Source organism: Periophthalmus magnuspinnatus, chromosome 21 (genome assembly GCF_009829125.3).
Source record: "Periophthalmus magnuspinnatus isolate fPerMag1 chromosome 21, fPerMag1.2.pri, whole genome shotgun sequence".
Classification (NCBI taxonomy): domain Eukaryota; kingdom Metazoa; phylum Chordata; class Actinopteri; order Gobiiformes; family Gobiidae; genus Periophthalmus; species Periophthalmus magnuspinnatus.
In genome coordinates, this window is record NC_047146.1 from 21,576,879 (window position 1) to 21,632,252 (window position 55,374).

General features: G+C 38.8%; 2 protein-coding genes across 3 annotated transcripts; both read right to left on the reverse strand.

Annotated features, from left to right (window-relative positions):
- Positions 1-8,484: 8,484 nt before the first annotated feature.
- tbx15 (T-box transcription factor 15) lies at positions 8,485-31,660 on the reverse strand. Its single transcript, XM_033987574.2, has 8 exons — positions 31,218-31,660; positions 27,375-27,582; positions 25,829-25,930; positions 19,456-19,627; positions 14,904-15,071; positions 14,750-14,814; positions 11,902-11,999; positions 8,485-9,987 (listed from the first exon to the last, which is right to left on the reverse strand). The coding sequence occupies exons 1-8, from the start codon at positions 31,405-31,407 to the stop codon at positions 9,170-9,172; spliced, it is 1,821 nt and encodes a 606-aa protein (XP_033843465.1). The 5' UTR covers positions 31,408-31,660; the 3' UTR covers positions 8,485-9,169.
- Positions 31,661-34,258: 2,598 nt separating this feature from the next.
- Positions 34,259-49,715, reverse strand: wars2 (tryptophanyl tRNA synthetase 2, mitochondrial). 2 transcript variants are annotated; one of them, XM_055230690.1, is made up of 6 exons: positions 49,611-49,715; positions 40,458-40,718; positions 37,653-37,733; positions 36,503-36,585; positions 35,656-35,774; positions 34,259-34,740 (listed from the first exon to the last, which is right to left on the reverse strand). In XM_055230690.1, exons 1-6 carry the CDS (start codon positions 49,713-49,715, stop codon positions 34,292-34,294), a joined length of 1,098 nt encoding a protein of 365 aa, XP_055086665.1. In that variant the 3' UTR covers positions 34,259-34,291. The 2 variants fall into 2 exon arrangements, with proteins under 2 accessions (XP_055086665.1, XP_033842788.2); XM_033986897.2 differs by having other exon boundaries at positions 34,265-34,740; positions 40,458-40,715.
- Between the last annotated feature and the right edge of the window lie 5,659 nt (positions 49,716-55,374).

Below are 55,374 nucleotides of genomic sequence, written 5' to 3' on the forward strand. Positions count from 1 at the left end.
ATTTCATTGTTTTTTTCTTTCTTTTTTTTATACCAAAAGTAAAGTTAAATCTCTCAACTGGACAGAACGTTGTAGGAGTGAGGGCATTTCGCTGCTCATCCAACCCGCTTCTTCACTTCACTTCATTTTTATTTTTAAAATTTTTTTTGCTAAATACTCTTTCAATATGTGAATAGCCACTTAGATAGGATGAAATTCAAATTAGCAGACCTAAATTTTCCATGATTGCTCTTGGCCCCTCAGTGTTTTCAAAACCAAAATATATAAATTATTAGTATTAGTATACATTTTTCTACTCTTAACATATGCACCCTGCTATATTTCACATACACAGCTACAAGGGTCTCATGCCCCATTGTCATGTTCAGGAGGGCGAGCGCATTAATAGTCTTGTAATTGGCTCTGAGTGGATTAGGTGGTGGTCAGTGCTGACAAACACAAACCTGTTGTTAGGCGTGAGCTCTCAATCTGGACAGCAGACGTCTGTGTTCACGGGGCGTTGTTAAATAAATCTTTGTTAAACGTCCAATAACTATACACCTGTGATCGCCAAACTTCAGCCGATAACCATAGCAACCAGCACGTTGGCTATTGTGCAGATAACACTGGAAAGTAAAGTTTTGTAAAGAACTAATGTTATTCTATTGATGTTAGACTTAAACAGAGACACACGAAAATGAGTGAGTTGCCATAAATAGTTAAATGAGTTCATGTAGCATTAGTAAGTGTTACCCTGGTTCATTAGATAGCGGAACCATCCAGTGAGAGAGAAACATATGTTTGTTGGAGAAAATTCCTCATGTTTAAGAGGTAGGAAGATGGAGGTGTTGAGGAAACAGAAGATATTTTAACTACATGGAATAAAATCTGTATAAAACTGGTCACAATAATCACATGACATATTCCACAGTCATTTGAAACACAGACTTGCTGTACTGCACTGTAGCATAATGTGTAGTGTGTCTTGAGGTTAGAGCGTCACTGAGCTGCGCACAATTAAAATCTTCTTTCCACTGGCTTTTTACATGAGGCTGTAAATTTCACTTGGCGTTCCTTTATGGAGCAGGTGTGAGGGATTAGTCCAGGCGGCGTTCGCTAACATGTCAGACATTTGAACATGCATGATTATTCCTGCTGCTGAAATGCATGCACATACAGGACTCATATATTCATAAATGGCAGAGTTATACATAGACAAGATGGGTGAAGTGCCTTGCTCAAGGACAACACCAGTACACAGTTGTCATAGCTGAGAACAGCCATTACTTTGATTCTTTAAAACCAAAAAGTCTGATGTCCATATGTCTATTGTGATAATCTCTGTAAAAAAAATATTTGCATTTGTAATAGTCAAGTATTTGGTTTATTGGTCACAAAACCTCCTATAAAAAGGTGCTATATGCTACGCTCATCCCGCTCTCCTCAACTCCGACCTCTGATGTCACACGCTGGCACAGCCAAGCTGCCATGGCTGTAAGGCCCTGAGTGGACCACGTTTAGGGCTGTAAGATTACTGTTGCAAGGCGTTAAGCTCAGTAATTGCGGAGAGTGTGTGGGCATCGTGGGGGTAAGTGGGAAATTGTCTTGTTGGCTCAGTAACAACCAGTGTGAGGCTAACGTGGGTTGTGTTTTTAGAATCCGTGGCTTGGTGCTGGCCTGTCATCAGCGTGTTTGGGTGGCATGCTGCAATGAATTTATCTCTGTATGTCATTATGGTCTATTTTTTGTTCTTTTTGCCAAATGTATTTTGTATTGTATGTTATATGTAACCTATTGTATCTAGGCTATGCTGATGGGAAGCCCTCCCTTTCTCTGTGACCAAGACCACTTGCACTTGACAGAAAACTGCTTCAAATTAGTAGGATTTTAAAAAAGTGCCATAACACTATTTTCATAACTACATACATTATCTTACTGGATATGCAGTGATATTTACCAGCCTCTGCATATTTACCACCATATGTTTAATATACCAAACACACAAATAGGTGATAAATGGAGTTGTGCACTTTTCTTAGACAAACTTCAGCCCACATGGTATTTCTCTGTGTGGACACTGTAGCATAAGTTTGGATAGGTTTTTGCTCCAAGTTTCATCTTGCTCTAATCAGTGCGTAATGAGGAGGAAGCCTATGTGCAGTATACGCAGGGAGGAGAGAAGAAAAAGGCAGGGAGTGGCGAGCTGAAATGAGGAACATGAACAGGTAGGACGCTTTAAAAATTCAAGAAATTCAAAATTCAGCGCTGTGACAAGGGACAAGATGCGCTGGTGGTGTGTGTGTAGCGATGTGACGCACAGTGTCCACTGATTCCAAACTAACGCACAGGCGGCCTTGAGAAGCCCTAGTGCAAGTTCAAAGCCGACAGCAGCAACCTAAGGAAATGTGATGGCATTCACCGAGTGTCAGCAATCGAGTCCAAGAGATCAGTCTCAAGCCAGTCTCAGGCCAGTCTCAAAACTAAGAATGTACCTCAACCTGCCTGTTCCTTGGTTGTGTCCTGTGAGAAAGGACTCTCTCGAATCTTCTGCTGCAAAGTACCATGTTGAATGTTGTAATGGTATTAAGGTAATCTCAAATAAACTGGACAGTCTACTTGACACATGGACAGTCAAAGTACTAAACAGAATGGGTAGAGTTTTGTATTAATTAACCATCATATGTGACCTAAAACAGATAATAAATTCAATGTAAAGTATATTTATGTCTCATGTCATATTCAGTCAGTGAAACTATGTGCACAAGTACTGTCCTGGTAATACCAGGTGGCGTTACAGATTAATTTACTAAATTATTCCATTCTATATAGAAAACAATGCACTAAAATACACCTCTCTGCTACACAATGGTCAATGAAAATCATTTTAGTTCATCAAGATGCTTCTTACATATCTGAATACCATTTGGAGGCAGTTGTCCATACACAGTGTGTGAACATATGCAGACATTCTGCAGAGCGACAGAGGAGCTTCCTGTTTTCACTGCTAAACCCGTGGCCAGTCTCTGAGACCCGGGTGTGATTCAGCTTTCAACAGGCCTGTTACCAGGGATTACCCAGTGTTGTTTAATACCGCTATGCACACTACAATAGCATGTTGTTTTATCAGAGTAATCGCTCACACACTCTCCTCACTGGCGGCTTCACAAATGTCACCATGAAATTTGTGCGAGTCTGTCCCTGGCCTCTGCCCAGCCGGTGCAGGTGAGGTCCAGAAGAGAACGCAGCTGCCCCTCTCAAACCACATTCATACACGCACCAGCAGCCCGGGCCTCTGGAGATTGATGGTGAGTGAAATGTGTGTGTGTGTGGTGGGGAGGGGAGGGGGGTACCCAACAGACCAGCTTTAACACTGTGGACACGCTCAGCCCACAGTTCTAGTAACATTTTATGTGACAAGCATTATAAAGGTGATTTATTGAGCGCATGTGTGTAAGCTGAATATTTTCCAGAATATCTAGTTGGGGGTATAAACTCTGTATTTTCAAATGCGTCTGAGGGTTGTTCACATTGTCACTACATTAAGTGTTAAACAAACTTCCTGTGAAAATAATGAGCATGGCGAATGGAAAAGTCCAGACACCCTGTGAGAAGGACAAGAGCATGTGTATGTATGCACGCATGCACACGTGCGCGCGCGCACACACACACACACACGCACACACTCAAACACTGTTGTTTTATGGCACGTCCTCTGCATGTGCCTGACCTTCACTTTTATTTGGTGTAAACCTGGTCTAATCACAAGAAAACTACTGCCAGGTCCTGAACTCTGTGCAGCTCAGTGCAGACCCTTCACAATCTCCTGTCACATAATGGCGTCACAGTGTAAATCATGATTTTTAAAGCCTGTTTCACCCCTAAAAATAAACAAAATAGCTAAGAGTATGAGTTTGTTATGGAGGATAATGAGTTAAATGAAGAGGGGACACTCTGGTCGATGACTGGATCTTTGTTCCTACTCTCAACTGCTCTCAACTCCAAACTGTCCAAAACAAGTTACTTACTCTGGGCAGCTTTACACATTTGAGATAGAATGAAGAGCTTATTTAGCAAGGAGCTTGGAGTAGAGCTGCTACTCTTTTAAATAAATTACAACACTCTCTGCTTTTACTTCATGAACAATATGGGTGTGTTAATATATCAATATATTGTGACACTAAATATATAAATATTTTCGTGAGTGATCCCTATGATTCCTATTCTTAATGAACAATAAAGCTGTGACTGAAATGTTTTGACATTTCAGAATCAACCTTTACTTCATTACATACCAGTAGTCAGTAGTTGTATCTCAGCTGTTTGTGTCAGCTCACACTCTTTCTGCTCCTGTCTTTGGTTGGAGTATCCGGTCAGTCACTCTATCTCTCCATCTCTGAGGCTGTGTGAAGAGCCGTACCGCACCGGACCTCTCTCATTTAGACTCCCAGCCCCAGTCCCAGTCACAGCTCTTTGTACTCAGCAGGCTCAGCTCCACAGGACGTCCTGAGCCACGTCTAGTTCCATCTGGGCTTTGGGCTTTATCAGAAACACCTGCCCGAGGGTGACCGTATCTCTAACATCTTTTTCACCTCCAAAGGAAAAGAGAAAATACTGGAGGTGTTTCCTGTTGACCTGCATAGTTAGAGCCTCTCTCCAAGTGGAAGAATGTACATTCTCTTTCTGTCAAAGCAGCTTTTTTCTTTCAGTATAGCGGAGAATAATATTGTTTAGTGCAATAAAAAGGGTAAACTGTAGTCATGATCTTTGCCTTTATACCACCAGACTGTGCAGACAAAAACTACTTATCCTAACTATTAAAGTTGTTTAAACATGGCACTCATAACATTAAAATATGATCAAACTGTCAGCAATTTTAATAAATATCGTTATTATTAATCACAGTTATTTTGGCAATGACAATCAAGACACAAGTATTGTCAGTATTGTCCCATGCCTATTGTCCCTAGCTGTTCCCCCAAAGGATGTATGCCTCACAGTTTTGCTTTCTCCATAATATAACTATGTTTAATGTAAAGTACAAATAGAAAAAAGACATATCAATTCAGAACTTTCAATAATTTATGCTTCAAAGCAATTTGTGTTCTACTTTTAATGGTTGGTAGAAATGATTGTACTCCTGGTGTCTCATTTTTAAAGGCTGATGTGTGTCATGACTTTATCAAAGCTGGAATAGATTCAAGATGTTTTATGAAGAGGGGAACACAGAGGCAGATGGAGGTCTGAAGAACTTTTGATTTAATGCTTTAATACTCGTGTCGGGAGCACTGCAACACCTCCAAGATGTGTGCATGCGTGTACTGTCTATGTGACCTGCAGCTGGGAGGAGCCTCTGCATTCAGCTTACAAAAAAAAGACACTTTAACTAGACTTTAGTGGAGGGTGGAAGAAAGAATCCTCCTGCATATATAGCATAATAAGCTACTCTGTTCCTGTTCATTTCTTCACTGTATGAGGAATACAAACTATGAATCTTATCCTAAAAGCTTCTGACTACAAGGGGTGTATCAATGTTGGCTAAACTTCTTGTCAATGCCTGATCTCAGAGGCTAACCAAGGCCGGGCATAGTGACTTGGATGGGAGGCTGTGAATACCAGGTGCATTAAACGTATCTATTTGGCATTTATTTAACTGCATCAATTGTATCATTAATTGTATTATTTAATCGTTACTTGTTTTTATTGCTCAAAAATTCATTGAAAAACATGCATTCTTACAGTGAGCAAAACTTTAATACCTTACAGAGGAACATTTCAGGCAATGCAACACTCCATGGAGACAAGAAAATGACATAGTCCACCTTTGAGTAGGTTTCTGCGTGATAAAATAAAATGTTTAAGCTTTTGAGCATTCCGTGAAACAGTGTTATAGTAGTTATCTGCAGGTAAAATCCAACAAACAACCGGGCAGTGGGTTTCATAAGGATTTATAAAAAATGTGTTTCCTTGGAAAGCCAAACATTACTGCAAAACTAAGGGCTCGACACTGCAAACCAGCCCTTGGATCTGTTAGTCTTCTGTCAGTCATTAAAACGCCAAATCTGATATCACCAATTGTTCCAGTTTCATGTGATACTGTCATCAGTGTGTCATTAATCAATCAATAAGACTGTTTGAGTATTCAGCCTCTAATGATGGACACTGTGATAAAAGGCTTCCACTCAGGGCCTGCCATTCTCTTCCACTTAAAGAGCTGATGGACAGGGCACAGGAGAAGCCAGGTCTGCTGTGCATTAGGTCATGGTGCTTCTACAAATCTCCTCATTTACAATAAAGGGGCCAAGGTAATTTCAAGGGCAAGTTAGTTATGTGCTCTACTTTAAACTATAATCAGAGGAATGTACAGAGAAAGAAAGATGCATGTTGTTGTAAATAGTTGAGAAACGAAAATAAATATTATAACTTCTAAGCTGTCACAAAACAGAAAGATAGTTTCTGAACTGGAGGATTTCTTTGTTTGAGTAAAAGTTTCAACTCTTTGTATTTCCATTTTTGGATTCTTGGATTCTATATTGTTTATATAAAGTCAAGTGACTTTGCAGTAGTTTTGTTGAGTCCCTGGGCAAGACTATTGACCCACATTATCCAATCCAGTCACAATAATACAGCTGGTGATGCTCAGAATGGCATCTGGAGTAAAATTTGGTTGAATCACTATTGAACTGTTTGCTATAACGAACAAAGTAGAAATAAGACACACACTTTATGTTACTAAACTTTACTTAAAGGGCCCATATTACACTGTTCCGAGAGCTCTGTTATAATATTGTTTCCTCATCACAAACATACCTGGAGTTGTGTTTTGTTTCGCACAAATCCTGCATATTTAGGCTTTGGTCCCTCAAACATAAAAGACTATGTTCTAGCTTGTGATGCCATGTGGTAATAAAGGAAATGCTCCAGTGTTTTAAACTCAATACACCTTCACTAGAATCATGAGGAACATTTCAGAGCTGGAATTATCAATGTCAACTAAACAAAAGGTAAAATGTAGCTGTTAACTTGAAAACTATTCCTTCATGACATCACAAGGTGGAACAGAACATTTTCAGCTTTGGAAATGTAGATAGCCTAATAATAAAGGGTTATTCAAACATGTGCAAATGAAGTCTGTGTAATCCCTCAGTCGTCCAGGTATGATCCATAGTAAAAAGAAAAATTCAACTCTGTCAACTGGACAAAAAGTTATTTGAGTGAAGACGTTTTGCTGTTCATCCAAACCGCATCTTCAGTTCTTGTCAGTTTTTCTCTGGTTGACAGAACAGAATTTTTTTTTACTATGTGTGAATGAAACAAAGCACAACTCCAGGTATGTTTTTGATGAGGTAACAACATTATAACATGGCATAGAGCTCACAAGGCTCTGTTCTGTGTAATATAGGACCTTTGAAAATATAAAAATGGCTATTGTGCAGCGCAGTGAAATTACGCAAATAACTATTGGAAAAAAAATATCCTGATTGGTGGACTGAGGTCAAATTATGAAATCATATGCTTCTCTCCGGTGCTTCGCTGGCTCATTACTTGAAGTCAAAGGGAAAACAGGTGTTTCTAATAGTGGCTCTGTGTGCTCACTGATGACGCTTCAGATATGATATTTCATGGCCAGAGCTGTGTGCATGATGGGAAATGATTGGGGAGGCTACTCACAAGACATGCGTGTAATGGAGGCTGATTGGCCCAGGATAGAGCTAACAAGGGCAACCAGAATGAGGTTTGAGTTCTTCTAATTTGAGTGATTCTGTATTTCATCAAACAGGTGCAACCGGTCTACCCTCCTTGGCTGAGCACAACTGGCACAAGAACTTGATTTTTGGATAAAATGAAAACAGCAGTGAGGGGAAAGGGTCTTTTTGTTGGGTCCACTGGTTTTGGTTTATGATGTATGGATTGCGTAGTGTTTGAAGTCCGTGGACTGGAGCAGATGTGTCTTTTATAGGAACACATCACTCTCCGAGTTCATCAATAATCATGTCACTGCAGTTATGTGGCCACGAGGCTTTGGGCTGACTGGCGTTAACTCCCTCATCTATAATCCAGTGTCAGAAATAGAAGAGGCGACCACCAACAAAATGGAATATTTATCAGTGACAAAGATCTAAACATGTGTTAGTTTTATTGCAATTTGTGTACTATATTATGTATTCCAAAAATACAATTAAATTGTTACTACAAAATAACTGATATACACAGACCAAACTCATTATGATCTATCCACTCACTGGCATTATAAACAGAGCTGTAATCTCCACAAAACAGCTAAACTTTATGCTTTGGACATTGTTGTGCAAACACAACTTATTAAAAAAACATATTATTCTAATATACAACTGCATGGTTTTGTAAAATTGTTTTTTCTTAAGCCTAACATGACAACTCATTAGTGTGGATCTGGTCTCTCCGCTGACCAGTGTTTTCTTTTGAAGTGAAGAGTGCATAAAGCCAAAGGCCCAAAAATCCACTGCAGACCAACAAATGAAAACCATCTCGCATGAATCGAATGTTTATTGAGCTTTTATGTGCTTGGCACCAGTATTTACATTTTTTCAAAATGCCTCAAAAAAGTTTTTTCACACAGATTTGTAACAGATTGCCCTGTAAAATCAGCTCTTAAATACTTCTCTACGGCACACCAAACATACGTAATACTCTGTTATTGCTTATTTCATCATTTTTTCACACAAGAACTTTTAAGCTTATGTTATTGATTGCATTCGCCACCATATATATAGATATGCTTAGAAACATTTTCCACTCAAAAATAGTGAAGTCATTCCAGTCCATGAGGAGGAGGCTGTTCACTGTACACGTTGTTACCCTGTTTGAGGATGGAGAGGAGTGTACACGTCCTCTTCTGTCTGTCTCTGAGGCAGAGTGGTCACATGGACCACTGCCAAAGCTGCACAAGTGCTCTGTTAAGTTCACGTCTCAATCACAGTGAAGGTGAATACTGCATACTGAGCTTTGCTGCTATTGCACAGATTTGTTTGATAATACGGTTACACTGTGAGTGTGTTTCTGAAGTCTGTAGTGTCTGAATCTAGAGGTTGTTCCAGTTTGTTAAGAAGAGATTTAAATAAAAGTTTGAATCCATCCTTTTAACATTAAGTGTCTTGAGATGATTGTCCCTGCTCCGCTGTACACAGCTCAGATCCAGAGATCATATTAAGGCTTAGACCATGTGCATGGACATTTGGGAGGAGGAGCCGTACTGACGGCCGTCACAGGAGTTGCTGCCCTGTTGTCCTGCTGACGGGTTACCGATCATGTGCATGGAGTCCATGCTTCCATTGGACAGGTATTGACGCTCAGCAAAGGCCCCTGCTGGAGAGGAGGAGCACAGCAGCCCCCCCTGTGGTTTCTCTGGGCTGGCAGCGAGGCGTGGGGAGCTGGGGAAGTTGTATCCGTACAGGTTGTAGGGGTTGTGTAAAGAAAAGGCATTATATGAGCCCTGTTGGACGTGGTGATGGCCTCCACTGAACATGTGGGCTGAGGAAGAGGATGAGCCTGAGGAGGAAGAAGGAGCAGAGCTAGTGCCCCCTCCCGCCTGCATCACGTACTGCAACTGAGAGAACTGACCGCTGTACGCATCCATCTTACCCCCACCTCCTCCTCCTCCACTGCCCCCGGGCAGTGAGCCATGAGAGCTGCCCTGCATCCCAGCAGCAATCAGGGAAGAAGTCCTCTGGGGCAGGAAGGAGTCAGAGGGCTGGGCAGAAGCCACAGCGCCCCCTGCAGCCTGGAGGCGTCCATAAGAACTGTCGGCCAGACCTCCATAACCCTGCAGTGCTGCCATGTTACTGCGGGCACAGGCGGGGTACTCAGTTAGGCCCAGGTTACACAGCTGGCTCTCCCTGCAGCCCACGTTAAAGGTGTTGGGGGCAAGGTGAAAGGCCGGGGGGGAGCAGGACGGGGACAAGAGGTGAGCAGCACCCGAGGGTGACGGGGTCCCTGTGCTGGACGTAGTGGGAGAGGTGCCAGTGCTGCCTCCTGTCAAAGAAACACAAGGCATGACATCAATGGACTAGAACTTACATGTATGTTATTGCAGGCTGCACAGAAAACCAACGATACTGCTCTACCTGTAACAATGTGTCAAATCTATGTGTTCACCGGTGAAAACAGCTAAAACTTTATATGTCTGAGAATGACACAAATCCCTATCTGTCTGACCTTTAGCCTTCCTGTGGAGGACAGCAGGAAACAAATCGTTTTCCCAGTGGGGAGGTATTAGTATTATGTTCACAGCTCTGACTCTTCGGACAGCAGCAGAAACAGCACTGGACTGTGTTAAAAAATACTTTTGCGGTTTATGTTTATAAAATTTTGGATTGCTCTGAAATAAATATATAAATAAAGTCAACCACTGCGTTTTCTCTTCACATACATAATATCATTGTGAACCAAATCTTTTTACTTTCTATTTTGTATAATAGCCAACAAAATTCAGCTTTTTGGTCCAAAATGATTTTGCAATAAATGTCATTTCAGTTTACTGCTAGTCCTAATATGACTGAAATCCAGATGATAAAAACACTTGCTGGCATATGGTATACAAGTCACAGTTTTTCAAAGTGAAACGATAGCTGTGGAATATCAGGCCCATACTTTTCCATTAATGAGAATTTGGCTGGTTCCCCTCGCTGCAGCAAAAATTCACTTTGAACGAGGAATCAGAAAAAGGAGGCATAACTAAATAATCCAGGGCCTGGTTGGCGTTCTGATTATGAACCATATGCATTCGATAATATTGTTCTGCTGAGTCTATGAGGAGGGTGGGGGATGGAAACAAACTGTAGTCAGAAAAGAAGAGAGACAGATGGGTGCTGTCATCTCCTGTAATATAATAGATAAATATAATGTATTTTATGAAAACATGTATTGAGAAGTAAGACAATTGTATATTTTATTGGACTATACATTGTTATATGTTTTTTGTTATTCATGATTACTTTCCTGATCGAAATAAAACATTATTAACTATTGGGGACTACAATATAGTACTTTATTATATTGTGCCAATGTTTATTTTTTATCTACCATCTACAGGTTGGCTTTTAGTCAAATTCACTTCAATTTATATTTGTATAGCCCAAAAAACCTTTGATGACAGTAGTTTACATTTACTGCTCAACTTTTGTTTTTAAATATTGTCTTGTAAATTACCCTGCAACTAAATACTGTGAGCCAATTCTATGAATCAGTTTGACAAGGTTGATATGTCCCACAAAACTAGGATTATGAAGTTACATTGACCTCGACTTTCCCCTTGCACTGTGAGCCTGTCCCTCCTCGCAGCCCAGAGGGGAGGCTGACTGACCTGTTACTGAGTCATTCTAAATACAATGCGCTTGTTTAACTGTGTAACATTTTTTTCCTAGATCTTTGAGTAGAGGGAAAGGTTCAGTGACCAGGCCAGGCTCACACGAAGGACACCAGTGTTCGATGCAGTGTGATGATATACACAGGGAAAGTATGCAGCAAGTTCAGCCTGGGATATGAACTACAGGGTCATATTCTTTTCTACTTTGTTCATTTTAAACACATTTCAAAATTGAAAAAGTGGATTTGTTTTATGGGTTTATGGGTTATTGTAAAGGAGGGCTCAGAAATATAAGGCTTGTAAAATGCAGATCTGAAAGGCGCTGTGGATAGCAGTTCATGAGGGCACATTATTCCTTTGAAACTGTAAGCAGAGAGTTCTTTCTGAAGCCAGTTTACAGCATTCACTATTTTTAGAATTCCTGGCACAATGTGCTGGCGTCAAAACTGTTTCATGCTTAGAAGCAAGTATGACATGCTTCAAAAGTGAACTATTTTTACGCTCAGACCTGTACAGATAAATCACATACAGGATTGTGTGAGCGCGTGCCCCCAACAGAAAGAGGAGAACATTTGTCATACCTTGTTGCTTCTGCATGTTGGTGAAGTCCTCAAACGTCAGGGTCCGAACAGGAGGTCTCCAGAAAGCATACGTCTCCATAATGGCTTCTAACCCAGTCCTAAAAATAAGAGTGTTCATTTACAAGAGTTCAAACAACAGCAAAACCAAACTTGTATTTCTATATAACAACTCAAGGAAAAGTTTAATTACTTCAACAGGAAAGTTAAAGGAATTATATGTAAGATTTTCAATTTCAAAAACTCAACTGTTTGAATTCTAAAACATGGGATCTCTCATTTATTCACGTTATAATTTGGTGTTTTGGTAAACCAATCAGAAAGCAGAATCAGTCTCACATGAGTCTCTCATTTGGGTTGCCAATTTCAAATCCAGTTGTTTTTAACCTAAAAGGACTCTCTGATATGAATCATCACTATCTAAACCCCAGCAGCCAATCATGAATCAGTGCTAGTGCAGCCTTTGCAGCTCAATGGGAGAATTCTAGAGGTTCTGAGTTTTCACATGTGGCCTGTCCATAAACTGAGAATGAGAAAAACTTAAATGAGTCCTCTATCTACAGGTTAAGGCCCAGGTTCAGTTGTGACTGTAGTATCTTTTTTTAAAACAAAAAGAGTGCAGGCTACATACAGTTAATATAAGTAATACAAACAATAAAAGTACTATACCCACAGATACTACTGCAACTCCTCCTGCCATAGCCATTCTTTTAAATCTATATTTTTCTTATTTATATTAGGCTTTGGTTTGTTTGTTTTAATCATCGTCATATAGAAGCCAGTCAATACTCTTCCTGCTTTGAAGTATTAAGCGTACTTTTAAGTGTTATTCAAAACAGAACAACTTTGTCATCCAGACTGCACACTGTGAGGATAAAGCAGCCGACTTCTCATATCGCTACACAACAGCTTTCAGACTGAGTGCTTGTGTGAAAGCTAAAGTCAGTTTGTATGGAGCGGTCCAGACTGTAATCCTGCACAGAGGAAACTAGAGCCATTAAAAGGAGCAGGTTTTTATTGAGGACATAAATCTATGTGACGTTTCATCTGAAATCTGTAGTTCGCTGTGCTTCCTGTCTGATTTACCCTAGTGTCCCCAGGAAACCATGGTAACGACACCCCTGTTCTGTGTTATTTTTGGACTGTAGTAGCTCGTTAGCGGGCCGTGCTAATCGAGAAGGCCCATCCGGATCACTGCGCCCATTCATACAGCACGGGCCAGCCACAAACACGACCATATTAAGAGACTGGAAACTCCCAAAAGGAAACCACTGGGTGCTTAATGTGACAATTATTGGTTTGCCCTTTGGATTGATTCAGGATTTCCCCTTAAATGTGGAATTAGCCGCTCATGTTCCACTGCAGATTGGCTCCATTCACACTTCGCAATTAATTTTATATTTGGTTATTTTCTCCCATGCAGCAGTAATATATTTTATGGTCAAATTGAGCGAAAATATCAGTCTCCATTAAAAGAGACTAGCAGGTTCATGTTTCAAATGCAGAATGGATGTAGTTGGCAGTGGTGGAAGGTAACAAAGTACAAGTGGTAAAGTACTGTACGTAAGTCACTTTTACAGTGGATACTTTTTACTTTCACTTCATTACATTTGAGAGCAGGTATCCGTACTTTCTACTCCACCACATTTTTTAACTGGACTGAAAAGTAAACAGTTCTTTTCATATGATTTGAGGGGTTATTTTTACCATGTCTGTGATAACATTCTGATGAAAGTTTTTGAGTTCAAGCTTCGGTTTTGAGCAAACAAAAATAAATACACAAAATTCAATTGAAAAACTAAGAAATTGATTTGTATTGCTCCTGTTAACCAAAATATGTATCATTTTAAATCAATATCACTACATTTAACACTTTAACAAATTACTTTTACTTTTTACTCTTAAAGTACATTTTTAAACGGGTACTTTAATACTTTTACTTAGATTTTTTCATGTGATACTTTTACTTATACTTGAGTAACCTTTCACCTCTGTATCTGAACTTTTACTTAAGTAACAAAATTGAGTACTTCATCGCCTCTGATAGTAGATAGATACTGTTATACTGTTAAAAGCTATAAAATAAAAAGTTTAAAAAAAAAAGTATTGTCTGACAAATCCAGTTATTATAATATGATGTTTCTTAATGATTACATTATCATGAGTGAATGAGTCCAGTGCTCTTTGACACAGTGTGAGTGTCTAAACTGTATGACATTCTTTCTTCCTCATAAAACTGTAAAGAAGACACTGTGAGAGTGGACTGGACTCACGGCTCACTCCTCTCTCCATCCTCTCGCCAATGAAACTCTAATGCCAGTTCATAAATCAGTCGTCTATTGTTTGAAAAATGAAAAAAGATGTCTCAAATATCTGCGTGCCAATAATGTGGTCCAGATGAGGGGCCAGCTCTTGTGTGTGGAGGGCTTCTCTTATACAATCACTATATAAGAGCTGAAACCCGGGCATACACAGGGCAATGCTATGGCTATGGAGATGCTCTAAATTAGATACTTGATACTTGAGACTATAGCAGCCAATAGGAAGCCTCACACTCTATGATGTCACTGCAGCAACAAAACACTGTACTGTATCTGCATTTGTTAGGAAACATTTGAGGATAGTTTGCTTGATTACAAATTTTAAAAGTAATGGCAGTAGTATGATGTTAATAGCTGCAGTAGTCACAGGAGCTGTCTTTGCCAAATACTTGTTCAACATTAGAGAAGTAATGCATTACTCAAAACTAAGCATCCCCTGGCCAAAATCCAGAATTACTCCACACATCTGTGAATGTCCAAATAAAAATACCTTCTATTGAAAACTTGTTGTGCAGTTGAATGTCACATACCTGTTCCTCCCAGAGTCTCTGAATCCTTTGGCAAAAGGGTTTCGGTCAATCTTTAGTCTGGTGATCTGAGAGCAGAGACATAGGTTTTTATTAACGACATTATAACAACTGCTGCTGCATTAAAATGGCTGTACAAGTGTGCATGGTCTGATACCTGCTGGTTCTGGTAGGCAGTGACAGTGGTAAAGACGGTCTCGGGGAAACTGAAGGTCTTGACCCCCTCCCCAGTTGGGACAGGTTTGTTTGGGGACAGTTCACTGCTGAAGTCCTTCCTGATCACATGGACACGAGGCTGGTACTTGTGCATCGAGTGAAGGATGATCTGAGGGAGACAAATGAGACATATGTGTGTGCGTGTTTATGTATATATATATATATATATATATATATATATATATATATATATATATATATATATATATATATATATATATATATATATATATATATATATATATATATATACACACATTATTCAGTGTAGGCCAAATGGATCTGCAGGTTGGTGGGTTAATAAACTCTCTGTGTTGTGAACACTGGATCATATGGTAATATAAAACACAATTAGCCAAATACAACATGCAGACAGCAGCTATGTCAGTGTGTGTTTAGTTTTACTGTGATGTGAGAACAGGGTCTCACAAAAAGATTAGCACAAAGGATTAATAACATATCAAGTCCATAGTTGGGTACAAATGTAACTCTAGATAGACTCCTAAACCGTATACTATTTTGTGGTTGAATTTCATGAATCATTAACTTCAGAGACTCTATCACGGCTCTTAACATGAGGTGAGTTCACACTGTATGAAGCAGGATTATTTTGCAGTGTAGTCCAGGCGTCAGTCGGGCCGATCCCGCCTCGGGCCCAGGTCTGGTCCTGATTAGACTGAGGGTGAGAAAACCTCCCTAGAGCCAAACACCCCACATTGCCCCCCACACATCCCCCACCACCTCCACAGCTCTAACCCAGAGTATCAGGAACACTTGCAAATATTTTGCATTTAAAATCTCAGAGAGGGTCACTGAGAACAGATGTTCATGCTAACTCGCTAGTAACATCAAAACAGTAATGATGTTTGTGAAACCAGGGATACAATTAAATCAAACAAAATAACCGCAAAAATGAGATAATTATTACAGATGTCATAAAGGAAACAGCCAGGCAAACATTTTGGAGGTATTCAGTGGTGATGGTAACAAAGGCCTTATGCTTAACATTTTTCTTTCTTTTTCTAGACCTATAGACTTTGGCTCGTAAAATGTGTTTTGTCATTTAAGTTATGGTGTTTGTGTGAAATGATGTGATGTTGTGTAAGGTAATGGCAGTATACGCAGAGACAGTTGAACGCACCGTTGTCTTTATTTGCTTTTTGAACATTTCCTTCACTCTGAACCTGAGAGCCTGTCACATGACTCATAAAAACAGACCAGGAAAGGTTAAAACTGAAGGGAAACGCCACAGTAACACGGCTGCCCCAGAGGAGAGGGAAAGAAAGGGGCAGAGAGAAAGAGGAGTAGAGAGAGAGAGACGTAGAGGAAGAGGGGTAGAGGAAGAGGGAGAGAGGCTTCATCTGTCTAAGGTTTAAGATGAAGTCACTCATCATCAGCTGACTGTAGTTCACACTCAAACACTGTTATGATATTTAAGCTTATGAGTCTGTGGACAGTCATCTGAACAATAAAATAATAATAAAAATAGTCAATAATAACATAAAGATACATTTTGAAGTCACTTAAACTCTACTGTTACAGGTAATTCTTATTTAGTTGATCACAAAACACAAAACATGGTCAAATATAACCTGCTTTATTAATATTAGTTTAAGTGTTTATGTATTGAGATCAACATAAATCACACATGCTCAGAGTAGACAAACACTGAGGGAAAAGACGTTGGAGTGTCTTACTTTGATTGGACAAAGCAACCCTGAATTTTGAGCTAAAAACTAAAATGTAAAATCCTTATTTGAAATACTCTACGTTTTCTGAAAATAGAAGGGCAAAGAGAAAATTGATCCAAAATCACAGAGATATGCTCAAGACGTTACTGGCATAATACAAATGCAACGGCTCATTTAGAACAAAGCTGTCATAAAAATACTTCTTTTGCATGTTATAAGTTTTTCCCAGAGAAAGATGGTAGAATGAAGCAGCTCAGAGCAGACAGAGGGATGTGGCTGGAGGATGAAATGTCATTTATCTGTAAAATATGTGTTTGTGGTCAGAGCACAATAACAAAAGAACATAAACACAGGGCCTATATACTTATGTATCCTGTTTATGATACAGCTCATGGGAGTCTGAGTTTGAACCTACTCCCCAACAGCGGTGAAAGAAGTACTCAGTTTTGTTACTTAAGTAAACGCGCAGATACTGGAGCAAAATATTCTCAAGTAAAAGTAAAAGTATCACATGAAAAAATCTACCAGTACTTAAGTAAAAGTGTTAAAATACCAGTTTGCAAATGTACTTAAAGAGTAAAAAGTATTTCACGCATATTTTGAGATCTAATAAAGCTTCAAATGTAGTGATTTTCTAAAAGATTTGTATTGAATTTGCTTCAACAGAAACAACTGAATCAAATTACTCAAAGTAGCTGATGATTAAGTTGATAAAAATAAACCCTCAACTTTTCAGCAGTTCTCAAACAGTAATAAAAAATACTTTAACTTTTCAGTCGTGTTCAAAAATGTAGTGTAGTAGAAAGTACAGATACCTGCTCTCAAATGTAGGGAAGTAAAAGTATCTGTTTTAAAATTTGCTTAAGTAAAGTACAGATACCTAAACTTTTTACTTAAGTGCAGTACTTTACTACTTGTACTTCATTACATTCCACCACTGCACCCCCAGAGACTTATTAATAAACTGGAATTATGTCTAAAGTACATATGAATGTTTTTGTACTTTTTACTTGGTTTGGTGGTACTCATTTTGGTAAGTTAAATGATGAACTTCACATAAAGGTAAAAATAAATAAATAATAATAATAATAAAAAGAGTAATCTAACCTATAGACTTTAACTGTTTATTGTTTCAGCTGAGAATCATTAACACTTTGCTTGGTTATTACAGATGTCAAAACAAAATATAAATAGTTACTTTTTATTTGGTAAGACATTCATAGTGAGACGTCTGACCACCGCACTGTCAACAAGTAAGAAAGACACGACTTTTGATGTTGTTTTGCAGCAGCGAGATAAATCTGAAGCTATTTCTGCGTGTAACATTGAAAAGTATGGTGTGGGTCTGACCGTGCTGGTGTGGCACATATAAATCTTAGACAGTTGTATGTGTGCGGTAGTGATTCACGTCTCGCGGCTGTTTCGGATGGAGGCATTTTGTTACACCACAGCCAGGAAAATCAGAATTCATTTCGATCGATCTGAAAAAAGATGCGGGTGAGTGTAAAAACAAAAGGCCATCTCAACCCGCATCCTGAATTGTTGCTTGAAATGGCAAATTATTATGCTTTTTTTTTTTTTTATTACAACTGCAATATGGTGTAGTACTACGTATATTTCTAAACATAAGGTCCTTGTAAAACTTAAATTTGCGGAGAAACTTGGAGGCTCGCAGTCAAACCTTTCACCTTTCAAAACCACATCATATATTTAAAGAAACCAAATGCCAATAGAAGTAATTTCAGTTCCCCGTGTTCGAACTGGATACAAGTTGTAAATCAAGATGTTGTTCCACCCAAACTCAAACTGGCTCAAACAAAAATCACTGAAATCTCGCTGATCGGACCATTACATAATTTTACAGAGGAAATTAATATCTGACTGTCAAATTAAAGTCAAAGTTAGGGACGTTTGGCTCTTTTAAGGGATCCAAATCTTTTAAGAGAGTCGTTCAAATAGACTGGCACTTTCCGTTTATGTGTATGACAGAAACTCAATTCATTTTATTCAGTGATTCTTTTGATGGTTGAACATAAATCAGGCTAAAAATGTAAAAAAAAAAATCCAAAATTATTTCCAGGTTTACGTAAAGGAGCCATTCAAAAGTGATAAATGTCACGAATGCCACACGTCTGAGCCCTTCTCTGTGTTGGAATAAAACAAGCACCTTTTGAAACTATTTTGGGGAAGAAATACCTTTGTTTGTGCTGAATGAAAAGACAATGAAGCCAGTTTTAGTTTTGTATGAATAAGCCCAGTAATTAGAGCGAACCATAAACCAGATCAAAACCACTGCATCTTTACAGGTAAAAGGAAAGTTCTACCACAGAAATCTGACCTGTCCTCCAGCTCCGTTTTAAACTATGGACAGTTTAGAATGAACCTACCCTTTGGATTTGAGATTGGTGAAAAATGAGCACTGTTGCCGTAGCGATTAACAAATTTAAGATCAAATTGTTGGTTTTCAGATTGTAAAATGTGAAGATGTCGTACTCCCAGATCGGGCAGGAGTATAACATGTACTTTGCCATGAAATATCAAAAGTAAATTCACAAATGTTGAACGTGATCATTTCTCTATTAAATATCATTGGTCTATAATGTTGAATGTTTTCAGAAATATGTTGTTATCTTGTGAATGGGGAAAAAAAAAACTCGAGATGAAGCTTATGAATAAAACAGCCATGGATACGGGTGTTACTAAGACAACCCATGCCTCTGCGGTTTAGGCTTAGCATCAAAACTCTGTAATACTGTGTTATAACGGGACCACACACAGCAGCGGCAGACAGAGTGTCCTTACATGTCCTTGGTCGTCCAGTTCGTTGTTGGTGAGTTTGAGCTTGTCGAAGCTGACCACTTGTCTCATCCAGGTGTCACCCGAGGCCAGGGAGTCCGGGTGGATGTAGACTCTAGGGGGCACCGGGGAGTCGGCGTTTCCAGCCACCATCCACTTAGAGCTGTGGTACACGTATCTAGGAAGAAGAAAAGAGCAAATTACATTACGACGCATGTGGATGATGTTATAAGGACAAGGGGGACGCATCAAAAGCTGTTTTCATTTTGGCTTGACTTTCAGTTCAGCGACAATATTTATAATAATTAATCACATGAAAAAATTGTATAAAAGTACCTGTTTAAAGAGGAAAAAGTAGAAGTATTTCACGCGGATTTTGAGATCTAATACAATTTCAAATGTAGTGATTTTGTTAAAGATTTGCGCAGATTTTTTTTCATTTTTTTTATTAGTTTTTCCTTTGTATATTTTTGTTTGGTCAAACTGTGAACATGACAAAAAATAAACCCCTCAGCCTTTTCAGCAGGTTTCAGACAATGATAATAATAAAAACTGCTTTTACTTTTCAGTCCTGCTCAAAAAGCGGAATAGAAAGTACAGATAACTCCTCTCAAATGTAGTGAAGTAAAAGTAAAAGGTATCCACTTTAAAACTTAATTAAGTAAAGTACAGATACCTAAAAGAGTTATGTAAGTACAGTACTTCACTACTTTCACTTTCACTGACTATTACCATGCAGCAAATTTGGAAGTTTTATTATTATCATGATACTATATAACACTGATACTCTAACTCCTAACCCTTTAATGAAGTAGTAGTAATAGTAGTAGTGCCTGAATCATACTTAATAAACACTTTGTCCATGCTTTGTTTATTATTAAGGCTGTAAATACTGCAGTTGTTACCAAATTTTCAAACCTTTCTAACGAGCATGTATCAAGTAACTCCACATCCAACTGCTGAAACATTCGTGTTGTTCAGTCAAATCACGAGGGCGTCACTTTTCAGCGCAGGGTTCAACTTTTATTAACAATCTGTAGCTGTTTATTTTTAATTGAAGCACAACACTGCTTTTCAAACGTGTGTATTTTTATTGTGCTTGAAACAAGAGCAACATTAAGTGCTCCATACGCAGTCACGCGCACAGCTGCACAGTCTGAATTAGAAAGAGTCATAATATTTGATGATGCTGAGGAGAAGGAGGCGCCCCACCCATAACACAGTGGGAGACGGGAGAATGAAAGTAAAACCACTTGTGACATTTACTCTACTGGTTTTAAACGTTAACCGACCTCGACCACAAGAAGACTGAAAAAAAGTAAAAGTGACACTCAAATGTATTAATGAGCATTAAAGCACTATATACATCATACTACAACAGTACATAATACAGATGTTGATGTAAGTTTTTTGAAAATGTTATAAAATGAAGTATTTTTTATTATTGTTAGTATTGCAATAGTGTCTGAAAGTATTTGGGGTGGAAACAGCGCCCGTAGCAGTAACACAAGGTTTATTATTTGGAGGATACATGCAAATTTGTATTAAGAGCACATTTAAAAACACTAAGGCTGCCAAGAAGTGCACAAAGTCAATATGAAGTGTATATGTGCAACTTAGAATGAACAACTACTGCAAGATTAAAGTACAAGACAACTCATCACATCACAGGAAAGAGGGAGAGAGATAGAAAGAGAGAAAGAGAGAGAGACAGAGAGAGAGCGAGAGAGAGAAAAGAGTGAGAGAGACAGAGAGAGAGAGAAAAGAGTGAGAGAGACAGAGAGAGAGGGAGAGAGACAGAGAGGAGGGAAAGGGAGACAGAGAGAAAAGAAAGATAGAGAGAGAAAGAGAGGAGGGAAAGGGAGAGAGACAGAGAGAGAGACAGAAAGAGAGAGAAAGACAGAAAAAAGAGATACAGCGAGGGAGAGAGTGAGAGAGAGAGAGAGAGAGAGAGAGAAGAGAGACAGAGAGGGAGCCAGAGAGGGGAGGGAAAAGGAGAGAGAGAGACAGAGAGAGGGGGGGCAGAGGGGGAGAAAGAGAGAGAAAGAGGAGAGAGAGAAGAGAGGGTGAAAAAGAAAAAAAGAGAAACAGAGAAAAGAAAGAAAGAGAAAGTGGGAGAGACAAAGAGAGAGAGAAAGAGGGAAAGAGAGAGAAAGGCAGGGAGAAAGGGAAAGAGAGAGAGAGGCAGAGAGAAAGAGGGAGAGAAAAGGGGAGAGAAAGAAAGAAAGAAAGTGAAAGAGGGAGAGAGAGAAAGAGACAGAGAAAAAGATAAAGAGTTAGAAGGATAGAGAGAGAGAAGAGAGAGAAAAAAGGAAAGAGAGAAAGAGGAAGAGCGATATTAAAAAAGGGCAGATGTTAGAATTTAGAGGTTTTTTTGTTTTCATGAGTCCTGCAAGAATCCTCCAATTAAAAGAGCTCCAGCCACTATGACCTGTGACACAGTCTAAGAATGACAAGAACTACTAATACAGTCTGCTGTTCTATAGAGAGGTACAAACACTGCCATTAATAAAGCATATGTGCAACGATGTATTTTTAAGTAAATGTACCAGCAGCTGTGAAAAGATGGTACATTTTAGTCATGCAAAGTTAAGTTTTTGGGGGATTAAATATTAATATTATCCAATAGTAATACAACCACCATGTTATTTTGGATTTTTTGATTAATACATCGTTCCACATTCAAATGTAATCAAACTGCGACACACACCAGAAACCACTCTCTCTTATTAAACTAGAAACTGACTGAAGACAGACAGCTGATCACAATAACAGACCATAATGAGGAAAGCTTTTAACAGACTAATAAGATAAATAACCTTCATATTTCCTCATAACTAGAACATTGAACACATTTCCAACCAGAACACTATAGCCACTCTATTGTTTACTGCTCTGGATGCAATCTTGTTTTTACTTGTGACAATGACAATGAATGTGCTTAGTGTTGATCTAACTTCACTAGCGCAGGGAACAAGGACACTTAAGCTCCAAACATGACTGGAAATCTGATTTAGCCATACACTTTCATCTTTTATATTGCACATCTGGCACCATCATAATCAGTACAGACCGGACTTTATGGGACACTCTGACGGGGCAGGACAGAGGAGGGAGCCACTAACCATACACTGTTTGGCAAGTCCAGAATGATATCTATCTGGATTTTTATACAGAGGGATTTTAGTTTGGTCCCCACATCCTCCGTTGCCCTTCGAGCCAGATTCAGACAGTACTGTGCAATCAGATGTATTTATTACAGTGACGCATACAAGAAAACGGCGATCACTCTTACTTCACTTATTGATTCTGCAGAAATGCTTCAATCCCATGTGATATTTTTTCCTTTTTTTTCTCCCCTCGTAAACTACCGGTACCACTGGTTTTGATACAGATGGAACATGCACATCTCCGATTGGCTAATCCACCTGTCAATCACACCCATCTGAAAACGAGGCGACTCATGTGTTTGTGAAGTTTCTGTATCGCAGGCAAAATCATACCCACACTAAAGCTATATTTTTATCTTTATGTAAATCAGTGAATGCAATATTTCTGTCTTTTTCATGGGTGTCCTGTTTAAAATACAATACACATACACACAAAACTAACAAAATAAGTATATAAGTCCATATAAAACATTAAAAACAAGTGCAGATGTGTGTATAAAAGGCTGTTACCAGATTATTAAATATCTATGGGACAAAGGCACAAGAATAACACTGGACTGTGCTCACTGTGTTCACCTCATCAGATACATAACAGACAAATGCACTCATAAAAGTCACTTGTGCCAAACCAGGGCTGTAGATTATATGACTGGACTGACAGAATAAATATGAATATTGGATTACTCTTCAGTGTGTTTGGACAGAGAAATAAGGGTTTGTCTAAAGCCGCAGAATTTCAAACTCATAAGAAAAGCAGAATTTGAAATAGAAATTAGAAAGCGTGAGGTTGATGTTTTGCACATGTCACAAGCTTGAAAAACATGCACATTATCTCAATAAATGCATTTATATTTCATTCATATTTCATTTATGATTTATGGTCGGATCCTTTTGACGTGCGAGTTTTTAAAGTGTTTTATTTGAGGTTTTTAAGTGTTTGTAATTTGGTTTGGCAATTTTATTACGCAAAATAATGCCTTTTGAAAGACTTCGAACCAAACAATTAATAAACTGAGTGTCACCAATAGACCAAAAATATTAAATAAGACCAGAACGTGAAGCCCAAGTAAAGCAGTGTTGTCCAGTGCAGACCTCACTCTGAACCCCGGACAGTAACAGAGCAGTGACAGTCTCCAGATCAGTTCAAAAACCATGTGCTGAGATCCTGAGCCAGGCAGAAAATCCTATTTAATTTTACAAGATCTTTTGGCCCTGTGGCTGTGTGCAGGGTGATGTGGTTAGCTGTCAGGAGACTGAGTAGGCGGCCGAGCAGAGCGACTGCTGAGCTCGGCTGAAATACTCTCATTAATAAACAAGAATGTGAAATGAAGTATGCCCCAAATATTTTCAATGTGCAGAGCATCGTTGACTTTACTTCGTTTAACTTTTCGCAACTTTTTTCTAAGTTTTGTTTGTTTTTTTAGATGGATGTAATCCTCTTTTCCCTGTCATGCCTTAAATAAAACTTTTAAGCTATGAATCGAACATAGTCAAGGGCACATTTTGCTGGTTTTTAGATTCTACAATGTGATAGGGAAGCAAGAGCCACAAGAAGGAGAGCAAGAGCCACAAGAAGGAGAGAAAGAGCCACAAGAAGGAGAGCAAGAGCCACATTGTTTGCATTATATTGTTATAAATGGTAAAAGGTCACATTTTTATATAGCGCTTTTCCACCTTCGAAGGCATTCAAAGCATTTTACATCAAGGAACCACTCACACATTCACACACACACTCATATACCAGTGTACACAGACACTGGGGGCAAGGTCGGTTAAGAGTCTTGCCCAAGGACACAACAACAACAACAACAACATGCATCTATAGGAGCTGGAATCGCACCGCCAACCTGTGAGTCAATAATCAATTCTTTTAGTGACTAGACCCCAGAACTCGCAATATTACAAAACATATCTGCATTTTAACTGTATTCATTTTAGCTTCCTCCTGTCCGTAGAATGTTGTGACGCCGTCTGACACCCATCTCTTGCTAACCGCTCCAGTTTCACCCCTGTGCAATTACATCAAGGACTACGGACACTAAATGAATAACTTTTACCCCGATTCACAAAAAAGGTTCATAAAACTTACACTGTTGATTTTGAAAGGTTGGATGTCATTTTAAATTCAGACACAGCAAAATTAAACACATGTAACTGAGCACTCTCCTCATTTCCGCTGTTGAGAGTTATCCGATTAGCAGGCAGCGTTTGGCTCTGCCCCGTCGCTGTATGATGAATACGTTTCAATATCAGGATAGTTTGTTGTATTAGAGCTTATATCCAGAGAGCTACATCACTGTCAATATGTGTCATTATGTAGTATTGTTATTAATGATTATCTCCTCTGACTATGGGCTTCAGTTTCCTGTTTATAGGTGTCATTTGGAGCACTTTTAACACATTAAAACGTATAATATTTTGTTTTGAACATTGCCAAGGTGTAGGTACCATCAAAACAGAGTCTTCACACGGCATGGAGTCTGCATATCTTCCCTGATGTGAAAGCATTATGTTTTTATGGCTTTTTTCATTATCTAAACATGCATGAGTGAACTGGTAACTTCAATGTATTCATATGACCAGGAACAAATTAGCAATATGTATGTTTAGCAAAAGATATAAAACTTTGGTCAACACTTTAATTTAAGGTTCTTTAAGTGCTAAGGGGGATGGGGTGGAGAGATACTGATTTAGGCTATAAACACTACATTCTAAATGAGCTAATATTGCAATAAGTTCTTTGTAAAACATAAATAAGGACATGTGCTACCTAAAGTGTTACCCGTTGTATGGCAAAGGTCCAGATGTTTCAACATTCTGAAACTCATAGTCCACCATAGTTCACATATGCTGAAGATGGATCAATGAATAACTCAAACATCACTAAAATAAGAGCAGGCTAAAGGGAATATGTTGTCCAAGTGGGTTAAAAATGTGAGTTGACATTTGAAAAGCAGCCAGGAAAATCCATTTGTAAGAGCAGCACATAGATATGACTGTGCACAGTCACACATTAGCCAGCTGTGCATTTATTAAGCAGGTCTCTGAAGATTTGTGCTATATTCAGACTAGAGTGGACACAACTCTTCCCTTAGAGAACAATTATTCTGCGTTCCCAACAGCATCATACTCGCCGTTAAAATAAATCAAGTATTTTGAGCAACCACTTATGACACTGCTGTGATTGGATTTGGGGGATTATCTAATACCTGTATCTCTTGTTGTCCACAGGAACTATATCCATGGCGATGTAGTACTGCTGATGAGGGTCCAGGCCGGCGATCTTCACTCGCATGGCAGGAAACATCCTCCTAAAAAGCACAGTGTAATTCTTCAGTGTGACAGTGAAAAGGGTTTGCACAGCTCCTGAGCACTCACATCTTGAGAGCTAATAAGTTATACCATTTTTAGATTCTCATTTGGATCCTGCAGTGTTTTAAGGATCAAAGTGTCTCTCCTCATCTCAATTTACTACAACAGAGCAACATTATTGTGGTATGGCAAACTTTTTTAGATTATTTTATTTAGATCATAAAATGTGACATAATTAAAATCAAATTGTTACAGGAAACACTGGTGATAAAAAATACCGTTATATGCACGTCACCAAGAAACAGTTACGAAAATCAAGAAAATTTATTAAGGTCTATGTTGTCTTTTACTGAATGAAATACTTGACAGCAAGAACAAATTGGCCACTATTTTAAGCTTGCAAGTTAACTAAATAAACTTGTGTGCATTTGAGTGTCAGTGTGGACTCTTCTTCTTTTAATAAAACAAACATGAGGTTGATGTAAACACTGTGATATTTACACAGCTCTGAAAGAAGGTCTGCTCAGGAGGAAAACACGTCTGAACTATTTGGGAAGCCTGGAGTAAATTTACAGCTAATGCAACTATTCGCATGCAGAACAGTGTATTAGAAGCACCAACCAACAGGAAACTGTGTGTAAGATAAAGCTATAAACCTGACATATCCCCAATAATGCACCTCTGAGCCAGACTCAGCCAGTTTAAGCATCACTTAAAGCGTCACCGTTTGAAATAACAGCCTGTGCGTAAGAGACGGTTAGACCTAATGCCTTGTGTTGTTCTTCAAACGGTGCGTTTTCTTTTCTCATTTTGAGCTCATAAATCGGACCCTGGCTAATGAGAAAAGAAGGTCGCTCCCCGTTGGATTTATGAGCATCTTAGGAGGGAGCCGTGAAATGCGCGCTCCGCCTGTTCTAACCCGGTGATGCTCTATTTATGACCTGATTTACCTATTTAAAACCAATTTAAGCTCTGCTCTATAACGAGGCGGAAGCGCATAGTGTAGCTTGTTGCAGTTAATTAAAAAATGAAAGAATCCACAAAATCAATGTCACCTTCAAACCGTGCCACTAAAGACGTTTACGTAAAACACAAACATCAAATAAAAACGAATACGCTCATAACAAAGCAACGTGTTGCACAGTCTTGAAAAGTCTACGCCACAAACATTCTTGGTTTCAGAGTGTGGGAGTGCGTGTGTGTGAGACACACACGCAGGAGGTTAAACAGGCCTAGACTTTTAGCCCTGGTACCTATGTGTCCGCGCGAGCATCAAACGCGTCGAGCAAACTCACCGCCAGTGATACATATGCAGCATCATTTAGAGAACATGTAGTCTTAAAGTGAAATAGTACTTTATTGTGCACAGTAATAGACGCATACTGAAGACTGGTGCCTTAGTGTGCCAGTGGAATAGACCTTCACTGGATGCGCCTGGCCTACCTTCCAGCTTTAGTGATGATCATCTCGGTACCGATGTCGTGGAACCGCTTCCAGAGGTCTGCGCACTGCAGCTCCACCTGGATCTCGTCCATGGAGGCCGGAGGAGACTGGTCGCAGGCCCCGGGGGCCAGCTCTGCAGGTGATCCGAAAGAGCAGGACGTCCTCTCCGCTAGACCCTCTCCGTCCGAGCCGGGACTCGCCTCTGAGTCTGCAGGGAAATGAAGATGATGAACAGTCCGCTCTCATATCCAAGGAATTAATAGGTTTAAGCTTTACACAGGAAACTTGGCAAAAGAAGACAACGCCCCGGAATCCAAATCACCTGCCGCCTGCAGCTCAGAGAAGCGGCCGCCTGGCTCACTGCTCGTGGACGGTTGGGTCGAGGTCAAAAGCAGAGTAAATGCAGCGTAACGACTTTGAAATTCAATGAAGAAAATAGCTCTGCAATTTGAATTGGACCACACATCGGGGAAACTGCAGACAGTCTGAGCTTCTATGGCTCCTTTTCGATGAATTGATGTAACTTATTTTTAGGCTATTTATTAGGTATTTTTATTAAATCAAGGGCACACAGAAAGTTTACTCGGACAAGAAAATATTATTAACTATTGTCACTCTCAAGACAAAAAGCCAACGCTGACATCCTGTAGGCTATTTGAATAAGAAAATAAAGAAACATTTAGTGTGGCACCACGCGTCAGAGACCTGAATCAAACTCACGTCTTATTTCTAAATATGTGATTTAATATTATTTTCATTATGTATTTTTGTCTCTTTTACATATTTTTTCATGCATCAGGGAAGTAGAGTATGGAAAATTAAAATTAATAAAGGCAACTCCTCAAAACGTAAAACTCCTTTTCCAGTTCTAACTCTGACCTTAAATGGCTGTTGGAGTTCAAAGGAGAATGAGGTTAAATATTACTGTAGTTGTTCCAGCTGGATGTCAAATCTTTCATCCTCGACACATTAAAGCTCCCTCCGATTAAACTCCGAACAATCACCACATGCGAGCTCCCATTTCACTTTTCTCAGAACTGGTTTATAGTTGAATATCCTGCCTCAGCCCCTCCGACACCACCAGCGCCCGAAAAGTCAGAAAAGAAAGTAATAATGTATTATTTATTGAGGGCCTTGACACAAGGAGGTTGACTTGGCAGACTACAGGGCACACAAATATGGTTATGCAAATGCGCAGACTGGACAGCGTCCCAGGCAAAACCGCTACAGAGGAGCAAGAGCCAAGAGCTCTGGAAACGAGAGACACGGAGAGACAAAGAGGAGGGGGACCAGCAGTTCTATTGAAAATACACTGCAATATGCCTTTAAGGTCTAAGCACTGTTCTATCTGATCATGTCTAACAACTATTAAATAGGCCTATGACCAATCATTTACAATAGGCCTGATAATCCGTGTATTGGTCCAAACAAATGTAAAACAGATTAGACTTTGATCAGTACGTTTTGTATGTTATTTATTTGACAAAATTTGAAAATGGAAATTGCTTTCCATAAATAAACATATGCAACCTACATAAACATAATTACAAAAAATAAATAAAATAAATACTGCTGCGCGTATCCATTTACTGACCTGCAGCAACAATTCAGAAGCTGCGTCAGTTCAGTCACTGCACACCCAGCCTACAAATGCTTTAATAGTATTTTGTGAGATCTGTTTTCTGCTGAAAGTGAGGCACGGAGTCCAGGGTCAACCAACACGGCATTGACACAAAGCAGCACTGCACATCCCCGCAGCACTGCACATCCCCGCAGCACTGCGCATCTCTGCACAATGAATAGAAATAGGAATTACTCGGACACCGAAACACTTCATCTACGCGTAATGATGAAATAGCTACTTCAGAACATCCACAACCGAACTTTGAAGATACACTTAAAAAGTAAAACAATAACCCTGTGTTATTTTATAAACAATTACATTAAAAACAACAGCACCATTTTGACACAGGTTTGTGCACTTGGTCAATAACCTGCCTCTTGACCCTCAAGTCTGGATATTGCGGAAATATTCTTATTAAAATGTTTCAAAAGAAATATGACTGATTCCTTAAATGATAAAATAATAACATGTTTCCTTTTAGTGTATTTCATGCGCAGCGGTGCATGACACAATACGGAACATTCTCCAACAGGAACGATGACGTATACGGCCTATAGTTGATTTGTCAGAGGCGACTGTGAGCCTCAGCAGCGCAGTCTTTGTGGCTAATAAACGTGTTATACGACCAGCCCCTGAGCCCACAGAGGAGTAAAAATAATATGACTCTGTTAAAGATTCCCTAAACCATAATCTGCCCACAGAGACTCGGTTTGATCCGGTGACCATCCACTCTGGTGCCACAGCGCAACCCGGACGTGGAGGCAACCCGCCTGCTAATGAGCAATACACACACCTACCAAGGGCCAAAGCACCGGGGACCTTGTTCAGTCCACTCTCACAAATATATACATAAAATAAAGAAATATATATACATTAAAAATAGAGTAACGTGTAGGCCTACTGCTAGGTTTTACACTTTGTGTGTGTGCTTTTCTACGAGACAACCCTAAAATCGTCATGGAGTATTTACTGATCTGTCCCAAATAAAACGGGAACAAAAATATGTATAAATCCTTAAAATCATTTTCAATTAAAAAAATGCTCTGGTTTAATACTGCAGCCATGCGTAAACACGCAGTGCTTTAAAGACTGAACGACATGGGATCAAGAGGCCCACTGACACGAACAATAGTGATGTTTCAACAATAACATGTGTTGTAATTAGAACAATAAATCGCCCGCTTTATATCATCTTCACAATTCATAAAGCAGGGATTTCAGATTAAAGGGGCCCCACTGGTGCTCCAATGAGAATTATACATTTCAGACTCTTTAATTTGTCAAAAACAACAACTGTAAACAAAATACTAAAACACACATTTAGCTCAATATATCCATCTGAGTGCGCTCACACCTCCATTAAAGTCCTACAGTATGTGTGTACAATATAAAGTCCTACAGTATGTGTGTACAATATAAAGTCCTACAGTATGTGTGTACAATATGTTTTGACTCTTGAACCGTTTGCGCATTTAAAACGGGAGGCCTACAGTTTGTAACTGTGGCGTTTCAACGTAGAGCAATGAGCTATTTCAATTTTTCTCTTAGTTTGTTTTAATTATTATTAGTATTATTATTATTTCCTGTACTTAGCTAAGGTCATGTTTAACTTTAGTCAAGCAACAGCAAAAGGCAACATCAACATGACACTTTTAATTTTACTCTTTGATCCTACATCAAGTATAAATTAAAGTTTAAAAGAAGATAAGTTAGGCTTTGTAATAGCCCAATAACGCACATTGCAACATTTACAGAGTCCTTTGCCATTTCTAACCCAAAACAAAAATTTTGGTGATTAATAAAATTGATCAAACATTATGATATAATTCCAATTTAGGCTGCATCTCAAAATGTGTCTACGTCAAGACTATGGATAAAATGCTTAGAAAACGTGACGTTTGTGATACGCGCGTAAACATGGTCTATTGATATAGACTATTTACACCAAGATGAATGGACTAAAATATTTATGCTCTGTTATTTATTTATGAACAGGTTAAAATTGGGGTCGTAGAGTATGGGAAGTAAACAAATGTAGTGTTTTTGTAAACGCGTAAGTTTGTTTTGAAGAGGGTCTTTGGTCATAATATGGCACAATGCACAAATGAAGGCCCTGACATAAGTGGACCACGTCTTCATCCTTATTTTGAAGTGGTGCCCCTTATACCAATCCCACTCGGTCATGCTATGATGTAGTGCGGTGTGTCTGTCCCACTGACCCGGGTCCATGTCCAGTGCGCAGTGCTCGGGCTCGTCTCCGTCCGCCGCGAGACTCTCCATGGACAGCTCGAGCTCCTTCTCCTCCCAGCCCCGGAGCTTCCTCTTCTTGTTGGAACCGATAAGGGACTCCACGGAAAATGCGTGGGCTCTCGAGCTTAGAGCTGCGGCCGATCGCCTCCTCTCACTCATGTCTCTCAGATCCACGCGTGGGGAAAGAGCGGGAGGGGGAGTCCACGTCAAATGAAAAGAACAGATAACCAGAAGAAAAGTTAATCCAAAGTGTGTCTAGAAATGCCACGGTGAAGCGCTTTGGACTGGCCGTGTCATGGTGCGCAAATCGCGGACACAGTGGTGCGTCTTTCCACGTCCTCTCTTTTTCTTTCTCGAGGTCTGTCGGTCTCTGGCTCCCTCTGATTGATACCCACTTCTGGAGGAGTTTTTTCAGAAGCAAAGGGCGGCCCATTTCTTCACTCTCGGTCAAAGCAAAGCAACCAATCACAAGTGCACGCTGACGAGAAGAAAAAACATTCTGTCCAATCAGAACAGAGCTGAAACGCGCGTCCTAGAGCAGAGTCTAACCATGTCTCGGACCTGTTGCACATGTTAAAATACGGCCTTATTATGTCATTACACCTGACACAGAGACAGGACTTAAAAAACCCATCAAAAAGAACGGACTGTGAGCTTGAGTTGATTACCGTTCAATGAAATAGGGAGGATAGTCCATTGTGTTTCTTTTAACGCATGTCCGAAGTCCAACATTAGAAGGGGTTTTAGGTAAAGTCCCTCACAACTTTAAGGCAGGTTTGAGCTTACTGCAGTTAAGGACAAAGTGGACAAAGTGCTCCATGGTATTGCGCTTGGAGATTTCGATTCAGTAGCCTGAAGACGACTTTTTATACAAACAACACTGACAGATAATAACGTGGTTACGTTTATACAAATGATTGCATGCACCAGCAAGGCGTTTTTGTTCTGTTTATGGCCCACGCATGACTTGATATCAAAATAAAAATAAACTAAACTAAATAATAGCCTATAAAATTGCCTAATTAATTTTAACCTGTACCAAAGCAGGCCTATGTATATTATCGATGAAGTCTGTGGGAAATTGGAGAGTTCAAATGTAAATTTTGAGACGTAGTCAGTTAAACCAAGGTGAGTGTGCGGGCCGCGCGGAGCAGGATGTAGGTCCAGTGAAGGACTCGGAATGTCCTTGTGTCCGTCACGAGCGCACATGAGGGAACATGTGTAAATATTTGCGAAATATTTATTTGGAAACGGAAATGAACCACAATCACAAGACAAAGCTCATAATACATAATGCAAAGTAAGTCTGAAAACAGTCTAGCCTATACTTCTTAAAGAATCGTTCTATTTCTACCAGACAAAAAGGAACCAACCAAGAAAAAAGTAAAATTGCATTCAATAGGCAAAATATTTTAGAATGAAAAAAGCACAACAAAAATATATTATCCTTTCACAAGAAGAGAATATCATTGAATTCTGTTGTGCGTAAAAACACTTTTGGTGCGACTCTTTTGTACATTTGTATAGGCCTATAGCAGAGCTGTAACGACTGCAGCAATGTTTTGATTTTATTGAAACGGTTTTTGTTCAGTCTACGATATATGAATTACTAATAGAAATAGAAATAAAGAAATAGAAATAGCCTATATTCCACCAAACAATGGAATGTGCATATTTTTATCTAGGCTTTTCATTTGTGTTTCAAACATTGGGCCAACAATTCCTGCTTCTATACCCAAATCAACAACGGTTTTCGATATTGGTTTGTGGGTCATGTGGAGGTATTTTTATCCCGTGAAGAAAATCCCTTTGTGAAGCACTTGTCTGATTAACGCCTCGTCGCAGCGCAGCGATGGAAACGCTTCTGTCAGTCTGTTTCTCCAGGGAGCGACCTCCACGTGTTTGAACAGCGCACAGACCCAGAGACACGAGGAACGGAGCCGGTGCACACGGGCTAGTGCCTTTTAGTTTCAGATTATGGATAAATTCACATTTTTATGTCAATTTTGTGAGTGTTCAGTGTGCACAAATAAAACAGTTCTCACTCCAGTTTCTCCGTGCACTTTTGTTCTTGACACGTTTTTAAGTAGCCGAAAAAAAAGATTCGAAATGCCCAATTCGTGTTTAAAGTATCACAATAAATCAATATCTTTTTTTTTTTTGTTATTGACAAATGTTGATCAGTCATAATCAATGTATTAATTACTTTAACAAATATTTATGGTTTTCAGCTAAAAAATGTAAACTGCCACATTTTTTTTACTTGCAGATTTTACCGAGTGTATTAAATAGGGCCAACATAAAGTGAGATTATGTGAGAGCAGGTGAAGGTTTACGGTTTCCTCTTTGAGTTATTTCATTGACTGGGTCTAAGCCTTACACCAGTAAAATGTCTCACTTTCAGCCCTTTCACAGCGGATTTCCATTTACTACCCAGGCTCTATTGCTCTGAAACACACTTTTATTGCACTTTTATTCCATCTGATTTCTGTAACAGTGCAGTTATTTTAGCACTAATATGCTGTATATTAGTCTAAGTCTGACTGAAAAGCTCTATGTGATTTATGGCCTGATGCAGTCTATAGGTTTGTATTTATGGGCTGTCAGTGTTTTAGGTCAACAGAAACGGGAACAGAAATTCTACTGAATTGATGTAACTGACTAAAAATGTTCTGGAAAAGCAACGATTAAGAAAAGCCTATTAGTCCGTGCAGCATATAGTTTTCTGGGGACCAACAGTTGGCAGCCACATTAGAGAAAATTACATCAATTCAAAATATGAATTGTGATTTGAATAGCCTGAAAATTATTTAAATTAATAGGCTTATTTAAAACAGAAAATATATCCCACTGTTTCATTTTTTGAAGTGCAGCGTGTAAACATAGAAATGCAGAAAATGTTGATCTATTTCCCAAATGAAGAGAGTAGAGTCAAAGATATACAAACAAAAATATTTTATAGAAAAAAACACATTTGTAGTTCTATTATTAATTCTAAATATGTACATGTATATGTTAGATGGAGGGTCCGTGTTTACAAACATTAGCAGAAGCCCACTCTGTGCCGGACCTCTTTTAGGACGGGAGTAGCTAGTTGTCGAGCCTTTTGAGTCCCCTGGAAAAGCACTGACTCCAGGTGACTCCTGTCCGCTCTCAGCCTCTCGATCTCCTCTCTGATCGGCGTTAGTCTCTGAACCACAGCTTCAGTCACCAGCCTCTTGTAGGCCCCTGTATCCATCCCTTTGGCCTGTGACACAGCCTCCTCCACAGAGAGCTGTGCCATCGCGGCGTGGATAGTCACCAGGTTAGAGACGCCCGGGCGATTGTCAGGGTCAAATGTGACCTCTGAGGTGAAGTCTGTCACTGCACGACGGATCTTCAGGGCGATGTCGTCTGGAGAGTCTGTGATGCTGATGGTGGCCATGTGGTGTGGGTCAGACTTGGACATTTTGGTTGATGGATCACGGAGGGATTTCACCTTCCGGGTTGAACCTGCAGCAAAAATGAAAAAAAGACAATAAAACTACAAGATTAGTTAAACCAAATGTATCTTTTCCCTGTTTTTTTTTTTTTTTTTTAAGTAATGTCACACATTCATTCAACATTGGTAGTGTTAAGTAAAAGCACTGCACAACATAATAGAGTTAGTCCAATGTTAGCAGGAAATGTGAGAAAGAAATTGATACAACACAATCCAAAATATTTTGGAAACAGATGAAGGATTTTGGTCCAGTGCTTTGGGTGTGTGAAGCAGACATGTCTGTGTGTGACGTGATGAACGGAAATGACAAATGGATCCTCCAAATATCTTTGAAGTTCTTACAACTAGCAACTGCCCAATGTATTTCCTCATATATCTCATCCTGCTTTAACAATAGACATACATTTTAAGTTTTAATAGTTGACTTCCCTGGCTCAGAACAAGTGTCCACCTCCTTTGGAGTCATTTTAAGGACTTCACTACAAACGCATTAGTTCAAAATATTTAGATACAAGAGGAAGAAAGTGTGTCTTTGATCAAGCTGCACTGCACTCAGGACTATGTTTTATCTGATAATGAACTGGGGCTATCTAAGTGTAATACATATGCATCATTTTATACCAAGGCCATGGCCTTATGTCACTGCGTGTGTGTGCTTGTTATAGTCAATGAGCAAATAAATGCATTATGAAAACAACAAAACAGTAGAAACTCATTACAATACAGCACAATAGATTAATTTTGCTGTTAGTGTAACAAAGCTAATACATAAATTAAGCCATTCAGTTTCAATTTTCACCTCTGCAGCACTGTTTGTTAATTTAATATAAATTATATTCCAATGACATTATTTATTTTAGACAGAGGCAGGCGCATGTCCATAAAAGTGTGTACAGCGATATGTGCACATGCAGAGCAGTTCTTACTGAGCAGTGTGTGTGGCTCAGGGAACAGGTCACCGAAGCGGTGGTTGAAGATTCTGGCCAAATCCTGTGCCAGCTCCAGATGCTGCACCTGATCCTCTCCAACTGGGACATGAGTGGACCTGAGGAGACAGAGAAATGAGCGTCCCAGCACAGATTCTACAGACAGGACAAACAGTGTAGAACGAACAGGAAATACAACACAAGCGCAAGCCATTTGACTATCACTGAAAGGAAGAAATCCATTATGACCGTTCAATGTGCACAGAGACATTTCATTATGTTGCTTACATACACTGTATAAATAAATGGTTGCTTACAGTGCTTATAATACACATACTAACACATACGAGTCTTTTACCTGGGAGCAAAAACATCTCATCATATGATATCCTACGAAATAATTGAGTAGAAATTGCATTCATAGTATATCTCCATTTTTAATGCATTTCAGTTTCTATTTCTATTCTATTAGTAATTTCACTATACACCTTTGGATTACTACTAGGTATTAACAATGCACAGGCCTCATCAGGATAATCAGTAGCTTTCAAATGATTCAGTCATTTTATGCAGGCTCTACTGTATGGTATATAATTATTAAATCAATTAATTACAGCGTGCATACAGTATAAACTAAAGTGCTGCCTCTCGCTCACATTGAGCGCAGTTAGGCCGGCTTTCAATACACAAGATTGATCTGCTGTTGGTGAACACAATGGGTGCACATGTGAGTGGGCTCACAAAATATCTCAGGATATGAACATAACTTTCTGGCTTCAAGTAATGTATTTAATTTATTTATTGAAATAGTGGAAAATGCAAAGAAAACCTGTGCATTGATTCATACTTGTAGAGGAGTATATCGGCCGCCTGCAGCACGGGGTACGTGTACAGACCAACGCTGCCTTCACTTTTCTGTTTGCTCTTCATCTGTCGGAACAAAATGGAGGACGTCAACAAGACATAAAATCAGAGAGGAAATGACAAATCCATTTCATTTGAAAAAAAAACAAAAACAACAACAAACACACATTGTACAAGACTCTTGTATATATATGTACATAAAATACTTTTTCTTACTTCTAACCTTTAACCTCCTGTGTTTGTGGTTGAAATATTCCACAATGTATTGCTTCTGTACTTGCAATTAAAACCTTTATATTACATAAATATACATGAATATACAGCATTGAACAGTTTATGTATATAGTGGACAATGTTACGGCAAATGTTTCAACCTAATTAATTAAGACATACAAACATACTTTTTCCAGTGTCTCAATAAGCATCATAAATACCTAAAAATAGGCAGATAAAACTATGCTTCAAATAATAATAACAGCACATTTAAAAACAGACAAAGAAAAATGTGCTATTTGCATCTATTAAATTCAAGTTAAGTGTAGACATGGGAATAATGAAGTCAGTATGAAGCTGGACCCACACAGAAACGGAAAAATAATTGAGCAGGGAAACATCAGCTATATAATTTCATAATCATAAATGGTATCTTTATGTCCAGTGATTACCGGAGTCTTACATCAGTGATTTTAATTCAGTCATGAAACGCATACAGTTGATGTTCAGTGGTGATAATGTTGGTGGGACAATAATTTGACCACAACGAGTAACGGGAGATGGAGATACAAGCTTCATTAAATGTAAGATATTCTTGGCTTTGCAGAAAACACAGGGAGAGATGACTGAGAGTTCATGTCTGTTGCAAAAAAAAAGAAAGAAAAAAGATAATAATCCACAAATAATCATCATTCTAACTTGTACAACTATATGGAAACTGTAAAAGGTTAGTCCCAGTTTCTGAGTTTAAATCTTTGAATCAAGTGGAAGAACTGTATTGTATTTGTCCTGCCCTGAATTAATGATTAAATTAAAAAGGACTTAAAATACGATGGCTGCATCAGGTTAAAGCATCTCATAAACTGCATAAGGTTTTGTCTGAGATTAAGAAATATAATATAGATACATAAATAATGGACCTTCCACTGAGGCAGGTGTCGGAGGCGGGGCATACTCGTCAAACAGCTAAGGATCCAGGACAGTTCAGCGTGTTCAGAGACCTGCAAAACAAAGGTGGTTAGATACATTTTGCTTTTTTGAACCTTATCGACACGGTAAGTCATTCCACCTTTATTTTATATTACATATTACAAAAGTTGCTAGAAATTTACTGCTACTTTTTACTTTTACAAACTGTATGCACTGCTTGGGTATTGCACATTTACAGTTCTAGGACTCTGCACAGTGTTTTGTCTCTGAAGTAGAGGGTGCTTTCATAGCACCTCCAAGTGGCAGTAAAATGAACAGCAGAGCTGTTATCCAGCTGATTTTTCTTTTTTGTTTGCTCAGATTGTATCATATGGATCATTTAATTTTATACTCAGGCAATCAAACCAATCATTATATAATCAATTATTTTATTTTTAAGACTAAATCATTTTATCATCATGCTTTATCATGTTTAAGCAACTTTCTTTCTGTACTAGATTATGGCGATATACATGCAGACTTCAGCCTCTACTATGAAACCTTTAGATACACTCTTTAACTCAGCCCTTCGTTTCATAACAGGTGATGAATTTAAAACCCATCACTGTTCACTCAAAGAAAAACTAGGTTGGCCATCGCTAACACTATATAAAATGTATTTATAAAGGGACTACTGGAATATCTCACTTGTTGAACTTTGTCTGCGTCTAAAAACTGGCTGCACTAAAACTGAAATGGGAAAAAAGTTTTTGGTTACTTTGCTTCCCAAAAATGTAATACATTTCAAAGACATGCAAAACTGGATACATTAGTGCCACAAATGCATTTTAATAATCTGATAAATATTTATACTCACACCTGCACCTGTTTTTAATGTTTTAAATGGACCTATGTGGTTATTTGTTTGGTTTGTTTTTGTTTGTGTTTAAGCAGGGCGCCCATGAAAAGTAGAGTCTAAGTTTTCTTATTGGATGCTCCCTGTATGAAAAGATAAATAAAAAAATATTCATACAAGAATTTGGTTTCATAATAACAAAAGTTTTATATTCTTTGTGATTTAATTCACATTGTCCATCTCCATTTAGTAGCTTATTGTAGCAAGAGCCTTACAATAAAACTTCTCTACCCCCTCTAGTCTAGGAGCCTTCTGGGGGACATGACATCAGCCGTTTTGAGGAGATAAAGCAGAGTGTGAGACCAACATGTGGGGGGCGGTGTCCGTTACATAGAAGGCTTGGGATGGGACAGCCGTGGATGAGAACACACAGGGATGGCTCCATTTTACAGAGTATTCAGGATCCAGTGTTTAAGGGTTTTAGGAAAGACAAGGCCTCCATTCACAGAGCATATTATGAAGACACCAATACAAATGTTACGGCTAATTACTGGCATTATAGTGACACTGATAGCATACCACACAGACGCATCCTAAATCACAATATCAGATAATGGAATCTGACAGGCTTAATAGAACCATATAGAAACTCCCATTAAACAGATCTAATATAATACTGCTGATCCACTCATTTTATAACTGTAACTTGAGTCTGTCGCCAGTTCAAATCCTGCTTCGGATAAAACTCACTGTTGTCTTTGGGCAGTCACCATATTTTTACATGTGTGCAGGACTGTTGCACTGTAGGGTCACCTCACTGCCAAGTTATGTGGCATGAAGCTAAATATGTGTAAAAATAGGGTCGTGTGAAGGGTACAGGGAGGGCAGAAAAACACAGATGGACCCAACCCAGTTTTTAAATGCATTTTGGCTTTTTATGTCTGATTTTAAAATTCAGGTATTAAATCAGTAATTTGCAGTACTGTGCAACAGTTTTGGATTAGAATGCTGCAGAATACATTATTCTGACTGTATTTTCAGGTGTAAAATTTGGGGCTAGTTCCCCTAATTTCTTCCCATACACCTATGAGTTCTTACTATGTACTTAAAGCAAAAGTTGAACTAAGTTTGTACAGTTGCATGTTTTGATAGTTTCTGTGAATTTGCAGAGTGTACAGTAGAGATAAGAATCAGCTCTGATCAAATAAGCAATGCAAGGCCAGCCAACATGTCTGTCAATAAACACACAGTAGCTGACAGCAGGAAAATAAACTCTTACAAACAGCAAAGGGGAAACTTATATGGACTTAAAATGGATGCCAAACATCAAGACCTTTTGCTTTGATACAGTATATCCACCTATTAGTCCAGCAATATACAAAATCATTTTGTTTGGACTAAAACTGGAAGTTAATTAATCACAACTAATTGATTATTTCAATCGTTGGCCAATTTAGTAATCAAATAATTGTTATCTGGACTTTACACAAGACAAAATATATCATGAGCTGAGAGCCTTTATAACACAAGAAACATGTGAAACATGTGAAACTGGTGTTTTAAATATACTCCATCAGGAAGCATGAAGAGGGGATTCACTAGCTTACTGCATCTCAGCCAAAGTTTGTAAAAATATCAAATTAAAAGCCTTTTGCGATCTAGACAACTAATCATTTAATTGAAGAATAATTGCCAGATCAAATGATTATTAAAACAAATGTTGCAGCTACAAAAACTAGATTACAACATAATACTGATTGAATTTAGCATAACAACAAATGATCATGTAGTTGGTGTCTGTCCAGGGAAGTACCTAAATGATAAGCCAGAGACACGCAAGAACATTGATGTGTGTCGTATTTTTCAGAACAAATGTACTGACAAAGGTGTTAAAACAATTTTTCAATACAACACTAGCTTTTACAGTTAAGCATGTTTTAAGGGCCAATACTGTGCTCACCTGAGACTGCTGAAAGAGTATGGCCTTTTCAGGGTCAATGCCACAGGCCAACAGGCTGGCTGCCATGTCCAGGATGTTGGCTCTGAGCTGCTCCGGGTCCTGGGGCTGTGTGATGGAGTGAAGGTCCACGATGCTGTACAGGATCAGAGGGTACTGATGCTGCAGGGACACCCAGTTCTCCAGAGCACCCAGGTAGTTCCCCAAGTGAGGCACCCCTGTGGGCTGGATGCCAGAGAAGACACGGCTCTCCACTGACGCCTCCTAGAAGAAAAGAAAACTTTTGAAAATGCACCAAGATATTCCAAGTGATTTAATGTCTGTTAAACATGCTCTATATGGCTTCAACGGTGGTCAAACACACACTAAGTTATTGGAAATTTGTTTCAAAATTTTTTGTAAGACTATGTGGGATGTCTGTGTAATCCTTCAGTTTCACTATATGGGTACAACAAAACACTACATTTGGGAGTCTAGCTTGTTTGGGTGTAGAAGAAATTTTTCATCCAAAGGAAAAAATGCTGGACCCCTCCAGGTTTTTAGTATGTCATGAAACAGGAACCTTTATTCAGGCTTGGGACAGATCCAGTTGTACAAAGGTTTACTTCTACTGTATTTAAGTGAATATACTAATATGAGTTTCCAGTCAGTGAGAAAAAAATGGTGCAGAGAGACAGATGATGAAGTCAAATCCAAGAAACTCCAGGAACAACTTGGACGTCCTCGGAGGCTCTGGTGTCAAACATTAACTATTAGCAGACTGTAAGCCAGCCGCAGTCATGCTTCATTAGCTTGATGCTAACTCCATAGCTAGCACCTCTGTTCTCTCCCAGACACAGTCAGCGCAAAGAATGCATCACCTCCCTGGCCAACAATGACAGTTCGTTCAAATGGTGGAGTGACACTGAAGAAGTGGAGAGGATCAAATGAATCAAACACAAGAGTTTGTGACTGGGAGAGCTGCAGGAGCAAGACTGTTTATAACACGGGATAAAGTTTGTTTCTTTTTCTTCTGCAGATTCAGACCGAAACGAAATGCCTCATTTCATCTGGCATCAGCTGGTTTCAGTGAGGCTTCGTTTTTAGTGGCTAACTCTCACACAGCACACGAGACACCACCTGTTATGAAATGTGTGCACTCATTTTCCTCACACAGACTGGTGAACACTGTATGTTTACATTAGGCAGAATACCAAAACACAAGATTCAATTAGAAACCTCTTGTTAGTTGGACGAGAGATGGACAATGTAGGCTGTGGTAACTGTATATTTGCACTGTCAGGTTCAATTTGGGCTCATAAACTTTGGATGGTTACAGTACATTAAAATATCTACTCTAAAATCAAAAGAAAGGAGACATTAGGGCTAGTAGGGTTATTGTGGAGGAAAATTTGTTGCAATCTAAAGAACAGGTATGAAGAGACAAGAACATTGCACTAGACACAACAGACTGCAACCGTTTGCAAATTATGACCATTTAAATTTTATACTCTAGCAGCCCTTATTGACCTTATTCCGCCCTGCCTGCTTTTGCCGTAAATGTTACTAAATTGCACTTTCTTTGTGGTGGCACTTCCGTTTAAGTGGGAATTCATTCATTTCAATGGAGAATTTGGGAAAAGTTTTGCTGCTAAAATATGATATAAAGTAGGTTGATTCATTGTTTATGCGCAACAACAAGCCAACAACATATATCGTGTGTGCATTTTGGAAAATTAGAACAGTTGCAGGTCAAACAAGGAACTTCTACGACTGATTACAGATACAAACTAATTAGCGTTTCATTCTTCTTTATTACAGTTCATGTTTTTTTGTAAACAATATATTACATTTAGACTAGTTTTTTGGCCTTAACGGTGCTTTTAGTTTATTGTGTCAGTGGCATAAATCAATAATATCGTTCATCGTCTATGTTTTCTTCAGCAATACATCGCACTTCAAAATTTGTTATCGTGACAGTAGTAGTAGCAGCTTTTTTACTTTCAATAATAAAAGACCTGGTGGATAACACTGTAGCACTGCTCATTCCAGCTCTCGTGATGAAGTTTGGTTTATTTAAATGTAATGTGCTGATAGGAGGTAAACAGGAACAGTCAAAGATTTCAACAGAACTATTCCCACTAGGTCCTGTGTTATCACCTTCAGTCTAACCGCCCATCATAATTCAGACTGTACTTAGAAGCCTTATCATTTACATTAACAAGATACTCATCAATACTATAACTATGTATTTGAACAAGTATGGGTACGGAAAAAGTTGGGTCTCATCAGAACTTGTAAAACATCATGTAGTACTATTAAAATATATATAGTTTTGTCTTAAAAATACACTCAATTGTTATTAATTATATGATTGTTGTATTAAAATGAGTGGATTTTTTTTGCACAGTTAAATCTGCAAACCTAATGTGTGTTATTCCTCAGTTGTCCAGGTAAGTTTCATCGCAAAAGAAAACTGGGCTCTGAAACTGTCAGCTGTAGTAAAGTTTTCAAGAGTGAATATTTTCTTCCACTCATCTAAGTAGCTTCTTTAGTTCTGACACGGTTTTGGTAGTTATTTGTCACTGCTTTACATCTCTGTCTGAGGGGGAAGAGCTATTTCGTTAGTTAATTTTAATGTTGTTTGCACACTGAACCCTGTCAGCACCGAAGAAGCTACTTTGGATGTGTGTGGCAAAACGTATTCACTCTTAAACACTTTAGTCTAGTTTAGTCTTTTTTTTTTTCTTTTTCCATTACTATCACGTTTCCCCCTTTAAGTACCCATATTTCCCTCCTGTTCCTTTCTTGCTTGTAAATATGCACAAAAAAATTCAAATTTTCTCTTGCAATGTCACTATTTTACAGTCACTCTTTTTCAATCTCTTTTTCCTCCACTGTTCCTCAGGAGTGACAGCTTGTTGAGTTAAATAACACATAATCCTAAAGAGCCACAAAACTCTCCATCAGATAAGGCCTTTCTTACTTCAGCCATCTCTCCATCTCTCTCTGGATCAGGTAACAACTGTACTGGGGTCTGCCTGCTCCACAGTCGCTCTTGTCCCGGCCTCGGGGAGCAGGAAGGAACTGGGTGCTTATGTCATTAGCGACGCTGGGGTAATTGCACTGGGTTGCCATTGATGCTGAGAGGCTCTTAAGAGGTGTCAGGGTTGATTTGGGAGCGGACCGGCCCTGAGTCTGGCTTATGTGTGTTCTCACCTAAAGCTGACACGCCAAACGCATGTACCCCTGCACCACCGCCCCCCGAGGGAAGCCATTAGCAATGCAGACATGGTAATAGTGTCATTTGAGCCAATCAGGTGTCAAATGAGACTCAACGCTGCGACTAACTGTGCACTAGGGCAACCACAGGCCATCACGTATGTTACACGCATACTAATGTCTATTTAAAACATGCACCTCTACCGCATAAGACGATTATTGCACCGAGTAAATCAGCTCCTGGATGATGACAGAAGAGACAGCAAACGTTGTAAAGCAATTATGGTTGAAATGGATACAGCCAAAAGTCATAAAATATTTTCACGTAGCATACCACCACTGTGAAAGACATCAGACCTGTGAGAGTCAATTTATGTCAAACAGTTAATATCAGCAGAGTATGAGGGACAAGGAGTGAAAACTGAGCTATGTGTCGCAAAAAAGCATTTGACAAAATATAAAAGAAGCCTGTGTTTAAAGAGTCAAACATGAAAATGGGTTAAAATGAATACACTAAATGAAATGAACAGACAAGTAACAGTAACAGTTTTCTGCTTGAATATCAACTCACTCAATATGCCAACAGAGTAGACCCACATCAGCATATATTACTGGCATCATTTTGAGATAATCTATAAACAGTATTAATCACACACAAAGTAAAATAAAAAATATCAAATTATTGTTTTGAGTTAATAAAAATATAAAAAGGCTGAGAAATCTTGACTGAAAAAATGCACAATGTAATCTTTTTAACCTCTTTTAAAACAACAGAGAAATATAGAGTACTATGTCTTTAACTGATGGGTAAAATATCATCTATGTATCCTTATCAGAATAATTTAAAAATACATGCTCTTATTGCAATTCCATAAGAAACAAATGCTGTTTTTTATCAAATAGTACCAAATAGTACTGGTAAAATCACTCTTTTGCAGCTTTTGTCATGTGTCTTTCCTTCTCTATCATATAATACAGTCAGTCGTGTTGAGAGCTTTATTCGTCCATATCTACCATGTGCTGAACAGATTATGCGTTACTATGTGTGTGACAGTTTGGAGGTTACCCACACTCATAGGCCATGTTTTCACACTTGCTGTACTTTTCCGGGAATCTGACTTCATTTGTCTTGGTGCGTAGCATGTGTGTGGTAGCGTCCTTATGGGGCTCGGGTCATGTGTCCGCACATGTCATAGTCTGTGCCTAGATCAACATCCAAGGTGTAAGCCAGTTTGAATATGACAGCTCAATGTAGGGCCAGTACTATTCATCATCAGTAGATCTAAAGACACTTCATTATTAAATAGAAAACAATATGAAGCTAAACGGATCCCTTTTCTATTGGAATTAACACTGGGTTTTCAACAATAATGCCAGCCAGTATCCACCTACAAACTGTTCTGTTGGATAAGCCCTTTTAATTTAAAAGTCAGTTCTGTACATATGAAAGAGTTGCATAGATTTGCACTCAACAATGTGATTTATAACCTCCTCTCAAACGCAATGTGGATTCTACTATTATTCATTTCATAAACTAAGAGAGATAATAGAATGTCATTTTCTAAACACAATAAAAGTATTTCCATTAATATTTCCTTGTAGCCTTATACTACTTCTGATATAGATTAGACCATTCTATGCCGGATTTTGTATAAATACTTTTCATTTAGATGTACTAAACTCGCTTAAAATTAATTATATTATGATGTGGCAGTAGACAATAAGACCATAAAGTATTTATGTATGGGCTTCAGTATTTGCCAAAATAGCTTCACGTCCTGAGGTTATGAATTATGTGAATCACGGCAATGGATATGCTGGAGCCAACCTTTACAGAACAGTACATTTCTCTCCTCAGATGTGTTCTGGACTCATACATCAAACCAGAGCTCAAGCTGCAGAGTGGCCCTCTGACATGTCTCTTGCTGAGGGGCTGAAGAGCACAAGTGTCCGTCAGTGCCGTTTACCTGAGCCAGTTTCAACACATCTCAAAGTCACCACTGGGAGCGCCGCCACAGGACCTGCTGTGAATTACCATCAGCTCTTTGTAGACTCAAGGAAGAGCTCCAGATCTCAGCAGCTCACCACGGAGAATGGATGGTTTTCCTGCCTGTGCCACCCGCCTGTCCCTGTAGGTCTCAGCACACTGGGTTCAGTGTTATTCCTGAGGCCTACAGAGCTCCACGCACCCCATTAACACCAGCATCCTGCTGAAATGCACCCTGCACACTCCTCCCACTGCCCCGTGGCCTTTTTTCTGTTCTACCCTCCTCTCCCACTGGGACCTGTTAACGCAGGCGACCAGCAGAGCAGCGCCTCAGCCTGGCATCCACCTGGAAGCAGGGGTGAGTGTAATACCCTGACATCCATAAAAGCATGTGTTTAACTGTTGGATAATGTGGCAATAAACTCAGCTTAAAGCAAAGATACACAAAGCAAACCTACTACACAAAACATGAAACAGTCCAAACACAGATATTCAGGTTGAAATGGAGGTTAAATATGAGATTTAAAAGAGTGAGTGTAACTGAGTAAAGGCTTGAGCGGTTTCTCTTTCCTCCAGGAGCGCAAGCGAGGGGTAGAAAAGGGAGAGGCCCAAAAGGAGCGTTTGATTAAATCTGCGGTTGACGTGTGGGACAGGTGAGATTGATGAGGTTCCTCTGAGCTTCACACTGTGAAGAGAGCGGGGGCACAGGAACAGAAAAGTGCAGTGTGGCGGCCAGGGCTCGGGGCCCGCTCACACCGTGGGGTCCCTGGGCTGATTAATGGACTGGAGGCCCTTCAAAAACAGCACTCCCCGCAGACAAGGCCTGACGTGGCTCCAAAAATAACCATGTGAGAGAGGAAGAGCGGGCCTAACAGGCTGCAGCTTCTGAGAGATCAGGCTCAGGAGGAGCAGGCCCGTGACAGCCAGAGGAGTGTGGCTCATTAGAAAGCTAAACTGTGAGCATTTTGGCCAATGACAGATGCTGTCTCAATGAACAGCTGACGAAATTGCATATAAAAGTCAAGTCATGGAAGCAAAACAATCTGCCACAGATGACTGCACTAAACTCCAGTTGTATTGGAATTTTCCTATTGCCAACGCAATTAACAACCGGACCACAACTAGGGTAAATAGAGAGAAACAGATGTAAATGATCATTTTATCACACAATTTAAAAGAACTTTGCAAAGATGAGTGGTACTGTAAGTGTATCCTGTCTGTCTGATTTGAGTTGGGTGTGACTGACAGGCAGATTAACCAATCAGAGAGAAACATAGTTTGTTTGTGTCTAACGACTTACATGTAAAAAGGGAAAAAAAACACAGGACTGAGAAACATCACAGATTTCTGTAAAATCAACAGTCAAAGCTCAAGTAAAAGCAGTTGATAATGGATGATGCTACTGGAGTGAGTCTATATGAAAGACACAAAAGTCATGACAGGATGGGCTCTTTTCTCAGAAAAGTAATTTAGTAGGTGAGGAGGCAAACATGTAAAATAACGTAGAGCTCAAAACACTTAACCAGATACAACATTTTTTGACTACAGAAAACTGTGTATAAAAATGGTTTAGGTTGACAGCTGCCAGTTTGAAGAAGTGGCTGTAGAAAGACTATGATATTTTTAATTACACTACGGGGACTACTGAGCATTAGCAGAAGTTTCTGACAGCAGAAAATAAATAGGGTAGTTAATGAACATCCTAAAAGGCAAGGCCACATTTCCTCCAGCCCTCTAATGGTTTTAGCCGACAACCGGTAAGTCAGTTCATAAGTAGGTAAGCACTAACTTGTGGACCAAAATATAGCCTGCTAGCCAAATATTATACTAAATATAAGCTAAGCTGTACTAAAAGACTTGAAATACTTACTTCACAGACAATGCAAAAATAAGACAAACAATAGAGGAATTGAGAAATGCAAATGTTTATTGAATGGTTCACTACTCTGCTGAGCCTAATTATATTCTACTTTAGTATATGTAAGAATGCCCATAGTGGCCCACAGTGACCCACAAAATGCTTATGTCAGACAAAACAAGTCTAACAAATCACACCTTGAAGCCGAAGGGGCACTGTTGTTCATAGTCTGATCACATTCATTTGCAAAAAGTATATATTCTATCATTTCATTTGTGCTGTTATTACTGGTAATGATGCACTACAGGTAAGTTCCTTCTTCCCTCACCTCACAGTGCACACTTGACATAACAAAACACAGACGTTAGAGGCCCGGGGTACCCTGTCTATTCCCACATCAACCAGCAAAAAACCTGTGATCACAAAGACGGCATTTCTAAATGCAGCATAATGCAAGAACAGTTTAATAATTAGCCCGGTTGTTGTGGTGAAATGAAGTGATTACTCTTATGGGAGCCAGGGGAGTCGTTGTTTGCCTTAACACCTCATTTACCACAGTCAGGCAGCTGTGCAGTAATGGAGAATTCTATAAGGAGTTATGGTGCATTTCTTAAAGACACTACAGTCAAACGCTAGTGCTACTGGGAAGGTGATGTCACACATCAGACTACAACAGGAAACCAGAACCTCAAATTAAAACCTTCTATTACTGAACACAGTCAGTAAAGTACATACAGCTTGGGGAAGTGCAGAAAATAAGAAAATTAAATACCAACTACGCTAAAAACTCTATACAATGACTTCTTTTATTTGCTACAATATTTCTGGTCCATGCCACAGCCGGTAAGTTTTTTATTTCCTCCATTTCTCAGAATGCCCTTCCCTCAAGAGACGGGGAGCCATGTTTGCTTTCATCTCTTTGACATCAGAGCTCAAACTCACTTTTTTACTGACAAACTGGAAACAGCTGCCAAGTATTCCTAAACTAACAACTTGAATCCTGTCTAAACATATTTACTATAAACCTTACTATATTATTCAAATTAGACAGTCTATAAATAAAAAATAATAATATTAATTTCTGATTGTTTAAGATGTTGCACTGGGCAGTGAGGACTGTATTTATTTACTTCATAAATAACCTTGATCTTGTCTGACTGGTGCTGGATAAAACTGTATTTATAATGTAGATAGATAACTAACAAAAACAAAACAACAGGTTTTTTCAATTTTAATGTAATGAATAATACTTTGGAATTATATAGCACATTTAAAATATTCAACTCTAGATTATAACCTAGCAGTAAGGAAGGAATAAGGATTTTGCTTAAAACGTACACAGTTTAAATCAGACCTATGTAGCCTATACAATATGATCTGAAAGAAATATCATATGACATATAATTTTATCTGAAAATTGGCTATTGGTTGTCAAAAGTATCAATACCCTGATACTAATCTATACTAAAACTAGTATCAAAAATAGGACAAAAGTATTGTAGAATGGTCCATTTGATCATAACCAGTATACGACCAGATGGCACAAAAATTATTTTATGTTGAAAATTATATTATATTGTCTAAATATTGTGTAAATTATAATTATAATTATAATTATAAAATCGAACCTATTTCGTTGCAAGTGAAATCAAACTTGAAATGTTAGTATCCTGACTTCATTGGGGCACAAAACATTTCTGAGGAGACATATTCACAAACTACACGACATGTGAGAAGCATCTTTTCAGAATAGCTAACAAATTTTAGATTTTTAACTACAGATGAGGGAAATGGCCTGAATGTAAAATATCATACCACCATATGACATATATAACATTTAACCACTGGCACTGCATGAACTGAGCCAACATGTCCATATAACAATATTGTCAGCTTTAATCAACATTCTAGTTATACCAGTAAAATGTCTTATTTCTCGTCGCATCCTCCCATCGACCAGAGCCATGCAAAACCACACAACACTATTTCGTCAGATTAAAATGTATAACCCTGATTGAAAAGGAAGTGTTTGTGTTCAATCGGGGGACAGCATGTAACACAATGAACGACAAGCAGCACACTGACAAGAGCTTCATACTCCGTCGTTTACCTTTATATCCGGTGGAACAGAAGTACACAGAGACCTCTTTGAATAGTTAAACTTCTGAATGAAACCGAAGAGACGATTCATGTTATTCCTTACGGACAGCGCCATCTTGGATTGTGACCTCACGCTGTACGGTGGCTCTGAAATGTCAAACTAAATGTATGCGCTTTTCTTTTTTAATTAAACCAATACAGTCATCGGATAAACATAATGGAAAAAAGAAGCTGTTACAACATATGCACACACACGTTAGCAAAGATATTTGGTGAATAGCCTTTTACTTATTACGCTACCACTTAACCAATAATGAGGGGTATCTGAAATCATGCAGCCAAGTCTTTTATATGGCCAATTTTCGTTGTCTAAAAATATTAATAAGAGAAAACACTCTAAAAGTTCCATTCAGTTACAAAAGCGTGTGAAAGTTGCCTTGTGCTCATATGTCTTTGTGCCAACTGGCTGCTGTTGTGTCTGGTTGGAGCTTCTTTAACTATAGAGCCATCCCACAGAACAGCTGCAGAACTCCTCTTTGCTCATTACAACCTGTCCATGTGTGTGCTCTTTGACTGATTATAGCACAGGTTTGGGTTACAGTATGTTTGCAGGGCACTCTCCTGACGTTGGCCACATCTGCTCCTGATTCCTCCCTCCACACTGAGCATCTGGTTGCATTTGTAGCACAAAATACAGACTATCATTCCATATTCATTATTATTTCCCGAGGCAATGAGGCTGTGGCATTGTGGTGCATCAGATTAGACCTTTATGTTCTCTCACGGCTAGCTAGGGAGGTCTGGCCACTGCAGAGTCTCACTAATATCTGTATGATGTGTTGATCAGCTCTTGTTTGCTGGTTACCGCTGGTGTGTCTTCTCTTCATCCACAAATAAGGCCATTTAATGAATTAAAAAACTATCTTCCTTATTCAATTAAATTTGATTTATATAGCACATTCAAAATACAACTTTAGATACCGAAATGCTTCACATAAAAGTCAACAAAAACAGAAAATATGACTAGGCAAAGAACAGTAAAACAATAAAACGCCAAGATATTCTGTCTAGTTAGAATAAAGAGAGAAGAGGTGGGTTTTTTGTCTAGTCTTAAACTGTATTAAAGACTGACAGGATCTGACAGGTAGAGGGAGGCTGTGGTTGTGTCCATAGTCTGGACACAACCACAGAAAAGGCTCTGTCACCTGTGGTCTTGAGTCTGGCTTTGAGGTGGTCAGCTGACCTCGGGGCTCCAGGAAGTCCCTCAAATAAAGAGGACATATAGAGTGCAGAGACATTTCCTTAGCGTACTTGTACAGTATTTTACAGAGACAAAATATTATATTGCCTAGCTTTTAAAGGTCATGTTCAATGTATACTTTTTTATCTGGGACTCCATCTCCAGATCTTGAGAAGGGCTTGGTCTAAGACTACCATAGCTGGAAAGTTTTAAAATATACCCAGCAAAATGCATGCTTATGTTAACTATAAGAGAAAATATGTGCAGAAAATCAAAGGACTTGTCTGTCTCAGCAGTTTTCGGAGTGTGTCTCAGGATCTGTTGCATTTGAACCTAGCATTAGTGTAACTACAGTGCACAAAGTTAAGTGTGGGCACATTCATGACAACAAATTGGTCTAACATAATCATTACTATTCATAAAGTTGGTGAATTAATTCAACCCGAGATCATCAGGTCCTTTCTGAACAGTAAATCTATTGTCTTAATCAGTATTGCACAGGGAGTTGGGGTGTTAAAAGCCGTCGTCCGTCAGCTGGAGCCAGGGCAGTGCAGGGTAAGAGGCCACGCAGGTGATGAGTGAAGACGCTGGGCTTTCACCACACGGAGCTCCAACATCCAACAGGGACCGCCATTTTTCATCTGCATCAGCTTTTCACAGCTCCAGCTACCTTCACTGTCTGCAACTTCATCACACATACCACTGTTACATGAAGGGTTTTGCTTTGACAAAATAGGCCAAACTATTTCATTTTCTTTTATCATTAAAAAGTAAAACGTAAATGATTAAACATTGTAAGACACGTCTATTTTTGTAATAACTTTACAGATTGCAGTGAAGGAACAATTGCAAATGCAACACAAACTTTGTAAAACAACAGCTATTAACTAGGCTATTATTTTATGCTTTCATTTTTACACAGTGTCTAATGCTCTAATAGCTAAAGAATGGTCAACCAAAAATGTTTTTATTATTTTTATTTTTATTTGCTAATTCAAATTGACAAAAGGTGCTAATAATAACTAAGGTTAAGGTGTACTTTATTGTTCCTATAGGGAAATTGGTCCTCTGTATTTGACCCATCTGTTAATCTTGCTGGGACATCTCCTCAGTAGCAGTGAGCTAGACTTGGTCAGGAACTTAGCTGTAATATTTTACCTATTGGATTGATGAGGAAGAGAAACCCACCCGACCTCGCTATGAGGCCAGAGTGCCCGCCACCCAGCCACCACTATTGTATTAAAAACCTGTACTGGATAAACTGAAACTGTTTTCTGGTGGGAAATGTTACATGAACCTTAAATGTAAATTACATTTATACAGACAAAATATTATTTAAATGCCGGTAAGAGCCCAATAAAAATAAAACACACATTTTAAAATCTTGTATAATTTCATTCCCATCTGCAGAACTCATATACACACAGATACACACACCTTGCAGTCACAGAGCACCTGTCATAATAGATCCAGACAAAGCATCATGGGAAGGAGGAGAGCTGTTGACTAAGGGGCCAAAGTTGTCTCTGAAAATGTGTGTTTTCTGGGTTTTGGATCCTGACGCTGAAAGACAGGATCTCCCCTCTGACACTAGGAGCTGCAGGACGTCCACCGCCCAAGTGGAGAGATGGACAGATGGACAGAAGGAGAGAAGAAGAAACCAGGGGATGAGTGTGATGGTCAACATTTCACAGGTGATTTTCACTACATACATACATATTATTATTATTATTATTATTATTATTATTATTATTATTATTATTATTATTATTATTATTATTATTATTATTATTATAGCTAAGATGGATTTGCTACATACTCTCATATAGCTCTGTACCATATAGACAAATCAAAATTATGTGATCATTTCCACTGATGTTTTCTACTTTCTGTAATTATGTTGGGAGCATTTTATTTTAGAACAATACTCAATATGAAACAATTTTTTTTTTTACTACAAAAAACATAATTATAATTTTCTGAAAATTATTATTTTTGAAATGTACTATTGTTGAATAGTTGTGATTAAATTCCTTTTATTTTCCATATAAATGTGTAAAGATCCAGCAGAAGAGCGAGCTAGTGGGACCGCACACAGGCCGCGCCGCTGCTCCCTGCCTGGCCCGCTGCGCTCAGACCGAAGCCTCTCAAACTATAATAAACATTGAGCTCAGAGTATTTTGTGTGAGTCCCATGAGGAGGGTCTGGATCTCATTATTCATTTATGTGACCGTGCATTAGAGGAACACCTCAGATTCGTCATGTCCATATTTATGTCTTTCAAATCAAATGCACATACAATCACTATTGAGTTTTTATTCATGTTGATTATGACTCTGTTATATTATTTTTGTACCTATTAATAGCAACAGTATTATGTGTGACTGTCCAACTGTAAATTTACAATCACTTTATTTTTTTAATATGAGGTGAACAGAGGCCTGAAAGTGTGTGTATGTGTGTGTTTTCAGGGATCCCATGAGGACCAGCGCCTGTCCCGCTCACAGTCGCTGTGTTGATGTGAACAGAATGTTCAGACACACAGGTCCACTGTAATCACATATAATTTAGGCTTTTGTTATTGTGATCTCAATGTTAATTTTTAGGGCTCAAGCCCAATACAACATATTAAACCATAAAATCTGTTGAGCTAAACCCCCATAACCTCGTATATGTTTATTCGCATTTTCCCAAACAGCACAGGCCTCATGTGTTTGGAGTGTGTGCTGTAACCAGTCCCAGACCCAGTGATCCATCACAGTCCATCCCTGACAATGTGCAGGGCCTCTATTCACTCAGTTTAAGTGAGAAATAATGTCTTTGGATGTGAACCCCTCTCTCTCCACATCCCACTAAAGAAACTGCGTGAAGCACAGGGAGAACTCATGGCATTGACAAATTGTCCTTGTTTTCCCCAAAGTATAATTCCCAAAGACTGCTGTGGCTCACGCTCATCTTTTCCTTTTTACATTTATAAAACAGTGACATGTTCAATATGGCTGCCGTCACACAGAAAACACGCTCTTTTGGGTACCTGCCATCATGTTTCTTCTCTTTCAAGTTTCACTTTATTTAGATCTGACTGTGTGCAGACCTTTTTCACTTCTGTTGATCCCCTGAACGGTTCAAATTTGGAAAATGTTAAATTGTTATATTATTATATTGTTATATTGTTAGTGTTAACTTAGTGTTAACAGTTAGGTTCTGAACCGACAAATGTTTTGACCATTAGAGCCCCAACAGCACAGCCAAACTAAACCTTAATTTTCAAATATATCCTGCCCCCGCTTGGCTTATACGTGTGTGCATAGGTGGAGGAAAGGGGAGGAGGTATTTGTCACATTTTGGGGACAAAAATCTGTATAAAGTCAGGACCAGGTGAATGATTCAGGGTTCAACTTCAATCCATCTTATAAGCTATTTACTTGTGTATCTATGTGAGTTTTACTTGTGTATTTACTCCAAATACAGTCTTCATAAACCAATCGTGTCTGTCAGTGATCGCACACGTGTCAATAGGGTTATAACTGTGTTTTTGTGTAATAGACATGTAATATATTGTGCTGAGGCCTCTTTGCTGCTGTCAGCACGTCACATGATCAGTGAGTGATGAAAGATATACTCAGACTATACATCAACAAGACTTCATACCAAAAAAAAAAAAAAAAGACAGGCAAGAGTTTAGACCAATCGAGGTCTGCAGAATTTGAGAGGCAAAACATTTTCTTAAAATTCATACATATAACTTATTTGTTGATTTATATTTTACCGTATCATCTAATACACATCGCTTCACTATAATATATTTAGTGAAATCTGGCTGCGAATCTAAAAATATATTATTATTATTATTATTATTATTATTATTATTATTATTATTATTACTAAGTATAAATGGAAAAAAATATTACACTATTTTCTAAGCTACGTTATAATGTTGTTACCTCATCAGAAACATACCCAGAGTTTTGTTTTGTTTCATTCACACATGTTTAACACACAAACCCTGCATATTTACTCTTCTCTCAAACAGAAAGCATTCTGTTCCACATTGTGATGCCACATGGTAATACAGGAAGTGCTCCACTGTGTTTTTGAACTCCATACACCTTCACAAGAATAGTTAGATGATTTCAGCCCTGGAATTGCCACTCTCTATAGACCAAAGTGTAAAAGTTAGTGGTTAACCTGAAAATTACCACTATATGACATCACAAGGTGGAACAGAGCATTTTGAGCTTTGGAAATGTAGACAGACCAATAAACCAGAATTATTCAAACATGTGTGAATGAAACAAAATACAACTCCAGTTATGTTTTTGAAGAGGTAACAGCATTATAACATGTCTTAAAGCTCACAGAAGTCAGTTTGTGTAATATAGAGCCTTTAATTAATCTTGTATGTATGAAAAACTGAAACATAAAACGCCCCTTTTTAAATTTTTTTCTAAACATATAAAGACGATGTTGTCCGCTTTGATAGCTCACAGTGGCTGCACTTACCCCTGCTCACCCGTGTCAGGCTCTGTTCTCA

Bases quoted from the DNA above. Each gene is read 5' to 3' on its own strand.
- tbx15 (XM_033987574.2), bottom strand. From the start codon at position 31,407: ATGAGTGAGAGGAGGCGATCGGCCGCAGCTCTAAGCTCGAGAGCCCAC. The intron at 15,072-19,455 runs GTAAGGACACTC...TGTCTCCCTCAG, and splicing joins AACTGGACGACCAAGGACAT to ATCATCCTTCACTCGATGCA. The intron at 9,988-11,901 runs GTATGACAAATG...TTTCTTTGACAG, and splicing joins CAACATGCAGAAGCAACAAG to GAGGCAGCACTGGCACCTCT.
- wars2 (XM_055230690.1), bottom strand. From the start codon at position 49,715: ATGGCGCTGTCCGTAAGGAATAACATGAATCGTCTCTTCGGTTTCATT. The intron at 37,734-40,457 runs GTGAGCACAGTA...TTTGTTTTGCAG, and splicing joins TACTCTTTCAGCAGTCTCAG to GTCTCTGAACACGCTGAACT. The intron at 34,741-35,655 runs GTAAGAACTGCT...TTTTTGCTGCAG, and splicing joins TGAGCCACACACACTGCTCA to GTTCAACCCGGAAGGTGAAA.